General features: G+C 41.0%; 1 protein-coding gene across 1 annotated transcript; it reads right to left on the bottom strand.

The window, feature by feature from the left end:
* Positions 1-17366: 17366 nt before the first annotated feature.
* Positions 17367-52437, bottom strand: JAG1 (jagged canonical Notch ligand 1). The gene is made up of 26 exons (XM_072140458.1): positions 52102-52437; positions 51578-51883; positions 39715-39766; positions 37855-38109; positions 37449-37509; positions 34598-34728; positions 34224-34343; positions 33623-33736; positions 33419-33532; positions 31699-31812; positions 31231-31277; positions 30266-30439; positions 29633-29783; positions 28548-28712; positions 28334-28447; positions 27970-28083; positions 27775-27888; positions 26718-26834; positions 26322-26349; positions 25363-25448; positions 22761-22874; positions 22425-22534; positions 21620-21859; positions 21310-21441; positions 20933-21080; positions 17367-19777 (listed from the first exon to the last, which is right to left on the bottom strand). The coding sequence occupies exons 1-26, from the start codon at positions 52177-52179 to the stop codon at positions 19323-19325; spliced, it is 3654 nt and encodes a 1217-aa protein (XP_071996559.1). The 5' UTR covers positions 52180-52437; the 3' UTR covers positions 17367-19322.
* Positions 52438-72089: the final 19652 nt, after the last annotated feature.

The raw sequence follows: 72089 nt of genomic DNA, 5'->3' as shown, positions 1-72089 counted from the left end.
ACACATGCAGGATATCAGGCGCACAATCTTAGTGAATGTTCCCCATTGATTACAATGGGTCAGAGTGCAATGCAAGTTCTGCACATCAAAAGCATGCGCAGAATCCGCGCAGGAAGGGGGCCTTACGGTTGATCATTGCAGCCTTGGGCGAAGAGTCAATAAATTACCAGCATCTTGAGGTCTGTCTGTAACTGGGTTCATCAGCTGAACTTAAGTTGAGAACTGCCTGTACAGGGATAACTAGTTGCACTGTGCAATATATAGTTGTTTTCAATGAATCTATGTGTGAACATAATACAGTAGCTCTTGCTAGGGGTGACTGTAGCAAAATGGTAGGAAAAAAAGAGGTAATTTGGATCCATTGTTCTTTTTAAGTTTACAGGAAATCTGCCATCAAAATCCATCATGATAAACCAGGGACACTTACTCATCGATCCAGGCACTGTGACTGTGGTAATCTTCTAAAGTCTATCTAAAATAGACTTTGAAAAGTTATGCTAATGAGCCTGAGGGGCTACCCTGGCTCCTCTGTGATCTGGCTTTACAGGCTGTTACACTGTGTCACTTTTCCCTCAGCAAGTGCTGAGGAAGCTGCAGTGAAAAGTGTAATAACCTGTAAATCCATTGTCTTTTGATATCTCACAGAAGTGGAGATGCCACTGTTAAAGTTACAGTTGGAATAGAAAATTGTATATAAAAATCAAAACTTCATACTACATCTCCAATTCTGTGAATTCCATACACAATCCTGATAATATATAAAAGAAGAGATTCTTCTTTTTAATATGACACCTATAATGGGGGACATTTACTTACCCATCCGAGTTGCGATCCCCGATCTGGAGTGTCCGACGATGATGCACTGTGCCGCGATCCACATAGGTTGTGCGCCCAATATCCTGGATGTGTCGCTCCTCGCTCCGGTCCACCGGAGTTCACCTTCTTCCTGGTGCATGTAAGTGCAATGTCTTGCGACAAAATCCGATTGATTGCAACACAAACCCCTTTTAAATGCGCCGCAAATCGGAAATCACCGGAATACCGGACGAAAGTGCGCTCCGCAGGCCCTTAGTAAATGAGCCCCATTGTGTTTATAGATGCCAAGGTCCAGGAGATATTTAGAAACTTTCTTTCTGCACAGGGCATAGGCATATAGTACATATATAGCCGCTGGTGTGCCAGGGAAACCAACAGAAGGCCCTGACCCTGACAGCGCTATGCAAAAACCCCCCCGTGCCGGGACTTAACCCAGTCCCACAGACACAGGTAGAGTTGAATATGAGGGTGTATGCAAAGCCACAAGATGAGGATGTATGAGGGCCTGCCATATAAGTGGGTATGAAGGCCCACAATATGAGGGAGAGAAGAGAGGCCATTATATGAGGGGAGATGATAGGGCCACAATATGAGGAGCAGATGACTGGGCCACAATATGGGTAGACGCGTCCACGCTCTCTGCCGGCCGGCGCACACTATGATGCGGCACTGCTGATGAAGTCATAGTGTGCGCCGGCTTTCAGATCACGTGGATGCGGCAAATACAGCAAGGAGAAGAAAGAGGAGCTGCGGGGACGGGGACATCGGGACCACCTGAAGGTAAGTATGTAAGTTCGTTTTTTAAGATGCGGAATAACTGTATACTACATGAGGCTGGCTGGTTGTATACTACTGTATAATACTATTTGTATTACAGGATGTGTAACTATTTTATTTCTATATTGACAAAGAAAGACGTAAAAATAGATGTAACCAAAAAAGCGTAACCCTGTTTTGGAGAAGTATCGATACACGTTGGGTCTTTTACTTTGCAGGGCGGGTGACAGATTTGAGGTTGAGCATCTCTTATATGTAATGGGCATCGGTGTAGCGGAGGCTGCAGGTGCCAGTAATCTACATCTATCATATACTTTACCGTAAGTGAATAACCACATGAATCGTGCAGCAGGTGGTCCGTATTCCCAGAAGTGTAATATCATCTGGAAACAATCTCACCTGCTTGTTGTTTTTGTTGTGGGTATTTTTTCAGTATTGTTAATGTTTTTATGGGGTTTTCTTGCATACAGATCTCAAATCTACTGCTATAAGTTAGTAGAATGCATGTGCCAGGTATTCACGTAGTCCTAAAAGAGTTTTCCCAGAAATATTGAATGTGATGAACTTATGCTGCATATTCAGGTCAGGGCACATTTATCAGAAAATATAATGTAGTATGTTATGTCATGTACAGGGCCCAAGGGATGGGGCAGGACACAGTCAGTAACAGACCAGCAAAGAGAATTTTTTTTAAAAATTTTAAATTTGTATGGAGGAGGAAGTTTGAGCAGACAGTTCTGCTTCTCCTCGTCTCCTACTATGGATAGACCTTATTGTCTGAACACAGCCCTTTTAATATTAATTGAATTCAGTCTGGTAAAGGGGATGTATCCCAAACTGTTGGAAATAAATGCAGGAAATATGACTAATTGGCAAAATAATGAACAAGTCTCTTTGGAAAGCATTGGCTATGTTCTCCCTCTCCTTTTTCACTCCTGCCTTATGAAGGCTGTATATAACGATCCAGGCACTCGTACCGGAAACCTGGATATTGTATAAACCATATAAAAATATTAACTTGTAACTTAAACAATCAAATGAAGTGATTGAAGTGCATTTGGGGGAAGCAGGATCTGGAGAATTTAGACAAGAGACGCTTTATGATGACTCGGAGAGAATTCAAAATGGCCGGTCTTTTGAGGTCCTGTGGACATTCATCATGTACATTCTGGGCAGCTTGTCTTGATATTTTTTGTTGTACACCAATGTCTCCAGTGAATTGTAATTTCACTAATATATATATATATATATATATATATAACCAGTGCAATATTAACCAGTCAAGACCTGAACCTCTGAAGAGCTCTGAGGGTACCTGGCACCATGTTTTTAGCATCAAATCCTTTAAGTTGGAAGGTGGGACTTCCATAACAATTCTTGAACATTTTTTACATCTTATAGGACACAATAACCCTCCAAGTTCATTGTTATTAGGATTAGTAGAGCATCATACTGTATTTTTCCCTCAATGCATCCTAGTGCCATCTTTTCCCTAGGTTAGGGATACACACTTCCACTTATATATATAGGCCACTTCCAGTGCTCACACATTCAATGGCAGGCAGCGTTTACCATGTGAATCAAGACCAGTCTACATTTGTGCCGCCCAATACACAGACACCTTTTGAATCCACGTTTTTTTGTGGATTTTCTTACATACTCTGTGCAGTGAAGACTCGTTGGGGGACCATATACCTAAACTCTTGCTCCCATACATTACATTTGAGAATACACGTATATATGCTACATAGACATATACACACAAAACCATAGTCATATACCATATATAATCTCCAGCAGCAGCCCCCCTTATTATTGATGATGCAGTGCTGGCCCCGAGAGATGACATCATAGAGTGTACACGGGCAGAAACACACAGAGGAGTCTTTGCCTGTGCTGTTCTCATAATCAATTGTATGCGTGTCTTACACACAGGGGAGATTTATTGGTTTTCCTGGGCTTTTTTTAGTGTAAAAAAGTCATATACATGGTTTTTTGCAACTTTTTATTGCAAAAAAGTCATAAAATGCATAAAAGTCACAAGTCCTGAATCTGGCACTGCACTCGCAGTCTCTGTGTACGTCAGTACAGTGAAGTGGCAGAAATAGACGTGAACAACGTTTTTGCAATAAAAAGTAGCAAAAAACCTCTATGCAAAAAAAAAGCCCAGGAAACCCAATGATAAATCTCCTCCTGTATGTCTATAGGTATATAAATGTGTGTGTGTGTGTATGTATGAGTGTAATAAGTATATTTTTAAGCCCCATTCAGAAATCTAATATGGGGCCCTGGCTCTCCTTGTTACGCCCCGGGATTCAACCCCCTGTCATGGACTTGCAGTCTGCCATCTGGCCAAGGCGGGTCCCCTCCATCCCCGGTTCCAGCCGCACCCCCTGTGACCACAATTGTTACACCCTTTGTTAATAAGCTGTGTGCACGACCCCGTCTGTTGTTTGGCGCCATTTCACTAATCTTCTTTTTCCAGCTTTCATGTAATTTACTTTCCAGCTCATAGAGAGGTGAACGTCTTGTTCTTCAATGGATATTTTTAGGTCATTATTTTTATTGTTTTATGTTTCTTTATACAATTACTTTAAAATTGTTTGCTTGCTTAGGCTGTACTTTAAAGCGTCCTTTTATCCCGGGCATCCAGCTCATTACATCTGGTTTGCGTGTAGCTTTGCCTCCACATTTATGTGACAGCGCTCGCTGCCTCTATGACTGATAACCTGAGTACACTGCCAGTCTAGAGAGGGAAGGTCGGAGTAGAGATGGGTTTGCTCAGTACAGGTCTGGGGATTAACCTGTAATTTATAGATGAACAATATGGTGGATCTTGTAAACATGCAGCCGTGCCAGAACCAGATGTCCCGTGACTACGCGAAGACAAACAGGAGCAGCTGACTGTAAGCTTCACATGCATCTCTGCTCTCACTATGATCCTGTATGTGTTACTTCTTTATATGCTCGGGCTGATATTACCCACACTACCACAGTCCTGTATATCATATATCAGCCCTATATACATAACCAGTAACAATGTGATGTCTGTCCCAATATAGCAAAACAGCATCTCATCAACCTAATATCTGAATAAGAGACTCTGCATTTCCCTATGATCTGGAACATTGGCTTATAATCTGTAGCCTCCCCAGCACTGACTTTTTGGGGAAATGTTTCCAAACACATAAGAACAAACAAAAGTTGGGCAAACTCACCAACATGTGACAGAAAGTCCAAATAAATGTGTCTACAACTATGGAAGAATCAGGCTTGTCGAAAAATTCTTTGTTCTCATCAGAAGTGGCCTATGGGGTGAAAGGGAAGGTCAGTATGAATAACTGTTTAGCTTACAGCTTTGGAGATGGCCACTTAAAGGGTCTGTCCATAGGGGAAAAAACATTAAAAATGACCCATCCGTCCACGTAAAAAATTGTATTTCCTCTTCTGTTCCATTTCCACAGTCCTCAACCCCGACACTGGTCTGCAGATAATGTTCTGACACAAAGCAGGGCATTTATTTTTGTGTTGCAACACAATTTTATGACCAGAGGAGGTGATTTTAACAACACAGTCCGATTTATTATCAATGTGCGCCAGAAAGAACAGCTTTTTAACATTTCTCCCGATTAGGCAGAATTGTAGACTCGAATGTGGACATGGCTTGGCCTTGTCATTTTTGCGGACTGATGTAAAACTGTGTAGACCTCTTTTTTGGCGCTATATTGTGTCACAAGATAGAACAACCCGAAAATGCTCTAAAAAAGGAGTTGAAAGTTATAACTATAGCCAGAAACAATAGATTTGTGGACTGTGCGCCTTAGAATAATAATTGAAATACACATGAATATATTTTTGGACACATTAGGACACTGTGTCTGAGAAATCGTAGGTGACGGTTGAATCACAATTGGTAGATTCCTCCCGGTAACTTGTTGGATACTATGGTCCTCTTCAGCCTGAAGGAGCAAACTGCAGAGATGGGAGTGGGTAACAAAGGTAAGTATATAATTGGGCGCCTTATACTCACCCATGAATGTATATATTGAGACCACTTGACTTATGTTACATAGGTCTCCCTTGTTCATGCACAACCTACAAATTGGATAAAGATTTAGGAAATTTTGAAGACAAGAGAGTACCCCGAAATATTGGTCATGTTCCTCCAACCATTCATGAAAATGTTTTCAGTGTGGACAGGACACTTTCCTGTTGTGAAGTAATGCACTTGGTGTGTAATGTCTAGGTAGGTGGTATGTGTCAAAAGAACATCCAGAAGAATACTACAATTGCTAGATGGACGTTGGCCAGAACATTATTCTGCCTTTGATCATTCCTACGTTGAATAGTGGTGCCAATGTTTTCAGGTAAGTGACACACACATACCCGGCCATCACTAAGATGTAATAGATAGCATGATTGAGCATAACAGGCTGGCTTTTTCCGGTGCTCCCAGTACTGACACTTGTGCATCCATTGTTGCCACTTTAACTATCACAACCTACCATTCTCTTCCAGTTATCAAGAATTCACAGTTCTCCGATGCTACACTGGCCTATTTTTCTTGCTTCCATCACATTAACTTCAGGAACTGACAACTCACTTGCTGCCAAATATACTCCATCCCTTCTTAAAAGTCAGTGTGGTTATCCAGGATGTCAAACCCATTTACACCACTGGCTTGTATTCAAAGGGTTTGGCCACTCTTTTACATAGTTTGCCCATGTGCTGTTACTACCTTAATAATAATAATCCCTGAATGGTCATCACATGATACAGCATTCCTGCTACTTACTTTAGTGCTGTCTGCAAACTCTCTGTGGATCTTTGTTTACCTATCTTTCCACTGGTGAATAGGAGGAGCTGCAGCAGGGGATAATGGCGCATATTTAGTAAGACTAGTGCAAACTGCACTATGTGCACTTTTCGTATTTTAGTGTGAAGAGGACAAACTTTTTTTTTTTGTGTACCTTTAACATGGGCCATGTGACACATTTCTGACGGATTTTGCATGATAAATCTGGTGCACGGTCCGACGGAGCACCGGAACGGTCCTTTCAGTGCAGAAATTTGTGTTGCATGATGCCTATTGCAGCCGTGCCACAAAATGGTTGTGTGCGACACAAATGTGGTGAAGACACTTCTCCAAAACCTGTGCAAGCAGTTTCCACTAGAAAGAACATGCAAAGTCCGACCAAAAACTGGCGCACGACCCCTGGTAATTTACTCATCCTGCTTCCTCCCCTATTCCTGTGTCTTTCAGTAAGACAGACTGCGAGAAAAAGAGGGAGAGTGGGTGACGCCAATAGGACAGACTGACGGGGTGGGAAACAGGAATTTGTGTATATATGCAGAGGGACACATACTGAGAACAAGGAAAGGCTGAAGCAGAAGTACATATACATGTAGAGATGCAAGTCTAATGCAACAGAGTGGCCAACACCTTTAATTGTTAGACTGTACATATGTCACATTCTCCTCTCGTCCAGCAGGGGTCGGACTTCTTGGTCCCTGATAGATCAGGTGAAAAGGGGATCTGAATGTGCCCACAAGCGGTGGTATATTTATGATCTACTAACTGGGACTTTTGGGACAACAATCTGGAGTAGTTCCACAGAAGTGAGTGAAGTACTGGCAGAGCACCTCCCAGAAATTATACTCCCCAGGCATGATGCCCCTTTAGTATTATGGCTGGTTAGATACACACATATATTTATATGATACTCACGAGACACTTATTAACTCCAGTGCACGGATTATAAGAGCAGATGAGCAGGGGCTGCGATTTGGCTCCGAGCGTGGCTCTATCTGTGGAACACAGCTGAGTTTCCCTTTGATGCTCTAGGAAGGAAATAAGTTTGTTTTCATACAGTCTGGAGTAACAGCTGAAGTGAGAACGTCAGCAACATGAAACAGACAGTGGTGGATCTGTGCGGATGCTTCCATGGATGTCCTCTGGACACAGAGATTCATCTAATAAGGACATTGACTAATCCTTCACCGTGTGAGGCATTAACCAGCACGAGAATTAAAGGGACAATTCATCCACAGCCATCATTTCCACTAATTAATGGAAGTGTCTGGTCAGGGAAATGTAATTTAAGGATCTTATTCAACTATTCTGTACTGGGGGTTGAGGGGGCCGCTTGCCCACTTTGTGTTTATTTTCACAAATCTTTTGGTGCTGGACTGATGATGTCTTCTCCTGCCCCTTGTTAGTACAGTTTTCTTCACGGACTGCATGGTACTCTGATCCTAAACATGGCCACTAATGGAGGAGCACGTGTCCGTCAGCAGTCTTTATTGAAAATCACAGAGCATGGGAATCTAGTGCATACACGGTGACTTGTAATAGGAATCGGTGATGGACATGCCTGGTCACATGCTCCTCCAGTAGTAGTCATGTGTAGTAGCCGAGCACTGAACACTCAGTAGAGAAGTCTAACAAGGGGGCAGCACTTCAGCAGGATATTGAAGTTAATGTTATAATATACAAGGTGAGTCAAAAGGCCACATTTCACAGATTGCAAATCTGATCGCAGTGATACATTTTGGAGAAAATTCTGATCTTCTTTGATATACTACATGACCCCCTTCCCACTGGAAAAACTTGTCCTTCATGAAATTTGGCAGCTTTCAAGATGGCGCCATGTTGCGGACATAACATAAAAGATAGATCCCCCTTACGCATTACCTGCAGGGGTATTCAGGTGTGACATTTTCCCTTTCCTTTCTCTAGTAAAAGGGTGTCCATGAACCTCTGACTCACCCTTTATTTTTGTCACATATGCGATCAACAATGAAGAATCACCCAAACCATTTTTGGATCACATCTACACTTCACATGACTGTAATAGGGGCTGTGACCTGGCCGCACAATTTGTGGCCACATCATGGCCCCCATTAAGGTCTACGGCACCTGGTCATAGTGCAGTCAGTGCACCTTGTCGCACCGTGAGCGAGCCGGGCGGTCACGCTGCAAAACATAGGATATATCCTATATTTGGGCTGATATGCGGTCCCCATCCCCCCCCATGTGAATTAGGCTGTGTGAATGTACTGTAGCCTATTGGATAATAACGAGCAAAAACCCCTATTTAATGGAAATTCCCCATCAAAATCCATCATGATAAACCAGGGACATTACTCATAGATCCAGGCACCGTGACTGTGGTAATCTTCTTATATTTGTTATCTGTGACTTCCTAATGCTAATGAGCCTGAAGGGCTTCTGGGGGTGTTACCAGAGCTCCGCTGTGCTGAATTTTCACAGGCTGTTACACTGTGCATGGAGCACTTAACCCCCTGCCCACTGTACTGAAACTCCATCTGTTTCAGTGAGATTACATAAAGCAAAGGGAGGGGGAAGTGCTTTAGGAGCAGACAGGGAGGATGAGAGAGTCTAACAGCCTGTGAAGATAAAGCACAGAGTGCCTCTCGTAAAACCCCCTGGAGCCCTCTAGGCTTATTAGCATAATTTTAAAAGTTGATTTTGTAATGAGCCATGAATAACAAATATAAGAAGATTACCACAGTCACGGTGCCTGGATCTATGAGTAAGTGTCCCTGGGTTATCATAATGGATTTTGATAGTAGATTTGCTAAGGTCGGACAGATGTAATAAAGTCAAATAAATCTTTTTTGTAAAATCGCTCTGAGATAAGACGTCCGCACCATTCTACTGCTCTCAACTATTATCCAGAGCTTTGTAGATCGTTGGCCCTGGTACATAGGACCTTGTGGGACTTGTTCTAGTAACATGAGCCTGTAATTCCCAATGTGATCTCAATATATCAGGTTGTATGATGGATGATGAGAATTATCGCTCCTATTCCTCAGCGCTATAGATTATACCAGTGGCATAGCAGACAGGTCTATTCCCAGTAGCTGGCCAATCGCTATCATTCTGCCTTGAATTTTATGACATGTTCCCACATCATGTAATTGCCTTTATTAGATGTTCAAACAACATTCCCAGACTATCCCTTTACCACTATAAAGCTATATAAATATATATTTTAATAAATGCTTTTATTGCAGCTATTATTAAGTGAAACACTGATCCTTCTTAGTTTTAATGGGAAGCAAGTCTATTTCTGCTCAGGCCTGGTGAATCACGCTTGGAGGAAAGAAAAAACACAAAGCAGCGGGGGGGGGGGGAGACTTACGGCCATTTCTTCCATTACTTGAGTGATTTCCGTCCAAGTCCATGTGACTCTCTGAACTCTGCAATTCTCAGGAAATCAGGGAAGGAGAAGCAAAATAAACCAAACGCACAACCTCTGGGTTCACCTATATATGGGGCGTGTAACCAGAAGCGTAGCTGGGGGTTCAGCATAGAGGGGGCAATACCCTCCTGAGTGTGCCCCCAACCCAGGTATCCCAATATTATCACCACATGGTGACCATATAGTGGTAGGTACTGGTTCTCCTCAGCCCTCAGCGCATCTTATCAATAGATGGACAGAACAATGTAGTGACTTACAGGTGACATGTCTGTATTCATACACATTCCCTGACATATGTAGATCTATGCCACAAAAGGCAGAAAAACATCGGAGACCATTTATGTAGCAGGATAGGAGTAGTAGTACTGTGCTGTGTCCATTTATGTAGCTGGATAGGAGTAGTAGTACTGTGCTGTGTCCATTTATGTAGCTGGATAGGAGTAGTAGTACTGTGCTGTGTCCATTTATGTAGCTGGATAGGAGTAGTAGTACTGTGCTGTGTCCATTTATGTAGCAGGATAGGACTAGTAGTACTTTGCTGTGTCCCTATATACAAGATAAGAGTGATGGTAGTGTACTATGTCCATTTATGTAGCTGGATAGGAGTAGTAGTACTGCGCTGTGTCCATTTATGTAGCAAGATAGGACTAGTAGTACTTTGCTGTGTCCCTATATACAAGATAAGAGTGATGGTAGTGTACTATGTCCATTTATGTAGCTGGATAGGAGTAGTAGTAGTGTGCTGTGTCCCTATATACAAGATAAGAGTGATGGTAGTGTACTATGTCCATTTATGTAGCTGGATAGGAGTAGTAGTACTGTGCTGTGTCCATTTATGTAGCTGGATAGGAGTAGTAGTACTGTGCTGTGTCCATTTATGTAGCTGGATAGGAGTAGTAGTACTGTGCTGTGTCCATTTATGTAGCTGGATAGGAGTAGTAGTACTGTGCTGTGTCCATTTATGTAGCTGGATAGGAGTAGTAGTACTGTGCTGTGTCCATTTATGAAGCTGGATAGGAGTAGTAGTACTGTGCTGTGCCCATTTATGAAGCTGGATAGGACTAGTAGTACTTTGCTGTGTCCCTATATACAAGATAAGAGTGATGGTAGTGTACTGTGTCCATTTATGTAGCTGGATAGGAGTAGTAGTAGTGTGCTGTGTCCCTATATACAAGATAAGAGTGATGGTAGTGTACTGTGTCCATTTATGTAGCTGGATAGGAGTAGTAGTACTGTGCTGTGTCCATTCATGTAGCAGGATAGGAGCATTACTGTGCTGTGTCCCTATATACAAGATAAGAGTGATGGTAGTGTACTGTGTCCATTTATGAAGCTGGATAGGAGTAGTAGTACTGAGCTTAAGTGTAATTACAGTGTATTCAGAGACTTAAGAAAAAAAAAGAATCTAGAATGCAAATTTATCATCACATACCGTACCGTACTTTTTTTGGTCATCTTACCTATGGATAATTTCAATAATAAAATTAACACAAGAATACAAACTAGATTGTCCTATTTGGGACATGGAGGGTTATCCCAGCCTCAACAAGTCATCCTCTATGCACAGGATAGGGAATAATGTGCTGTTAGGTGGAGGTTCCAGCAGGGAATCACACATCACATGTGCACACTGCTGCTCCATTCACTGTCTATGCCACTGATGGAAGTAGCTAAGGACTTCACACGGATATCTGTGGTAATATTCTTATATTTGTTATCCATGGTATCCTCCCTTCTAAAATCAATTTTTTACAATTATGCAAATGAGCCTAAAGACAGAAAACTGGCGCAAACACTTTAATAAATGTGGGCCATAAAGTTGAAAACATATGGAGGGAAAAATCACAGCAATAAATTTATTACCAATTTTTTTTTATTTTTTTAACTGTATAATTTTGTTGGCTCTTTTAAAAGAAAAGAATCTTACGTTGTGCAATGTGTAGCATTCATGTGACTTGTTTCAAGAATGCATATGTATAAGGAACTATAAGGCAGTTTTTAGTCATGACCAGAGGTGACAAATCCGGCTATCCCACATTACAATACATTGGTTCTCATACATAAATCTTGTGTACATGATTGAAATAAGTTAAAACTTTTTTTTCCCACAATAAAAATGTACTGCTTATCCATAGCTAGGGGCCCCACAGATCACTAGAATGTAGGTTCTGGGCCCAACTACCGTGAGAAGAAGATTGAAGGGAGCGGTGGTTGAGCGTGTGAGCTGGCGCTCTATGCAACGTCTACAGTACTGAGGCTACATACACACAAATGTAAATTTCGGGGGGGTGTAAGCCATTGCTTCACCAACTAGAATTTGGTCCCAAGTATTTAAATGGACTCGCAGAGAAGGATGCAGTTTCCACGACTCCTCAGGACCTATTCCAGCCCGTGTTTCTTGCTTGGTCAAGTCTCTTCCTTTGTGATCGACTCATGATAGAAGCTCACACAACAATGACACACAGGCCACAAATAATGGACTATGGGAATGTCGTGTCTGCGTCCTGTGAAGCGTGCACATTCGTGTGCAGGAAACCTGATGAACATAGATGAATATTGAGCTCCGCCGTCTCCACCAATTCTAGAAACCTTTGGAGAGTTCAGCTCCATTTATACTTCTTTCAGAGCATATGGACATCTTATAGCAGTGATGGCGAACCTTTCAGAGACCGAGTGCCCAAACTACAGCCAAGACCCAATTATTTATCGCAAAGTGCCAACACAGAAATTTAATTTGTGATTTATACTCCCTTTTCTGTCGCAGCTTTCATTCATAATCTCACCCTGAGGACACCAATAAAGCAGAAAATAGAAGAAATTTGGATGATCATTGTACCTTCCCTCCAGGGTCCCATAAACAGGAAGAATTGTCAGGGCCGGAGCAGGAGCTACAATGATAATCCAGATCTGTCCACACCTTCCCACTCCTCCAGTAGTCCCAGGTAGAGCTGTCACTTTAAAATATCTCTGTGCACAGCAAGTCCTGGGCTGTATGGGACTGCAGAAAGATACCTGGAGTCATCTCTGGTGATGGCCTGAGTGCCCACAGAAAGGGCTCCGAGTGCCACCGCTGGCACCCGTGCCATAGGTTCGCCACCACTGTCTTATAAGGTCTCCCATTTGGAGATTCAATCTATATGTCAGAGATGAAAGCACCTAGCCTGGTATAATATGGTAGTCCTTTTTTAGGGACATCACTATGCATGAAGAGTAAATATACACACACATATATATATAAAATTTTCATGGCTTGTATGAGAGTTTTCTGGAGTACAAGCCCTGAAATAGGCGTATTTCCTGGCACCCACCTATTTTACATGTGAAGCGGGAGTGTGGCGTTTCTGCCCAATGTCTCCACGCTACCTATAGCCTGCACCAGGAACTTCCCCACACCAGGACACCTCATTTTCAGGAATTCTCAGTTTTCCCAATTTACAGTAACTCCGGATTACCTGCCATGAACCTTTTCTTTACATATAAAAATCTTTTCACTCCGTTCTTCAGATTTTTTTTCTCACACACAGCACTCACATACATTGTAGCAGCCTTATGGTGTTGACATTTCCAAAACAATGTCACCCATCCTTGTATAGAAAGCAATGTGATCAAATAACCAAACCCATCCCTATGGTCACCAGACCTCACTGTAGGACGTTTAACTCATTCCTGCATCGGCTGCTTCTAAATGCTTTTCTAATTTCTCAGATATAAGGTAGACAACTTTGAGGGAAGATGAATGAAAACAGCCTTCATCTCCTATAGCAACCACACAGCTTTCATTTTCAAAGAATATTTGTGAAAAGCAAGGGTGTGATTGGATGTGATAGGAGACAAAGGTTTTTATTCTCTTTAAAACTGTTTCAGAAATCTTCTTTACGTCATCCTTAATTCTTTTTCAGAAGCTCACATAAAAATCTATATTCAAAGGATACCTGATCTCACATTGTGGTGCAAATGTATTTTTAGAAAAATCAGGTCAATATTGAAAAGATTATCTCAAGTCTCTGGACTTTTTATAGTTCAAAGGAAATTCTGCTTTAGGCCACATGGACGTTGTTCTCATCCTTCTGCTGTCTGACACTTTCTTCTGCTGCGACTAGCTGACACATTAATATCAATGGATCCATACACATGAATGTGGCTCTCGTGGACCTTTGTGGGTGGCTGTAGAAAACGCAACGCAGGTCCCATTCTTGCCCGTTTTTTGCGGTTCGGGAAGTCCGATAGAAATCTATGGAATCATTAAAAATGTTGATGTTACATACAATGTTTCCTGCAGGGAGTACCACATACCAGGAGCAGAGCAAGTCTGGAGGGTAGAGTAGGTCCAGGAGCTGGGCGTCAGGCTGCATCACGGTCCGAACATCGCAACTTACGCCACTTCTGGCGGAAGTTCAATATTCAATATTCAAAAAGAGGACCTAACACAGTAGTCCCTGTGTGTTCTACACTCCCAGCCGGCCACAGGATTTTGAATAAAAGGAGCCCTAGTCCTTCTCCAGTTCCGGGCCTTGCCGATTGGGGTTGCAGTAGCCCCAAGAGTTTTTACAAGGGGCTTTTGTTCCATATCTCAATGACTTCCTGTTGATAGGGAAGTCGGAAGAAGCGGTAAGGTTACAATTAGTCCAAGTTCAAGAGACGTTGGAACTTCTAGATTTACTAGTAAATGCCTGTAAGTCGTCCCTAACACCAGCAAAGTGAAGGATCTGGCTAGACTCTGCCTGTCAAAGATCCTTTTTACCGGAAGAAAAGATAAACAAGCTTCAGAAATCAGTTCGTTCTTTACTGTCAGAACAGTCCCTGTCCATAAGGAAAGTAATGACATTGATTGGTCTGTTTTCTTCGGCTATCCCAGCAGTTCCTTGTGCTCAGCTTCACACTCGGCCCCTGCAACAATTCCTGCTAAAGAATTGGGATGGCTGGGACTGGAGCAAGAGTTATGTCTTCCTCAGGGGGTTTGGAACTCCCTTCTCTGGTGGCTGCAGGATGCAAATCTCCTCAGAGGAGTTCCATGGAGACCACAGAAGACAATATTATTAGTGACAGACGCCAGTCATTGAGGTTGGGGGGCACATCCTGGAAGTCAAGTGTTCCAAGGCCGCTGAGACCCACAGATAGTAGACAGATCCTCAAATTTTATGGAGCTATGTGCTATTCGAGAAGCCCTGAAACCATCGTTAACTCTGGTCCAGGGGGTGGATCTAAAGATTCTTTTGGACAATGTATCAGCAGTAGCAATCATAAACCGGCAGGGGGGAACCAGTCACTGATGGATCTGACATACAAGATCCTAGAGATGGCAGAACTACACCTCAGTTCCATATCAGCGGTACACTTAGGCGAAGACAACAGGAGTGCCGTCACCAATTAAATCAGGGACCTTAAACCAGCAACACTCAAAGGCCAGGTTTTGGCTTTGATAAGTCTTTAGCATCTCATCCCCGTTTAGTGTGATTTATTACAGCAGCCTCCTGGTTAACACCATTCAGGAGATCCTCAGTACCCCCCCCCCATAGGACCTTACCATAGTTTTAACCTCGCTAATGAAGGATCCTTTTGAACCCTTGGAAGATAGTTTAGATAAGTGGCTAACTATCGGGGCAGTATTTTTAGTTGCCATCACACCAGCCAGAAGACTAGAGAATATATCAGCATTATGCAAGGCCCCCTACATTTAGATCCTGGATGGTAGGATAGTGTTACTTACTGATCCTGCCTTTTTTCATAAAGAAATATCAACATTTCATAGACCCCAGGAAATCAGGTTGCCCTCCTTTTGTGTGGATCCAGTCCCAGACAGGGAGAAGGAGTTCCATACATTAAATGTTAGATTAATTATTATAGTATACTTAGAGAAGACAGAGTGGAGGAAATCAGATAACCTATTTGTTCTCTATGGAGGATGGAATAGAGGTAAAAGGGCCTCTTCAGCTTCTTTTTCCAGGTGGATCAAGATGGCCATTACATCAGCATATAAGCTGGTTGGCCTGCCGATACCAGAAAGTCTGAAAGCTCACTCCACCAGAGCAGTATCCTCATCCGGGACTGAATTTAAAGAGGCGTCTGTGAGTCAGGCACTATAGGTTAGAGGTGGCAGGTGCACATGAGTTTACCTTTGGTCGCCGGGTGCTTTCTTCAGTAACCCCTTCCTAATTCTTCTCTGTTATGGTCTCCGGTGATATTACTGTCGTGGTGAAGGGGGAAATGGGCAGTTGTATTTCCTGGAACCACGACTTTACCGTAGGATTACCCTTCCTTCTTCTGATAAAGATTTCCTCCTCTAGACTCACCTTACTCTTTTATGGGTGTAGCAAAAAAGTAATAGAGATATAATGTAAATAGTTGTATACTGTATATGTGCGGTACTTAAATGTTAAGTCTCGTACAGTCTCCGAAATCCACTGAGGCATGGAGCTTTAAGGGTTTCCTGTCCCTGGGGGCGGACCCCTCTCTCCAGTGATGGTGCTGTCATGGTTCCAGCAAATACAATTACCAGCAAGTAATTACCGATATCCCTGACGTTGTGCTCTCTCCCCTTGAGCATTTTTTTTTCCCACTTGCAGGATCCTCAGGCTGCCTCCTAGTGTGTCTGGATACTGGCTGATGACAACACAGTCTCCAGGGTTTGAAGCTACACTTATTATAGACTACTGTCCATCTTCACTAAGGGGACCACATCTATATACCCCAAGATACTGTAATCTTACACCCGAATTTGCACTTTGGTACCACAGTTACAAATTTGGACACTGTTCATACATCCATTTCAGTTTCCTCGAGTCCTAATACTTGTGATCACTGAGCTAGCAGAGTCCTATGTCACAGGCTAACCACACTGCTGGGGGTAGGATTCCTTTCATCATTTCGATATACGCTTCCCTTCTGAACAGCAGCACTACAAACGAGTCACAGGACTCCAGGATTATGGGCCAATCATAGTGCAAAACTGCCCTTCGGTTGAGCAGCCAAAAACAAATTGGTTGCTATAGATATGATGCCCTGCAACCATATAACCAAGCACTGTAATTATATTGACAGACCGTGTTGGCAGCGTTCCCTAAAATGCTGAAACTATTCACCAGTGCTAGCACATAGATTACGCATTTAACCTCTGTTGAACCCTTAACCATCAATACTTCAATTCATAATCATGATATAATAGAAATATCTATCAGAACTGTCTGAAACTGTTTTAGCTGCCCATGGCAACCAATCAGAGCTCAGGTTTAATTTAATAAAGTTGTGGGGGGGGGGGGGAAACCATGGGCATCTTGAACAGTTTAACCTAAGACATCTCTGATAAATCTCCCCAAGGGTCTCGTAAAATTAAAAGTGAAATGCAAATATAGATTCCCACAAAGGAAGCCATTTTATAGGCAAAAATGGTTGACCAGTTTCCAAAAGAACCCAACGGCATGTTCACAAAATGGATGCCAGAGTAATGTGCAGGTGGTAGGTGCTGGTGCATTTAATACACAAGTGGATAATAATGGACAGATGATAACAAGCAAAGTGATGAACAAACATGAAACCCAAGGTCACAGGTTTTCATACAAAAAAAATTTAATAAATATTACTTTCCAAAAACTTGTAGCCTTGAACAACACATCAAAGAGGCAGGGTTTATATAACACTAATATCACAATACAGGGAATCTTCAGGATCTCTGTGGTCAACGATCGTACGTCAACCTTTAACGTTGATGGATTCATAGTTACTAACCACGGGCTTGTAGTAGAGCGAAATACAAACCCCTCCAGTAATACTGGGGTCTACATATGTTGGGGGGGACACAGGCAAAACCTTTTCCGATGAGTGGTGACCAAACGGCATCATGGATTACCGGAAGTTTTTGTAGAATCAGGAATGTATTTTTGGAAAAATATGATCCTTTGACAACAAAAGAACATCGCAACATTCAACACGACAGTCAAATTTTGCCTTTTCATTTGTAACATGAGTATTAACCACCATCTTTATCGTGCCTTCGTGTCGTCATTTGAAAGGGGGGGGGGGTTTCTCCTTAAACACCCTGGAATGATACGGTGGAAAAACAGTGGCTTCTACTGTACAAGTATTCAAAACCTAGCTTAATAGAATACTCTTGAGTATCAGTAGATTACAAAAAAAATTAAAAAAAATATCTACAAGTGGTTCTTTAATTACATTATCAAGGTGGAAGAAAATGGAATAATGAAAAAAGAAAAAAATTTACAAAATACAATATTGTGGAGTTTCAAACTTCACACAATTTGAATTTTTTTCAAAATTCCTTTTTTTTTTTTCCTAACACGAACGCTGACATTCCTTGTAAGTGGATAGTTCCTTAAACTGCCTTGTAGCAGAATATCTGACAGTCACACTTTTTTTTTTTTCCTTAATTTTTTTTTCTTTTTCATATCAAAGCCAAAGCAGCAAAAAGATTGTTTGTTTTTTTTCTAAACTCTACCTCTGAAAACGGTTTTATTCTTGAGTTACAAAAAGTTTCTTTTAAGTGATGCTTTATAAAGGTATTTAACATCTGACAAAATGTACAAAAAACAGCATTGAGGCAGGTGCGCCTGTCCTATTCATAAAAAATAAAACTATTTTAGAACACCGTAAATTTTGGCATATAGTTAACAAGTAACGAGAAATGAAATTTCAAGAAAAAAAAAAAAAAACTGAAGCCATGAGCTTACAAAGCTATCAAAAACCTTCAACTCTAAACAAGTACATATAAATAAAAAAGGAATGATATTTAAGGCTCTTGATTATTAAGTTAATAAATCAAATATACACAGTGATTAATTAAAAAAAAAAAAAAAAAATTAAAAAAAAAAAAAAGAAATATTTACAAGTCTATACAAAATTTCTACTGAACAATTCTTCATTTTACCAGCAACAGCTGACAGTCTCGCCCGACGCCCCCCTCCCGATTCCCAACACAAAATACAATAAAAAAAATAAATAATAAACTTAAATTTCGATAGTTGCTGTGGTTCTGAGCTACGAAGGCACTTTCAAAATACAGAACTAGTAACATTACTATAAAAACCAATATACAAAGTAAAAAAAAAATATACATAATAAATATAAATTAAAAAAAAGGTATTATTCTAAGGACTGTATTATTTTGGACACCAGTCAAATAAAAAAAAATAAAAAAAAGTGAAAAAGGGTTGGAGAGGAGGGAGAAAAAAAACTAAGATTAAAAAAAAAAAAAAAAAAGCCAACTGTAAAGGCAATGGATGATCTTCTGGGATGTTTCAGCTGCGGCTGAATTTACATTAGGGCACTTTTCACTAGTTTTGCATAGATGTGAAATGCAGCACTTGGTATTCCAGCCAACCACAGCAACTATCTTTGCCAGTGTAAGCCAGCTTGTCAAAACTTAAATTAACATAGGGATTCTAAGTAAATAATAGCCTTAGACTCAAATATTACACAACAGTTTAAGAACTAGAGACTCCCGAGCCCTTAACAGCAGACACCAGCTCTGCATGGCAGCGCCCCTGTCCGCTATACGATGTACTCCATTCGGTTTAAACTTTGTGCTGTTTCCAAGTCTCTGTTGTCCTGTTTATTTGTCCAGTTTGGCTGTTTTGTGGGAGTGCCATTAGGCGGTTTTTCATCTCTATCTACCAACGTGTAAGCTGGCTGCTTGGCGTATCGGCTCTTCTGCTGGTGTTTATCCATGTCGTCCTCCTCCACTTCGGAGTTGTGTGTCCTTATTTTGGCATTAATTTTTTTGTTTTCGTAGTCTTTGATGGGCACGCTGTTGGCTGCGTGCTTTTCGATGGGGTTTTTTATCTGGTTCAGTTGCTCCCTGACGTTGTTGGTGGTGTTGTCGTCAGAGGCCGTGTGACTCTGGCTGCTTGGCTTTCTACGTTTCCAGATGCACCAGTAAAAGGCGGTGATCAGGCAACAAATCCAGGCCACGGTGAGAATGGAGCTCAGTAAGGGCACAAGGAAGTCTGGAGAGAAGATAAAGAGAAGTTAGTACATGTCCTCATCAAACACACAGTCAATCACGGCCTTCAACAAGAGCCATGCCATGAAAGAAGGGTTCGAAAATATGCACAGGATTGGCCATGACTTTCCAATCAGCCAAGGTCCCACCGCCGTACTCCACCATCTCAATTAGTTCCATAAGTAATAAAATGAGCATATGTTACTATTAAGTTGGTAGACCTCATTCTCAGGTTCAGCAAGTTATGACCTGTCTTTACATGTCTGACTGGATAAAGGCCCATAGCAGCACCACCCCCAACAATCTGTGGTAAACTCAAAATGCTAATGGACACCGTCACGGTTTGCCTATGGGCAATTTAAAAGCAATTCCAAATGACCCGTTTTCCTCTAACAAAAAAAAACACTTAAAGGAAACCTACCACCTGAAGTGGTAGGTTTCTGATGGAAATACCGGGCACCAGCTCAGGGTGAGCTCGTGCCGGGGCTTATTTTTGTTAGTGTTTTAAACCGAGGTATCGTGGTTTAAAACACTTTTTAAACTTTATAGCCGGCGCAGGGAGGTACGCGCTCGGCACTTACCATGCGCGCGGCTCTCATTCACTTCCTATGTAGCCGCGCGCGTACCTGCCTGCGCCGGCTATAAAGTTTCAAAAGTGTTTTAAACCGCGATTTAAAACACTAACAAAAATAAGCTCCGGCACCAGCTCACCCTGAGCTGGTGCTCGGTATTTCCATCTGAAACCTGCCACTTCAAGTGGTAGGTTTCCTTTAACACCTACAGGTAACTTCATAGTTTTGGCATTACTACAATTTGCCACAATCGTCACTTCAAGTTGACCACATAGTTCACCCAGTAATCCACATAATTTCTAGGCCAAAATTGAATAATTTCCTTAAGCTAAGTTTATGACTTCAGACTACATCATTCAAGTAAAGTCAAATTGTTTTATGTGTAAAAAATGACCTCCAACATTTGCAAACAAAAATGTTGTAAGTGAGATCCTTTAAGCTTGAACAGCTTTGCTTGGATGATTCTTGGAGGAGTGGAGCTTGCCTTCTATGGATCCAGAGAGTCCATGCACTAGTAATCCCATCTTCCCAACCAAAAGAAGCTCAGCACTCAGAACTTCTACTTCTGTTACTTTGCCACCATTTACCTGTCCTGTTTTCGGTGGGTGTTTGCACTCTGACTTCTACCACGGATGAAATTAAGGTGTTGTTTCCATCTCTTTTGCTCACAAGGTCGATGATCTTTTCCGTGATATCCTGAATTGTGCTCTTGCCATCTCTTGTTTCGTCAGCCGACTGTATAGAAAGACAATATATTCATTTAGAAAATGTAATCATTGATCACTTTCCATCTACAAGGTGCACACTTCAGAGTCTACATGGATGACTGTGGTCTAAAGACACACAAAGTTGGATGCAGGACTACAACAATCCCCGGATTATATTAGTCATTATTCTATTGCTTGATCCCACAATGCAGTTCTATATATACAAGCTTATGCAAAACGCCACATATCCTACTTACTATAGCAACCTGGATCTCATTGTTTGCCAAAGGAGATGGCTCGCAGGTAACGAAAATGGAATATTTAGCTGAAGCATTCTTCAAGAAGTTAAGATTCCTCAGTTCATTGCAAATGCTTTCTGTCGTGAGGCCCTGATCATGCAAAACACAACAAGTTAGTAACACTGAAAACAAGTCACGTCAGGAAGACATAAAAGAGAGCGATAACCAATATAGAAAATGTAAGCACCCAGTTGCGGCATATCGCTACAATGTGGTCATGTGATCTTAGGATACATTATATATCTATACTCTACGTGACCTCACTCACCGGGGACATAAGATCCTTGTTAAAGGTAAAAGTGATATTCACGCAGCTGTTGTCCTGATAACTTGCATTGGCGTTACACTTGGTCTTCACTGTTGGCTGATTTGAGGGCCAACATTCCCCAGCTCCAGTACACGGAGGCACAAAGCAGTTGTCATCTTTAATCGGAACACAAGACTGGCCAGCCGGACACTCGCCATGTCCTTTACTGTGCAAATCGCAACGCTGAGGGCCACACCATACCTACAAGTAGAAAGGATAACCTTAATATACAATATCATAGATGTACTGAATTTCCTTGTTTTCGCCAATTCAGAAAGACAAAATTAGAATATAATGTGGAATTTCACACGGCAAGAGGTGAAGACTAAAAACTCTCCACCATTATACGTCAACAGTAAATGGGTTTTTAGGATTGCCCAAAAACCTGACAACTTGATGAACCCACAAGCGCTCAGTGATAGACTATTCTAGAAGGAGGGGGGGTGAGAATGAGTCTATTACAGATAAAATCTGAACAGGATGAACATTACACAAGTTGTAAAATCTACGTTCTGTGAAGCGAGAGAACATCCAAAGAGCCTTAACGCATCACTTCCAAGGATGAAAATAAAGCACAGCGTGTCTTTAAGAACAGGCAACCATGCGGCCTCATCATCGTGGGCGTAAGTTGCCGTTACACGATATTATCATGAGCTTTATTCTTTAGAACTGTGAAGTGTTTGGCAAAAAATCCTAAAACAGTCTATGCCTGCAAGTCTATGAGTATCTTTAGGAAACATAAGCCTCTGGGTCACCATCGTCTTACCCTGGAGCAGGAAACTCTTCCGTTCTGACACTGACAAGTGTTGCACTCTTCGTTCCATTTGGATCCATCTGGCATAACATGGTCGTTGATAATACAAGGCCGTCCTGTAACTGCAGAAGTAAAATGGTCGGCTTAGAGAACATGCTACATGACCAAGTGACTGCAATTATCTGAGGTTGGTGAGCAGGTGGTTCCTATTGGTCATCTCCCTACCCCACAATATAGAATGCATTAATGGACAGTCCCCGATCATCTGATCTGGTAGAATCTACAAGCGTCATATGAATGGCTTCCATTAAGTAGAACATACAAGAGAGGAAGACATAGCACACACACCTTCTTTACACTTTGGACCACTGCGACCAGGTGGACAGATACAACGATAACTATTGATCTCATCAACGCACGTAGCTCCGAAGGCACAAGGAGACGACTGACACTCATTGATATCTATAAAAAGACAAAAAAAACATTTTTACTAGATTTGCATTCACTGAAGTGATTTGTGCAACAAAATAAACTCTCTGGAGTTACTTGGCCGTTTCTCTGCTAATGGCATCAAGTAACCTTTGTAACAGCAATAAAGCAGAACAATGTATACAACTCGTAGAACGTTGGCTCCAAATGTTAGAAAAAGAAAAAAAAAAAAAAAGTGACGAAATTCAAGATATAGTTAAGAGTTTAAGGGCAAAGGTAAAGCTCAGCCCGTGCCCAAGGCTTCCAGGAACTAAACAGAGTTACTGCAATAAGACACATTAACTGGATTAAGGAGCTTAATGGTGTCGTAAATGAAGCTGCCCAAATATGGAAAGTCTGGTGACTGCTACTCTGGTCGCTTAACAGTTGATAAAAGTATCACTACAGGTAGGTACGAAAAAGCTGAGTGAGACCGCCATGACAGCTGTGAGGGCACCAATATATATAGGGGCAGTACTCACATGGTTTTGGCTGCGTGCAGTCAACGCAAGAACCATTTAAGGGTTCTCAAAATGCAGATATAATCCTACATAGATTTTCCAGAAACAATGCTGGTTCTAGACCCCAAGGTTTGTGTCTGGTATTTCACGTCACTCCCATTTTAGCCAATTAGAATAAACTGCAATACCAGACACAGACATGGGACTGAAATTTTTTTTCTAATTATCGCTCCTGCTTTCTTAAGTTCATCAAATTTCTATTTATTTCTCTAGTTGTTGACCCAAATATGGCACATTTGGATAAAAAAAACACTATAGAAACGAGCGATAATTAGAAAAAAATTTCAGTCCTCCGCTTCACATCTAGAATATTGTCCCACAGTAATAAATTGTAGCCAGCTTACAAAGATGTCGGGGCTAGCCGTCTCCCTCCTCCCCATCATCATCATCATCATCTTTCCCTTAGAAGTCCAATCTCTTCCTCTGATGCATAAACACAAAAGATCTTCCCTGCCTGCAAAAACCTGCACTCAGCACGCTGGCCCGAGCTTCTAACAAGCAGGGAGGGAGCTAGTTATCCATACGCCAACTAGACCCTGCTTGGCTGCCACCCAAATCTGAGCAAGCCTATTCATAAATGGGTGTGTGAAAGGTTCGCAGCTGTATTATCACTGCTATGGCTTTCTATCTGGAATCTGGTGTGAAATCTACAGGGTGAACATTTGTGACATTTAAAATAGAGACTGGAGAATGCTGGGCTGGATGGAAGTCATGGTCTGTGCCATCCCAAGGTATGGATAGAACCCATAGCGTCATCTCTTGTTTCCCCAAACATAAGCAGTAAAGATATAATGTTAATCGCAATCTGAACACTACAGGGTTAGAGGTAAGAATGGATGTACAATACAGTCTACACAGGGAGTCTGCCAGCAGCGCTTACCATGTATGCCTACAATCAGGGCTGAAGAGCTTTTTACACATAGGTTTGTGGTGTAGCAGTACTTGTAGGACTTGGAATGTACCGTATTTTTTCGGATTATACCATCCAGAAATGCCAGCTTAAATGTCTAGGTTCATATATAAGGCGCACCGGATTATAAGGTGCACCTGATTATAAGGATGAATGACCAGCAGGTGGCAGACCTGTGCACCGTTCAAGGCAGCTGTTGTCTGTAAGTATGGTTCATATATAAGGCGCACTGGACTATATGGCGCACCTGAGAAAATCAAGGATTTTTTTGATAGTCCGAAAAACACAGTATATAGTATTCCAGGATTGTAGCTTGTCCGGGTGCAGGGGTATCCTCACAGTTCTGCACTCAGCATTACATTGCTCCACAATCCACTAACCATCTTTTCCAAGTGACAGAGCAGAGGTAATAGACTGTGGAGCAGTGGATCATATAGGCCTGAGGAAAAGGCCACCCAAACCACCCAATAAATGTAATACTGAGAAAGACTTTCACCCACAAAATCCTCGTAAATCTGTTCCTGCTCTCAATATGCAAGAGCCATTTCAAGACCTTTGAATGTCCTCCAAAAGGTCTTGTAACAATCAGGCCGAAAGGACGTATCTTACATTCTTCGAGAAGCGGATTCTAGTATAATATGTAGGAAGCGATGAATTCCAGACTTGTAGGGTCCATAATATTCATACAGGCCAGGGCCAATGGCAGTCTTAATCCACCACTGCTGGTGCAGCTTAATAGAGAAAGCCAAGAGCACAGCAGTGTGAGGAGACTCCCCCCAGTGCTGCAAGTCTTGCTACAATCCTGGAATATAAATACAATTTCACAGTCCTGCTGCTACCACCCCACATCTGTTACACAGATATCCTAGAGCCAATTTTTAAACTCTGAGTGAGGCTTTGTGTGGTCAGAGCTGCTGTTGGGCTCCCTTTAAACAGCACTGAGGTATTCAACACCTTTAGTATAAATTCTATAGAGCACCAAATCCTATAGGCCTATAATCTAACAGATGCCAAGTTTTCATAAAACAGAACTTTAATATTGAATACTCACTTATTCTACAGTCAGGACCAGCAAACCCAGGAGCGCATTCACACCGGTACCAGTTGTCTCCATCCACACAAGTTCCACTGTTGTAGCTGAAAAGAAAAAACACCACAAGCGTTAACAATAAAGCATCAACAATTTTTTGCGTCAGAACAGAGGTTCATTTTTACAGAAAAAAAAAAAAACAAAAACACAGGGAACATTTCAGTCTTTTGTACATTTTATAGATTTATTAAAAAAAGTTTTTTTTTTTTTTATGACTCCGGCTTCCCTCTCCAAAATCATTATCATATGCAGGCGAACAGGCGGGAAAGTGGGATCCCATTAAGGTCTAGTATATTTTTATATATACGCATCACCAGCTACCATGAGCTTTATGCAGTATATGGTTACTACAGCCCGCGTATCTGACACCATCCGCAGAGTGGTAACCTCAATAAAAAAAAAACATTTACCCTCTTAAAAAGGGGACCAGCACTACCATTTGCACCATTCAACGAACCAATTCTGGCGGAATTTTTGGAATCGTATTCTAGAACTCTAAGTGCTTTTAGTTTCAGCACTAAATATGCCATTTGTCAGGTGGGCGGGCCTAAGCTGTTGAGTCAGACACCACCCACCTGACTGTAGAAAGCATATCGGGTGCTGAACAAAGTGAAAAAAAAAAAATTCCAGTTGAGCTGGAATCAGTGGAATGACATCTATTAATGGATGCAAAGCGTTGGAGTTGGTGGAAGAGGTGAAAGGTCTTCTTCAAAATACATTGCCTGCCCCTTTCACAGGTGTCATAGGTCAAAAGGGCAAACAGGCAATACCCCCACACCCTCCATATGGTGGGTGGTTACAGGGTGAACTATTAAGACAATGCACATAATACATAAAAACACCAATTCTTGTGAAGAAGTCTAGGAAACAGAGCATTGTGGGTGGATTGTCTACGTGCATTTGTTTTCATTTGCACTTACCATGGATGTGGGCTGCAGTCGTTGGTATCTAAAAAAAAAAAAAAGTTGAAATTAAACAAAAAAAAAAAAAAAACTAACAGAAAACTATAATTCACTATAAACAAAAATCAATCATGGTGTAATTATATGTATTACAATAAAGCCCTGCAGACAAAGGAAGAGACCCTTCCATGTAAGGAGGAAAGACTGAGGGGAAACATCTGTCTCTGGTTATCTCCGACAACTTTTCTCATGCCTAGGTCCAGCCACCATTAAGGTGATTCTACAGTCCACATCAAGGGCTTCCCACTCCTGGATTCAATTTTAGGTACAAGGGGTGACGGGATGAGCTAAAAGCTCTCTGTGTGGATACCCCCTCCCCCTCCCAGCGTAGCAAAGTATTAAGAACAAACTTACTTTGAGAGCACGTCGGACCTTCCCAGCCTTCTTTGCAAACACAAGTGAAAGAGTCCCCGCGGACTACGCAAGTTCCACCATTGAAGCAAGGATTTGGCAAACAGCTGCTGTTTCTTGCTACGAGGAAAACAGTGCAAAGTGAGCATGAAACCGAGAGGTCTGAAGAGCAAACAGGATGTTTCCCTTTTAGATATTCTCCCCGCATAGCAAATTACAAATGCCGCCATCTGCGGAGCCCACATGCCTGCGACCCTAACCAAGTCCCAACTCAATAGCAACCAAGACCTACTACTAGTGAAACAACTACTTTCTCTCAGGAGGTCAGAATTCCACTTTTCTTTCCGGTTATTAATTTCCGGAAAACAGAAATGACCATTACAGGCGGAACTAGGACCAGTAATTATACTCCTGGCAGCATCTAAGCATTTGTCATATCTGCAAGACTTTAAGCCCACCACATACTTTAGGTAGTTATGCGCTATATACTCATTTGGAAGGCAGCCATTGCACCTTCGGAAGAGGCGAGTTGCGTCCACTTTGACTGGTTAGAACAAAAAGGATCCAGTATGTTAAAGGAGATTTTGGATATTAAAGGACAAAAGGCTTCTAGTTCCATTGGACGGGGGTAACGTTACTTTCATTGTGCAGTTGACTGCCGATCTATTTTCCAACCAAAGACATCAGACTGCTGGGACCCCCACTGATCACAAGAGCGCGTAACCCAGCAATCTGGAGAATAGTGGGCCTCATCTCATGAACGGGTGGAGTGGCAGGACACGTGCGAGTGCCAAAGCTACACGAGCAACGTGCTCATCAATTTCCAACACTTCCATATTATTGAGAGTAGCAGCAGGATTCATGGTTGTCCTGCAGCTCCACCCATTGGTAAGGACATTCATCCCTTCTCATGATCGGTGGGGGCACCAGCAGGCGGACCCTCATGGATCATCTTGTTGTCCCCTAACTATAACGGTCTTACTCTCTAATAATTGAGTCTGCTTACGCTATATTACAATTCTGATATATCCAAAACGATCTGTCCTCCTGATGAACCTACCAATATTACAAGTCGTTCCCTCCCATCCAGGTGTACACATGCATTTGAATGTGTCGCCCTCGTCATAGCAGGTCCCGCCATTGTTACAGGTGGAGCCATCACACTGGCTGTCTTCTGTAAATGGTAAGAAGAGTAAAGTTTTAGATTCAGCACTTGAAAAGATCAACATTTATCCTCAATTAGAAACACACTTACGGGAGTGGCACGTCTTTCCCTTCCACCCATTCTTGCATTCACAGTAGAAATCATTAACCAAGTCTCGACAAGTACCTCCATTGTGGCAAGAATTTTTACTGCAGTTATTTATGTCTAAAAAACAAGAACGACAGATAGCACATGGTTAAAAAAATACACAAGATTTGCCAATTACTTGAATGGGGGCAGCTGCAGTTACCTGGACTGGCCACTGCACAGAGAATGGAGCCCTTTTGGCTCCTCTATATGAGTTGAATCTGGCGTAAGAGCAGTGTGACAGTCCAGAGTGTCGGACCGCCATTTATCAGATATTATACCTGGAAGACCCCTTTAAAACATATGATCAATGGAATAATATACTCACTTATTTCGCAGTAGGTTCCTTCCCATCCTTCACTACATATACATTGGTAAGAGTTCACCCCATCAATGCAGGTCCCACTGTTTTTACAAGGGTTGCTTTCACAATCATTGATATCTGCAACAAAGATTATATTAAAATATACACATATTACCGAATTACACCAATATGGACATTCCTATAAAGCAGTATTTCCTCACTATGAGGGATCACTTACTTTCATGGCAATATGTGCCCGTGAAGCCCTTGTTACATTCGCAGGTGAATTTGCCACCAGCCTGACTCTTGCATTTGCCGTGTGGTCCACAAACATTGGATGAGATGTAGCGGACTCCTTCTGGGGTGCTGTTGGAAGCCACCGCCACTGTGCAGCTGTCAATCACTGCAAGACAAAAAGGGGCAACATGAAGGAATTGCTAAAAAAGACTGGAGTCATTGGTTTAGGCCAAATTCACATCTCCATTTGGCTGGTACCGTAACACAACAAAAAATTAGCACACCCATCCACGTCTTTTTTGTTATCAGTTACAAATAATAGTATAATGGAAGGTAGGTTAAAGTCCGGTTGGTCTACCGTTTAGTTACACCGTTGCTGAAACAGAAAGTGTAACTGAAAGCCCAGACACTGGTATGAACTGGGCCCAAGAGTGACAGATGGCGGCAAGAGTGATTCAATGTGACATTTCATTTCCAGGGCTGAACGTGGTCTGTAAGAACGGAAATTGCTGCAACACAGCGATCTAGGGTTCTGCAAGTACCAGTGTGACCTAGGCCCTAAATCCTGTATTTAAATAAAAGTTTGTGAATACAGACCTACAGTCAGTCTATGGAATCCTAAATCGATCAGACATTAACCACGATCAGTCCACAAAATATCATCATCACACAGACAACATTTCCCCGACGGCTCAGAGCCCAAAAATTTCCCTTGAATTTCATCAAACCCCTTCCCCCCCCCCCCCCCCCGCTTCTTATCAGATTTCCCTCAAATCGGAAGAGAATAGGATAGAATGTCCAATCCGGATGCAAACATAAATCAATGGGAATGAACCCCATTAAAGTCTAATAGTTCCTAGTAAAGTTTATTTGCAAAAATGTAAAAAACTTAAAAAAATCATACCCCTATGTGTCAAACTACTTAATTGATCCACAGAGCAACGTAGCAAATATGTAACCCCCTAAGGCACAGCTGGATTTTATCATCACGCTGTGAGGGTCATGACCATTTACGCGGTCGTTGCACACACAAGTGATGGAGCGGTTGGTGGGAGCCCATGATACAACAATGGGCGGCACGCATACCTTCACAGGGAGTCGTGCGGCAGTGATCCTTTAACTGGGAGCAGTTCTTTCCCTCGTAGTCCTCGGAGCAGTTGCAGAAGTAATCCGTGGCAAGATTAAAGCACTGGGCTCCATTCTGACATGGGTTGGGCTCGCAGTAATCTATGTCCAACTGTAAAATGTTGAAGGGGGAAGCAAAAACAAAGGTTTTATTATTACCCCTTCCAATGCTAAAGGGAGCAGACACTCTGGAATCTGACCTTTTCATCTAGCTGCCTCCATTAATTTTACTTAAAGCAGAATGTACAGCCCTGGGTTTGCCTAGATGCGAGCAGACAGATTCAGGATATAAAACAGTCACCAAAGGCCAAGCAGTGAACATACAACAAAACTTTTAACACGCAAAACATTTGCGATCTGTTTAACTGAATGGATCCGATTTCTCTTACTCATTCCACCCCCACCCCCCCAACCAACACTTTATTGGCAGACAGCTGTAAGGAGTATGACTATATAGCAAGCCTGGCTGAACAGAAGGTATTTAGTGTACAAATCATTAGAAAAAGGAGGAGGAGGAGAGGGGAAGAAAAAAAAAAAAAAAAAAAAAGTTGGCCTCGAACAATTCTTTAAGGTTTGCATTTCACCGGTGCTCACCTGACAGAGGTTTCCAGAGAAACCAGCAGGACACAGACATTGAAATCCATTGATTTCATCCTGGCAGTGACCCCCATTCAGGCAAGGGTTGCTGGCACATTCATTGATGTCTTTCTCACAGCGCTCCCCTACATAGCCGGGCGGACAGATACAGCGAAATCCATTAACCAAGTCCTGCAATTGACAGAGAATGAAAACAAAAGGAACGCTGTTTACTTAGGTCCAACAATAACACTTGTTCCAAAAGAAAAATCCTCCTCCCAGACACAAAAAAAAAAATCCCTAAATGAAGGTAGTATATTAGGTTTTCCCTTCATAAAGAAAACACGAACCAGCGTCCTACAATAAAAACAAACAGGGGCATATTGGCACAATGAGCTCTGGCCCGGATGTGCCTAGATTCTCCCCCTCTATTGAAATGAGGGTTCTGTCTGGTTCACACTGCATAGTAATTATGGAGGAATTGCGGGTGCACAGGCCAGTTCTGGATTTTTAAAAAAAATTAATTTACCACACCTATTTCCAAACCTATGTTTATAGGAGTTGTTTTAGATTTTCATTTAAAAAACTTACAACGGTTACCGTAATCTGTTGGCAGGAAGCCTTGCCCCCTCCAGCTAAGCCCCACCTACCCGGTTTGTCAGTTTAATAGTAACGCAGCACAATAACATTTGTGACTTTGGCAGAAACTTTATAACATAAAAGGTCAGTTGGGATATCCAAAAACATCTAACTTTTTGGGTCTTGGCGATAATCTGTGATCAAGTAGAATTTCCCCTTAAAGATTCAAATTAGCCTTACACCAATTCCAGAATTTGACCCAAAGTGATTAGGGTTTTTATTATTACTTTCATATATTCATTTTAAATCCCCCCCCCCCTTCCAAATTAACTATGTAGGTTACATAGAGTACAACATTAACAGCCAATAAAAAGTAGAAAAACACTGATGAAGTAAAGACGTACCCTGCACGTTCCTCCATTATGACACTGGTCAATACAGTCATTGATGTCTAAATAGGAAAGAAAAAAAAATTATTACACAATGGTCCTTGAACTGAAGGCTCTCTATACACACTTCAGCCCATGGCGGCAGAATGCAAATCTGAATTACTGGAGTTAGATAGAGCTTTTGTGGAGTTTCCTGCATCCTTTCCTTTAGATAAGGTTATTCTTAAGGGTGGGACCTTGAAGCAATTCTTCCACCAGCTTTCTAAACTTCACATCATTGTTTTAGCCACGTTATCAGAATATGACCATACTACAGACTAATACGTTTTGATAAAATTGTATATTTTCTTTCCAGGCCGACAACTCCCTTTTTCCTTAAATTATATGAGACTATGTATATTTTCATCCAGGGTTCAAAAATAGGTGGAGGTTACTCAGTCTCCAAGGAGACAGGAAGAGGAGGACATTTCATGGTCTACTTACTTATATCACAGTTCTGACCCATCCAGCCGGGGATACAGTCGCAGTAGTAACTACCGATCAGGTTTTTGCAGGAATTGGCATTCACACAGGGTTTAACTTCACATTCATTGGCGTCTTAAAAAGGCAACGGAAAACCAGTTAGTCTAGATGGCAGAAGCACATGGCACTCCATGGTCTTCGATGAGCAGGACAATCTTATGGCCTCCATCAGAAGTTCTCCCAATAAGTTCATAATCTAAACTTATCCAAATCCATTGGCCTTCCATTACATCCTCTTATAGGTTGATGATAAAATGACCCACAACTTCCTTTACGGATAATAGAGACCAGAACAAAATTCCGCATTTTTTCCATTACGGTATAAAATATACACAAAATTAATGAAAGGAAATGCTTTGGTGGTTTATTTTCCCAGATGTGTCCATATATAGAGAGACTCTAGTAATCCTACCAGCTTATTAAAGTTCCTCTCTCCTAAATTTCCCATAAATATATACAAGAATAACCTTTGACCCGTCTTTCTACCATAATTCCCCAGATAAAGCCGTCTAGCACATTTGCCTTTAAGGTGAGATTTGTACACAAAAAAAACTCCTTTAATTTAATGGTATTTGCCCAATTGCTCATTAAGAACGGCAAGAAGTAATTGACCATTTCAGAAGGGAAGAGGGGGGGGGGGCTCCCTTCACTATTGTCAGGCAGATTAGAGAGATTCATAAAGAGAACGTAGACAACTCATTCTTCATGAGATCATCCACATTTTGGAACCCAGCTGTAAAAAAGTCCTGGGTCTGTGGGAGTTGACACGGCTGAAAAGATACAGCAACTTTCCCACAGGACCAAGCAGGGGAGAACGTAGGCTCAAGTTAAATGCTTTTCCAAAGTTCACCACTTAGTTGAAGGAGACTCATTTATTTATGGTTAATGCTGTAACCTAGCCTTTACAGTCCTGACGGTGCTCACTTAACTAGAACATGGAGAACTTCTGCCCAGGAAGCCGTCCAATAAACAAACATGCATTGCTAGTCATCTAATGGAGTCGCAAAAAAAGAGCTGAAAAGTTAACTGTAGAAAACAGATTTACATCTACAGAGGTTTCTAGGATTTGGGAAACCTAAGAATGGATTTAAAGTTTGCCGTCAGGTTTCGTCCCCATACACAGGAACAAGAATCTTCCAAGAAAGCCTCCACTGGCTGTGGTTTCGAAAACAGAGGATCAGACATGTTGAAATATAACTGCCCCATTCATCTTTTCCACAATATCTGCTGGTCCTGGAGAGCCAGGATGCCACTATACACCTTATGCGATTGTCTGATCTGTACAAAGACTGGCAGGATTGGCCAACATTAATCCAAGTGCATGGCCAACTAGAGAAACCATTGTTGTAGGAGGTATCAATTTCCTTCCTATGCTAGCCTAGACTAGCTACAGCAAGTTCGATATCATCCATTTAATTGGCTACATCTGGACACAACTTATGAAAAAATAAGTGGTATAAAACTACCATGGAACATCCAGGAAAATTATAAAAGCTCCCTCCCAATGACAGTTCCACTAATATCACTTATTGCCTCCAGGACATCAAAACATTGAACTATAAAATCCTCTCTGCTTTATCTATTAGAGCCTCAGGTTCCTCAACATGAATACCAAATATTAGATATAAAATATAAAAAGATAGCTTACATTTTATTTAAACAAAAAAAATTAAATAATTACCTATTTGGCAGGTTTTTCCAGTCCACTGGGAAGGGCAAACACACTTAAACCCATCTACTAGATCTTGGCAGGTTCCACCATGCCCACATGGATTCGGGGCACAATCATCTATGTCTACAATAAAAGATGTACAGATGGTCATGAAATTATTTATGGCAAGATATGGATTTTTAGTGTTAAAAGATCATAATAGGCAATACATACTAATGGAACATGTAGGCCCAGTCCAACCAGGAGCACAGTTACACTCAAATCCCCCAACAGTCTCCAAACAGCTTCCACCATTGTGGCAAGGATCGGAGAGGCAGGCATGTTCGGCTGTAATAAGCATGTACAGTTATTTCTAAGACTAAAAATATAGGGAACAAAATTATTATTATTTATTTTTTAATAAAATTTAACCATGGACGCAGACCACCTTGGCCTGCGAGATGAGAACAGAACTAATACCACTATATCTTATTCTCATTAACAGTGCTTGGTTTAACACAACTTCAAACAAGAAGGAAATAATCTTTCATGCTAAGCTGATCTGATCAATGTGCCATAGCTTAGATCAGTTGAGCCTGAACCAAGACTAGAACAGATTCCCATAGCCTCAGCAAATGTATTGTCACACGAACAGAAGAAAATAAAAAAAAAATAATTATCAGAAGCTCAAAAGGAGTTCTCCAGGAGCAGAAAATATATCTGCACTACAACATTCCCCCAGAATAAGCTTGTAATACAGCCCGGCCCAATATACATAATATAAAACACCGTTGCAAAACCCAAAAAAATTTAAAATTTTAAAATAAAATTTTACCAATTTCACAGTTGCGTCCCGAATAACCCTCTGGACAGGAACACTCGTATTTGTCCGGCCCGGTATTGCTGCAAGTGCCTCCATTCAGACAAGGTTGGTACGTCCCGCAGGAGTTTAAATCTGCCGATAAAGATGGCACACATGGGTGATGGATGAATAATGTCAGAGAGCGCCATCAAAAGGTACTTTGACGCCAGACAAAGATTTGTTCACACACTCGAAAGGCTAATATTAATACATACTGGCTCTGCAGCTGTTCCCTCAAGGTCGGAATTTAATTTACCAGAAAACACACACACATACAACTTGCATAAAAGGCAAAAAATAAAAGGCTTCACTGGGGGAATGCGGAGTTTGCTGTATGATTAGCATACCTTTGTTACAGAGCTGACCACCCCAATTCGTTTCACACAGACACTGCCATGGTTCAATGCAAGTGCCATGGACACATCCTGGGTGAGGAATGCACTTGTCACAGTACTGTCCCTGCCATCCATATTGGCATCTACATTGGGGAGAAAAAAAAAAAATTTAAGATAAAAGGTTTATACAATTTGCATTTCGGGAACAGGAATCCTTCCCGCGTGCATGGAAACGTACTGCATTCCTACAGTGTGTATTTGGGGCTCTCTTGTACACAAACCTACCAGTCGATTTGCCAAGGTCTGTAAGCCAAATTTTTTTTTTTTTTTTTTTTACAAAAGAATAACTGTTCTGGGAGACCCTGCATGGTGCCACCGCACACAATAATACCCTATTCTCAGGTCATTCAAATGAGACAGGGAGGGTGGGTGCTCCCTACAAATCAATCTCTAGGCAATGTCAGAGTGGACAATCAATTGCGTGTAAGAGAAAAAGATCCCAGAGAACAATGGAAACGCCGCTTTCCTGCTCCGTTTGTGTATTCTATACATTTCTAGAAAGGCACACTCACACACGCTGTATAAACAGCCATTCTCATCTTCTGTGATCCATGTTTAGAAAAATTAATGATATCCGCTAAAAACTAAAAAAAAAAGGGGGAAGCCGCCATTTGGAAATCATAACCACATGAAGCAGCGAAGATAGGAAACAGACGTGCCGAGTCATAAAAGGCTAGTGGGGTCTTCAATATTACATCAAGGAATCCAAAGCTAAACACTCCTTTCAATACCCAAGACCAAAACTCCCCCCAAAGCGCTCTTTAAATTTGTAAAAATAAACCATTAGATAGAGGTCACTCAGACTTCAAATACAAGTCTGCAATAGCAAATCCGTATCATGGGAAAGCTAGTGCGCTCTGAAGAAGGGGGAGAGATCGGAATAGGGAGTCAAATTAACCCTCAGCTCTACCGTTTAGATCATACACAAAATACATTATTCTATATATTCCTGCAATCTCCGGTCTTGGTAGCGCATTCACTGCAAACTTTGCCACAATAGAGCCTCACTATTTAAGGAAGTGCTACCGAATAATTGGCTACAGTAATTTCGATGCATTTTAGAAGCCATAAGCAGTGGATTTTCCCCAAATCCTGCTGAAAAATCCATGATGATTGTGCAAGGGCATGTGTTTGTGTGAACTTTTTGCAAAATTTATGCTGCGAAATTAGTGTGCGTGTCTACTAGAGATGAGCAAATCTATCTGTAGATTCGCCAGAAATCTGACTTTTTTCAGGTACAGAAGACAAAATATTTTCTGCTTAACTTCAGAATCTTAAAAATCTTATAAAATATGGCTAATAAAAGGTAATTCGTCCTAGAGTTTAGAGATGGGCTTGCGAAAATTTAAATGATTGCACAAAATTAACGAAACCAGATAGAAGCTTTTATGGAAAATCTGAGTTTTAGATTAGACCAATTTTTGGAAAAGTGAGGGCAACAGTGGTTCAAGCCAAATAGATTCCCAAATCTTTAGAGAAATTTATATCAGCACATTTTGGATGATTCACTTATTTCTTATGTCCACACAAGGCAGACATCTTAAAAGGAAAAAAGAAAAAAAAAAAAATCTGAAAATTTTAACACAATTTATCAGTGTAATTTTTGCTGGAACTGTAACGATACCAACAGAGATTGTAAATCTGCAGTGCATGTATCCCATGTACAAATATTCTTAAAGGCATTCTGTAGTCCTCAGTAGAACAAAAGGGAAAATTTAGGGTGTAATGTGGATGCTACAAATGCACTCTTATAACATACTTGTTGGGAACACAATCCTTGGTTCATGGGCGAGATCGGCCACCTTGGTTTGTCTCCATGATCAGTCATGCTTTTTTGGAACACCCTTTATATACTGTCCAGGCTTCTCTCAGACAAGACTATATGCAAATAACTTGTGTGGGAAAGTTGCACCTTAAACAAATAGTGTATGAGCAGCAGTGCATGTCTGAGCATCGAGTGGGAGGTGAGACATAGAAAGAGAAAGGCCCAAAATCTGGAAACAAAGCCTGTTGTTCTTGTAGGGACACATCAAGCCCTATTTAAGTGACAAGTGTTCAGATCGTCAGCCTCATGATCCGAGGTACCTTATACAATGCTCGCAGCATTTACTTTACGATACCAGTTACACCCATGCCAATTGCCAAGAGCATGTTTTTATTTATTTTATTTTTTAAACGAAGATTTGTTTTAATCATCAACCCAGAATATTTGATCACCCTGAACCTTCCCTGCAGATCTACAGAATGGGTCCGTGAACACACAGGTCATTATTACGGTAATAATTTACATTTGAAGTTTTACGCTCCCTACGATATCGCCAAAGCTTAGCAATGCCATAAAAGATGAAGATGAAAGATGATCTGTAATTCCAAGCCATTGCAATATTTTAATTATTAAATTGTCTGGGTATGTATAAAAACCTGCTTTCCATTGTATGAAAGCCAGAGCACAGACAACTTCAAAGCTTAGCAACAAACAGTGTCTACTGACAAGATTCCATCTCAGCCATTAACCTCTCAGCACTCAGTCCCTGGCTCACAAGAGCTGAGGGACCCAGAGATTTTACTAATCCCATTCTAAAGAATGCCTCACTTTTTGCCTATTGATAGACTTGATGTGGGGGATGGATAGAACAAAGTGTTAACCCCTGTAATGACACTGAGCTAAGAATTACACTGGCAAGGATCCCATTATAGCTCCCATACAAGGATACAGGGTCACAACAGTGTACAGGAATTTCATTCAGCGATTTATATACTTTGTATAGTAAAGTTTTGAAAAACGAGTTGCGATGTTCTTTACCTGCATTCTCCAGGAACCTTGCAGGTGCCATGCTTGGGGCTACAGCCTTGACTGCATATTGCTTAAAAGAAAAAAATGATATGGGGTAAAGGTTAGTCATTTTATCTCATAAATATATAGTACAGATTAAGGTGTGGAACAAAAACTATAGATATACTCTCCAGGGATGGAGAAGATCTCAAGTAGGACCATAAATGAACATCAAGGTTTTTTTTTTTTAGATGGCCTTTGAAAAGTGGTCTTCAAAGACTATAATAACCAGAATATCATGTCGGAAACTGGTCTCTTCAAGAGGAGCATCTGTATTAAGCGGACTAGCAATTACTAGATTTATAGATCGGAAAGGCCGGTAGCCAAACTCCAAGGCATGATGCCAATATCACAAAGTCTTGATAAAACTAGATACCTTTGTTACATTCGGGTCCAGTCCAGCCTTCCAAGCAGGTTTTGTTGCCATTCAGGTCACAGGTGTAATGTCCAAAGAAATCATCTCTTGGCCGGCAAAATTTATTGCAGCCAAAACCGTAGTAATGTTCCCCACAAGTTACTCGGATCTGGTACTCGAAATGGGCCATGCCAGCATTTTGCTTGAGGGTTTGCCATTGGCGGCTAGGGTTGATCATACCGGAGTAGGTGGCTTTGTCGATGATATCATCACGCTCTTTAAAAAAAAAAAAATTGATTAATAAATACTTTTAATCTATAATAGGACCATTCACATTAGGAAATAAGATTTACAAAGATCTTGCCAATAAAACCTTCCTGGAGTTCAAGGAATACACCAAAGACACACGAGACAACATGTCCTTTCAAAACATGCATCTGCTTAACATTATAACCCGAAATATTATTTCACAGTAGCCCGGAATATTGTATATATCTGTGGTATTTCACTCTGTACCTTGGGCCTTATGACTTAAACGATCTGACACTGTCTTACGACCTGCAGCAAGCTCTGCTTTGACTGCAAAGTGAAGAATTATCATAAAACATTAAATTAACTCTGCACACAGTGGAAAGAAAAGCACAGGGTTCAGGCCATTTAGCATAGCAAACAAGAAATCGTAAAGGACTGTATAACAAACAAGAGAAGGGGGAAAATTCAGGGAGGCAACTCAAGAACTTACTGAGACAATTCTCTGTGCACATTTTTGGTACATTACACTACATTTTTTTATTCCAACACTGATATTATACAGTCTCTCTCTGGAATCTGATTTTGTATATAGTATAAAACAAATGGTAAGATCTGCGGAAAACAAAAATATACATAACCCCTAGAGGGGACAGTAAAGCCAGATCACAGCAACCTTGGCTTGCACCTGCCTCCGTCATCATACATTTTAAAAACATTTTCATAACCAATAATGGTCATCTACAGAGGGGGCCGTCATTCTTCAGATCAACCTATCAGCACTTAAGCGACTAGCTATGGGAATACCATTAGCATGCAGGAAAAGGAGAAATAAAAACAAACTTCTATCACTAAAGCCTAGCTGTTTGACTTGAAGGTCAAAAATGAGTCCCACTGTGGCCTCATGATGGGAATGAACTGTTGCTGTTCCTCTGTTTATTTTTTTGTGCCGTGAAAAATGTGGCGAAGGAAGAAAAGAGCAGAAACTAGGTCTTAACCCGTGAGCACGTTTCTAAAGAGTTGACCATCGCGCCTAGAAGGTGTAATCGTTTAGAAGTTTGTTTGAAGCTCAAAGTGGTCAGCAAAGATCTTCCGGTTGTGCAAACTACACAGCAATATCTGAAATATTTAATGTCTCAGGAATACTATCGGTGGCTTGAGTTGCACATGACCAAGTTTGCATGAAGAAACTCAATTGCGGAGTTTCCAGAACTGATAATAGAATCACTGAATTAAAAAACGGACTAAGTTTAGAACAGAAGTTCACAGTTCAGTCCAGGAAATCCTGCAAGTTTCTCGGACCGAACTTGTTGTGGGTAACAGGCTTTAAGCAGGACCACCCAACCACCTAGAGTTTGATGGTCGTTGACCTTCACCTTGTCCGAAACTTTGCATAAGATGGCACAAGAACTTATGTGACCTTAAAGCTCCTTAACGTCTCCTTAATGGGACCGGGAATCATCTTTGCTTGCGATGGAGTATCGCTATACTCATCAATGCTGGCATCTTAGATGTAGTCTTCTTCCCAGACAGGTACTACACTGTTAATTTTAAAGGCAGCTACCCATATTGTAGCACCACACATTTGTGAAGCCTTACATACTACTTGGAATATTTATCATCAATACTAACCATTGGTCTCATTATTGTGATCCCATGCTTCAACCACCAAGGTGTACGATCTCTGCAAAGAAAAAAAAAAAATTAATAAAAATTGTTGGTACAAAAACACGTAGACACAAAATATATATATAAAAAAAAATAAATTCACCACGTTAGATCTACGCCTTTTGCCAATTGATAGCAAAAAAAAAAAAGCAACAGATTACTTGTAAATCAAACATGATCCTCTTTCCCCTTCTAAGCTAAAACCTATCCACACGGATTCAGCAGAGACCTTTCACCTTAAATTACTCATCGTTGTCAACACTAATGAGATTTATACATTTGACTCCAAAGAACCAATAAACACTGTTTGCAAAAAAAAAAATAAAAAAATTTAAATAAAAACAAAAATAAAAGATGCAAAGGAAAAGAAAGACACATGTGCATATTCGTAAAGTCTTCTGCAAACACTAAGTCACTGAGCATCTGAAGTGAAGTCTCCTGGGAGTTTTTGCTTTTCAGCACCTCTTTGAAAGCTTTGTCTGCTATAGACCATCACTGCTCCCACAAGTATCAGGTAACGAGAAAAAGAACTGATGAATTTTAGCGAGGTTACAGAGGAAAGGTTCTTTAATACAAAGCCTAGGACCTAAGCATTCAAAACCTTTAGGGCACAAGTATGTGTCACATTTATAGGCGCACTAATCTGACCAGGAGATCTCATACATTCCTGTAATAATCATAAGCATCTACTGCTTAAACTGACTCCTTAGCTCTGGATGGTTGCCAGCCATTGTATACAGCCACCTTTTATCTCTACTCCCCAGAAGCGAGCCGGAGCGGCAGAAGCGCTCGCTCTCTCTCTAACTCCGCTCAGCAAAGGCTTAAGGCTTTGACGAGGTTGAGGTACAATGGGACCACTTTAAAACACGTCTTTAAGGAGACTAGAAGTGGCTAAATCCTCTGCAGTTTTCTCATGCGAGCAAGTTAGAGCTGGTGCCCAGCAAGACAGGAACTAAACTGAAAATTACTTGGCTCAGCCATGGCAGTAGCTGAAGATCCCAAACCATTTGGAAACAAATGGAATGTGGTAATTACACAGAAGACAAACCAGAAGCGCATATAGCATTTATAGAGAAAAGGGTAAACACCTTGAAGGTGTAGGCATAAAGATAACTTCAAAAGTCAGCATAAAGCGACTTCTAATAACTTGACCGAGCATGCCGTCTTTGAAGGAAAGCCCTTCTTTGTGAGGCTCCACTTGGAATACTGCCTAAATAGGATTCATAGTCAAAGAACAGGATTCCATTTTCTTCACAGATAACTGTGGGAAAATTTAATAGACGAGAAAGAAAACCTGGGACATGTATGGACATGTACGTAGCCTCCAAAGGCCACCACCAGGACCATTTACAAGGTTAAGAAGCTATATTACCCCAACTATTTACACATTAAGGTTTTATGGGCTTTTATTCGACTTGTACGAAATGCTTGTTGCATTATTGCCGCACCTTCATTCTGGAGGTAAAACGGAACACAACAATGGAGCTAAATTTGTAGTGGGATGGAGATTTTTTAAAAAAATTTTCATCTCTCTCCATTTCACTTCATAGTACTGGGTACAATTAGCATAACAAAAATGCTAACACATTGTAACTGAACTCTAGGTCCAGAATGTGGATCGTACTTCAAAAACGACTTCTGTACAACCAAAGAGTTGTAACTGACAGAGCAGGAGATTTTTAGGCGACAGTCTTTATAAATGAATCACATTGTGTCAATGAGTACCCGCTGATAATTACCAACCCCCGTTAATATTTCAGACAACCCTCTCCATACGCCCATTTGTTTTTGAACAATGCACAGAGCAGTGGGCCAATTATTTATATCTGCCAAGGCTGGAATGCCAAACGGATGCTAGTGCCAAAATGGATAACTAATTACTAACTGGAGATCCAATCGGGCGCCACTCTCACTCCACATCTGCCAGCCTCGATGTGTGAATCTCTAGGTCAAACTCAATTTTTCACCCCAGAAAATTCCTGTGCACTCACAAGTCGTCTACGAAATCCTTCTGCTAATCTTACAGGGAAACAAGTTATTACTCCCCAACGAAAACAAATAGGTAGCAATGGATAGCACACGGAAAATTAAAAATTTAAACCAAGTCCCAAAAACATTGGTTCATTTTTGCATAATTCTTACAAACAACCACTGTAGAGAGGGGCCTTTGAATGTAAGGAAGTTGTAGCCCAAAATGTCAGAAAAGTTAACCTCTACTTAAATCGGTTGTCTTTCACATTGGCTATGTCGGGGGCCACAGGACCACAGTCAATCTTTGAGTTTTCAAAGTGATCTTAGACTGGTTGAAAGCAGCGAAAGAAAAACAGTGTGGCTAATAAATCTGCCAAGTATCAAACAGGCAAGAAAGCCATCAGATGTTCTTAAAATTATTGTTGTTGCTAAAGATGTCAGAGACCCCCCCCCCCCAATAACATTCCCCAAATCATTATGGAGATTCCATTAGGATTGTATTTACTGATAAACAGCTATACCAATACTACTTTTGACAATCACTAGATAGATGATATCCCAGCTTTAACATCGTACCTGAACCCCAGTATACAGCACAGCATAATACCGAACAAAAACGAGAGCAAGAGAGCGAGAGCGAGAGCAAAGCTCATTCACAATTATGAAGGGAACTGTTGGTTTAATAATGGGTGAATGAACACTCACATCCACCCTGCTGCATTCAGGTTTACTGAACATCTCTGGAATGAAGGCAACCAGCAGGTTTTAATGTTCCCATGACCATAGATGACCTCTGATAAATATACATCCAACCCAAATAATAAAACTGCACACAGTCAACGTATTCAAATGAGAGATCCGCTCAGTGTCAAAGATCAGCTGTGTACTGATAATGTCACACTTAATTAGCCACTAGAGGTCTGACCCAGAGCCAAAAAAAAAAAAAAAAAATTCCCCTCCAGGAATAAGACTAGAGTAGAGACCTTACAAGCCACGCAGTCAGTCAATGTAGACACTTAATGCTACAACCCTCGAGGTAATTAATAATCTTATAATAACCAAAAGCCTCTCTAACAATTTCTAACTCTGAATCAGATATCAAATTCAAAGATCTAGACTAATATTAAATCAATCATTCTTGATCGTAAAATATTAAAAGGTCATACAAGAATCCATAAGTTGAAAAAAAAAAAAACATGGCTGTAACAACACCACACTTGTCAATGGATTGTGTTTGGTGGAAGTGCATTCATGGAGTTACGATGTGAAGTTGGCATTTAGGTATTAAAAATTTCCACCCTGTGGATCCTTCGTTGACCCCAGGCTCTAACCCAATAATGAGAACCCAGAAATCCAGCAGTAGTTTACCCAATTTGAGGGACTATTTATAAGGGCATGATTTTACCTGGTGGTTCTACGTAACTCAAGTCCGACAAACTACAAATACCAATGTCATTGCTAAAAATAACAAAAACAAATAGGTCCTTCTAGATAAAAACAGCATGATCATGTACAGAATCAAAGTAACTTGTATTATGGTTACTCATCAGGCCCTATCCTGTGGATGGGGCCTAACTTGGTACATAGGACAACCCCTTTAAGGGCAGTTTTCCCCACAGTCAATGCACATGGTCTGCATGCCAATTAAATTCAACAGCCCAAACCCATACCCAATTCCTAGTGTCTATGACAGAGGGTCCTCTTGGGAACCAGGGGCAGATATAGTGCTACCTATATACCCTATCCCTTATTTAAAGATTTTTTTTTTTTAAATCGAAACCCATGTATGAAAAAGAAGACAAATTTCAACAAATATAGAGGGAAACTGCCTTAAACAGCCATATTGAAATTGCATATTTTCCCAGCATTGCCTGCACATGTATAATAATGACAGACTAGCGCTGGCCGCTGCCTTGCCTACAAACAGACACTAAACACTACGTCGTCTGTATATGTATCATGTAGTTGCAATTTCCACATACTTTGCCAAGAACAGAGCTTTCACCAGATACGAAAAAGCACCTAATCATGTCACTGCTAAGGGAGCCCGGCTCGAAAGCTTTACAAAATAGGTAACAAAGCTCTTGTCGGGCCTTGTCCGTAAATTGCTGACTGGACGGAAAGCCAGCTTTCACATAATTCCTAGAGAACCAAAAACAAAACAAAAAGTGATGAGCAATCCCATATTTACTGATGGGGCAGCAAAATAAAGCTGCTTACTCATCGCCTAACACATGAGCTTCCATCGGCTAACCATACATCAAACACAGGGCTCCTCTAATGGGTAACATATGTGATAGCAGGCATAAGACGGGCACGGTGAGAAGTCAAACACCATCACTAATAATAGGGCTATAACCACATCAAACAACAACTGCAAAGATAGAAATTCATTAACCAAGTTTTTTTTTTTTGTCTCTAGCGCGTCGGAGTAGCCAAAGCCACAAACCATGAATCCGGTTACTGAACTTGTACGATACAGCTGGGAACGTCTTGCCAAGTTATGGAGGACAGACAAATGCCACTGTCCAAACTATGCATATGTTGTATCCAATACACTGATCTCTGATCTGGCAAGCCTACTGGAATAATGAGTATCCTGTGAATACATAATGTGCTAAAGTTCTCATTGTGTGAACTAAGTCCACGGTTTGTCTGGGAGCCGAGCTCTGCTGAGTCTACTGCTGCTTCCTGTTGCTTGTCCTGTATTTGCATTATTTTTGGATGGGCCCCCATTATGTTCTGTAATCCTCGGTGCAGTCAGAATGGCCACACTATTGTTCTTGGTTAATATTAGCAGTCATCGCCTGTCTGGGTGGCCAGACTACAATGTATCCTGATCACAAAAACTAGCATGTACAAAAATAATTTTAAAAAAGGCAAAAGGATTTTTTTTTTTTTAATGATCTGATTAATAATCTTTCTAGCGTTTACTAATGTATTATCTGTACAGATGTAAATTTAGAGTTAATGGGGTAAATGGTGTTGGGTCTGGTCATATATATTATGAACATACATGTAAAAACCAAAATTTCCTGGTGAAAGATGCAATTTTTAGGTGAAAACATTCCCTTGGCACTTCATATCTCATACATCATCTCTGCAACAAAAATGATGAGCTTTGCATATAATCTAAAAATATGGCACCATATTAGCTCTTGCGTTATAAGAATTCGGCGTTATAACGTCATACCTCCGGACTGGATCATTAATGAACGCCAAAAGTTTTGGTGCAATGTACTGCACAATGACAACCTTCCCCTTACCCGTGGCAAATTTTAAAGCATCTGAAACATTTACCGTACACCAAAAAATTACTATATTTTGTTACAACCACAAAAGTTAACGAGGGTCGATGTTTGAATACATTGAACAATGGAAATCCGTCCAAACATCAGATACGCGATGGATACGACCCAAAAATACACTTCCGAGAGACTATAAAAAGGGAAAATTCCCCATTGACCCCATAGATAGAATAAACTAAAAATGTATTAACCCGGAATTTCATTGTGGTCATAAATTCCTTATCCAATGTTTGACATTAACCCACCATCTTAAAGAATCCCACCGATAATTATATGCACTAGTTACAAAAGGGTGGCAAGGTTAATAGATAGAATACCTGCTGGCCAGCCAAGCACAACAGTCAGGTTCACACACAGCAGGCAGGAACAAGAGCCCTTTCTACTCATTTACCCGAAGTGCAGAAACTGGGTTGAGCTGGTGGAAGGACTTTGAACATGGTAGGGCCTCCAATTTTTACGATATAATTTCTCACCCTGTGGATATTAAGGGCTCTGCTATGAGTAGCAGCTCTGGAGACGGTTGACCTTTTACCCATCATTTACCCACTACAATTGCCCATTATCTTATCTACATCATTACTTCATGTAGATAAGTTGCAAGCTTTTGTGACTACTTTGGTTTCTTCATCAGGTTTGATGAAGAGACCCAAGTAGTCTCGAAAACTTGCAACCATCATCATCCTTTTTTGTTGGCCAATAAAAAGGTAACAACTATTGAGGACTCTACTTTTATCAAATTTAACCACCAGTATAAAGAATCTTTGAAGGAGCTTTAAGCCCGTTGTCCACAAGGGAGTTTGTACCAACCACCTAGCTCCATGCCCATAAAGGATTCACCTGACCCATTTGAGAACTGCCAAACTGAAATCTGGAGTTCGGTTCAGTCTGAGAAATCCTGCTCATAGCTGCTTTACCAGAACTGCAATACCAAACACAACCTTTAGGCCTCTGAGGCACCATTTTGGAAACAAACCTTTTCAAGCCTCTAAAATACATTCATTATCACTGTAGTCTAAGCCCCACAGGGCCCCAGAGATTGTGATTTTTGTATCCTTCACATCTACTAGTACTTTCTTATCTGTCCAACTGGGAAAGGTCAAAAGGTTTTATCACATCAATTCTCAATGTAAACTGGAGGCGGCTGTGGAATGCTTGTACAATTCACCAGTGTTTTATAGGTGATGTATTACAAGCCTATGCAAAAAAAACCCTAAATCTAAACACTAAAAGCAAAAAGAAGATCTAAAAAACACAATTTAATGCATTTTATAAATCAAAAATTTGTCCATGGTATATACAGAATTTGGTATTGAAATACTACAAGTAGGCTTTAAACTACAGCATCCCACAGATTGGGAGAGATTATTTATAAGGGATCTGGATTACCACAGACAACGCTGGTCCAAGAATACGAGGATTCAGCTATTAAGTAGCGACTATCTCATGAAAGCAAATGCTCAGTGTGATAAGGAATGAGGAAAACATTAAAAGAAGCCGCTTCCTTGTTAGATAAAAGGCTTCAGTAAATGATAAAATACAGGCAGAGGAGATAAAAATAATAAAATGGCCCATCATCCTCCCTATAGGATAAAAACTATTTTATATATGTAATCAAGAGGAAGTTTCTAGTGTAAAATTATAAAAAGCAATTACAGTTTGACAAAAATCAATGGAGTTGCCATATTCATCCATAGCAACCGATCTGACATGGTATACAAAATTAGACTAGTTACTAAAGAAAATAGGGACAGTGCCGAGTTTCTTCACACGAGGCCTACTATTGTTTTGCAGGCCTGTTCGAGGTTACTGAAAAAAAAAAAAATTCCTACAAACTGGAGTAGTTGCCCATGGAAACCAGTCAGTGGATCTGAGGGCATCTTCTAGCCCAGGGGTCAGGAACCTTTTTGGCTGAGAGCCATGAACGCCACATAGTTTAAAATGTTATTCCGTAAGAGCCGTACCACATGCCCATGCCCCTCAGTAGATAGGTAGTCCCAGTGTTACGGGTGCCCCTGCGATCTAGGTCTTGGATTGCAGGCACACCCGTGCCACTCTCCATGGCGGCGCCCCTTTCTGAGCTCACTTGACCCACCACTTTTCGGCTCCCGTCCCGGCTGGCCAGCGCGTGCGCCGCCACTCGATGATTTAAAAGGCCAGTGAGCTGCTGATTGACGCTGCCCACTTTCCGGGTTCCTATAAAGACCGGCGGTATAAAAGGTAGCCACTATCCCATTAGATAGGCAGCCACAGAAAAAAAAAAAATTCACCTAACTGCACTCCCTGCAGCCAGCTCCTCATCGCTCCCATACTCTTCTCTTTGACCCAGGCTTAGACTATGGCGGCGATGGCACCTGGGTCACAGTGTATGTAGGCAGCGGTAACATAACTGCCTGTGTCCTGTGATCGGCGCTGCGAAGAGGAGCAGGGGATGAGTGCAGCTCACCCTTGCCCCTCTCCATAGGACTATACAGCGCACGGCTACCGAGCGGTACAGTGCCGCAAGTGTGCCGTGAGCCCATAGAAGTTACATACGTCGGCCGTATACAAGTCCCCCATGCATGTGTGTGAATGCAGCCTAAGATGCACAGCAGCCATCACTATTTATTAAAGATCTGTCTGAGAGCCAGATGTAGCCAACAAGAGTCACATCTGGCTTCCGAGTCATAGGTTCCCTACCCCTGTTCTAGCCTAACGCCAGTCATGATCATTAGGTAATATTCGGAAACACACCAGAAGGCCTGAGGCAGCCGCAGATTATTGCAGCTTTGTAATGCAGCAGCCCAAGATATTTGGGTCCCCTCCTACAAACCATCCAATCAAAATATTGCTTCATTAAATGCCTGAAAATGCTTTTATTCACATTTATTAAGAGCATTTTTAGACACTTTTATGACTTGAACAAAAAAGGAGTGTGGAAAAACATACTGCAACATACAGGACACGAATATAGGCGAGCAAGTCAACCATTGCCAAATAGGGAGGGGTTCCCGATATATTTGATATGACAATTAAACAATTTCTTTCATTTATAGATCTTGCTACATTGAAGTCGCTCAGATTTTTATGGCATAAACCACAATCTGAACGTCTAAAGTGAGGACAGAAAGGAGGAAGAACAAAAAAAAAAAAAAACCCCATAAGATATTTTACTTCCATCATTGCTGAAGGGGTCCGATAAACAACCCCCTAGAGCCTACAGCTGAGACTAAGACAATTAGATTACTGGAGGCCTCTATTAATACAGGCCCAAATAAATTCAATTACCACACAAAACCAATACAAACATAACAGTCGCCAAAAGTGACATAATACGATTAGGAAGAATGGAAAAAGGCAACGTAGGGACAGAGCGAATACACTGGACCCTCTGTGCAGGACTAGGCCATTCCCATTTGCAGGTGCAGGACAGTTTAGTGGACTGTGTTTTGTCCCAAGTCAGGCTGTAACCTAGCAACTTTGTCAAACCAATGACTTTACACTTATTTACAGCCCCCTATTCTCTAGGCCCATTACTCAAGGCCTACACAATCCAATCCATGAATTAAGAGATCTAAAAAATACAAAGAAAAAGGACAAAGGCTCAAGTCCTGTCCCACCGTCATCAATTCCATACAAGAAAGATATCATACACAGAAGAGATCCGTGAAAAAAAAAAAAAAAAAAAAACTGTTCTGAAAACTAAATTCCTATATTTAGGGAAAGAAATAATATTAAAACAAAACAGCAGAAGTTGGCAGAAAGTGTTCAGGCATCCAGGATTATGAAACAGCCATAGGCTACAATGATACGGTGCCACCTAGTGGCAGACCCACACCAGAAAAACACTACACAAGAATACAAAAAACACCTAAAATAATTTTTTTCTTTTTCTCCCCCTCAGTATTAAAATCTGACCAAACTGCACAGATTCCACATCCTTTTCGGATACGTCTCCCGTCCTTCCCCTGACAGATAAGAGAACAGTAGCTCTTCATAACTCCACATAATAACGTGTTCAGGATCAAACACCCGAATTTATTTCCTCAGGTTAGTAGGCAAACATCCGAACGAGCCCGTCCTTCAAAGCAAGAATGGGAAAAGAAAGTCAAATGCCACAACAATGGAGGCACTGCATGCGTTGGCAGTACTTCAAATACCACAGATTTTTATAAAACCTTTTATCCCTTTGATGGTAGTTTTTGATAACAGTTTTATCTCACTGCAAGCAAAAACCTCGCTCTCCCTCTCCATCAACAGAGGCTACTTGTGTGAACCAGGGTATTGTGCCAGTATCTGCCCATACTTTACTTCCATATCAGGAAGCCTGGCTGACATTAGCAGAGGACTCTCTATACGAAGGAGGGAAAAAAAAAAATATATATATATTTCTGCATTCTTTTTATGGATGTTATACGATATACTTGTAAATCGGATTGCCGAATACAAAACGTCAAGGGAGACCGACAGGCACAGAACACGGGATTGGTCCCATACTAGTCTGCTACAACAGGGGTGGCCTCATTACAAAAAAATATCTGTGGTCCCATTGGGCAACAACAAGGTTAAAAGCCTGAGAGTAAAAAAAACCACCAGTAGACAAAAGAGAACTGGCCTTTGAGCCAATTAAACCCCCCTCAAGGTTAAGCAGAGGATGCCCACACACCAGGAAAAGTGATATCCAGCTAATTTGGCCACCGAGTCTTGGCATTCCAAAAACACTACAACTAGTGCAGTAGTAAGGTCATAAACTGGGGTTTTTTCTAAGTACCATAAATTAGAATTTATGAACAATATTTTCCTAGAAGTTTAATAATATTTCCCAAAAGCTCCAAAAATCTAAAAAGTATAAAGTCTTCAGAAACAAAAAACTATTTATTTTGAGCGGTAAAGTCAACAGATTATATGAAGTGTCTTGTGTTCACTTTGCAAATGATAGGTAAACACACATGATCCTCAGCAACGTTCCACCTGATCACGTCCTGTAACCCATACATGGCCTTAGCCAAAAAGTACGATACAGGATCAAGAAGAACATGGACTACCAATTTATCCAGAAAATACAGGATTGAGAAGGAAAAGAAGAAGAACAACAACAAGAACCAAAATTATCCAGAAAACATGACTAAGTTACAGGATTGAGTAGAAGGAGAAGAAAAATGGACTACAAATGTATCCAGAAAAGATTTAGGATACAGGATCGTGAAGAAGGAGAAGAACATGGACAATCAACTTATCCAGAAAAAAAAACTGATACAGGATAGAGGAGAAGAACATGGAGAACCAAATTTACTATGAAACAGGATTGAGAAGAAGAAGGACTGCCATGTTGTCCAGATAGATCTTAAGAAATGAACTCTTCTCAAAAAGCGACTTTTGGAAAAAAGCAAAGCAATGATTAATCCGTATGGCACTCCTTGCACACCCACCCTGCAACACCTGGCTGGGATCGGAGGACACAGCTGGAGGGGAAGGGTAGGGCAACCACTGGAACGGGCAGGGCGTATGGAGATACCGTAGGTAGGACGATACAGTATGAAGCCCTGTTCCTCCTGGATTGATGCCAACAAGCATGTCGAGAAATGGATAGCTTACACCAGCAATAACACAGTCTCCCTCGGGAAGAAGAAGGGCAATTACCACCCTGTCTAGCTCACATTTACCAATGTAAACCACAAGCGAGTCCATGTGTCATTCACAATAGGAAGTGTCGCAAATGAAGCATTACAAAAGCTCACGGAAAATACTTGATACCGTGACAGACAGGTGTATCTACAGATCCTGCACTCCAAGTTCTAGGTGCAACTTCTCCCTTTCATATCGTAGAAACCTACACTCTCTACAGCTGCAGAAGCACAAACATATTAAAGCACGAGAAGGGAGGGGGCCAATCGCAAAACTCAGCCCAAGCCGGACACTGCTAGATGGGTTTAGAGGGGATTAGTCCACTTCAACACCACACCGAACTTCTGACCTGTTAATACACTGACAGTCAGGGAGGACGAGGAGCCTATAGACAGGACACGGCTTCTTCCAAAGCAACAGAAAGTAACATCTATAAGGTTCTAGAGCTCACAGCGCGAAACCAACACATCCCATAACTAAGGATAGTGATCAGTGCTCCCTAAACATAATAGACGGTAGACAAATCGCCAGCTTTACGGGCAGCGTTACCCCACATTCCAATACAGCAGCAATATACGGGACTACAGAGGATACACATGTTTCTAGGAGCAGCTCATTCTATTCCCAGGCACTCCTCCCTCTCTCCTGGGTCACATACTGGAGATCACAGTCCACTTCTCTACTCTCTTCCAATCGTATCCGTTTTTTTTTTTTTTGCGGCGGTGGAATTAACCCTTTGCACGCTGACAGCTGATGTCTTGATCCTTTATTTCCTACTAAAGGCATCTACAAGTCTGCAATGCAAACCAAGGGTTCTTCTTTGACTGTAGTCCTGCTGTACAGCACGGCGGACACCGTCGGCGCCATAGATGGCATCTCAGCACAGTTTATGACAGCAATTAAAAATCAATAAAACGACTCGTAATGCAAAAACATAAGTGACTCACCGGCCATGCAAAACTGAAAGGGAGCACAATCCTGCTCCGCTCACTATTCCTGCTGAATTTAAGGTTGAAGGAATTTCCTCCTAGGACAGGGGTAGATCCATAACCGAAACTGCAAGGCCCCCCAGAGGACACCCTGGACTGGTACTCCTTTAGGCAAACTTTAAAATAAGTATCACACTCATCCCTGGTACATTTTCTATCGGCGGGGTTCCTGGTCCCGTCGCAGCAATTGCCGTTCTGCAATTCTCCGTTGGGATTTTGCATCGATAAGATTTCCAATTCGAAGTAGCCCGACGCCACGGACACCTGTTACGAAAAAACAAAATTAAAAAATGAGCGATAAACACACATACAGACACAAAAAAAAATATTGCACTTGAAAAAAAAAAATAATGAAAAAAATTGCAGTGATTTTTTTGGAGTGCATTTAGCAGGACTCATTGGGTACAGGTGTAGTGCCCCTTTAAAAAGTAGTGGTGGAAAGTAGTAGGGGGATCCAGGGTGCAGGAAGGGGGTCTCCATACCTTCAGTGGGAAGCATAGTGCAGCAATGATGAGCCTGAAGGAGGTGTCAGATAAGAGGGGTCTCCTCCGTAAAGGCATTGCCTCTCCTGTGCAAGTGCTGCCCTGAAGCCTCTGCCGGCCAGGACCGCTCCACAGCTCTGATATAGGCGGCGGGTGTGCTCATGCACGAGCGGAGGGCAGCACTCTCCTCTATTGTCCTGCAGCCGCAGCCTCCTTTTATCACTCGATTCTCTATTCGGAATATTATGGCTTGTGCTCCTTTTCTCTTTTTAGCATGAAGCAGACAATGAGAGCCGGGAGCAGAGTGCAGGCTGACTGCGAGGCTGCTCATCTATGGCCAGGCTGCAGGAGGAGCAGGAGGACGGCCTCAGCTTAATATTCATGATGCTGCAGCCCTCCTCCCTCACACATGGCGGCACCTCCTTCTCCTCCTCCTCACACATGCACACACAGACAGGTAGGCAGCAGCCATCCCAGGTGCCAGTCACAACAAGGACTTGTGTCATGAGGAAGGAACTCACTTATTTACAGACAAATTGCACCAAATTTCCCTCAGGGCATTTATTACATGGAAAAAGACCAAGAGGCCATCGCTTTGTCACACACTTTGTAAAGGAAAGTGACACCATGTCCATCGAATCATGTCCTGTACGATTGTAGCGTGTTATATTTTACGTACAGTTGTACGTGATGCAAGGAGCTGCTATATTATCCTTGAGACAACCGTACATATATTTTTATGATGCTTGGACTCCCATGCCATGGCGTTCTTGCATCTCTACAGGATTAGTGCGCTGTCCTGAGAACATGATTACTGTACGGCGCAGCCGTCTTGTGTCTTAACAAGGGATCCTTGTATCATATTTTTTATGATGCTTGGACTCCCGTGCCATGGTGTTCTTGTATCCATACTGGACTAGTGCGCTGTCCATAGAACATGATTACTGTTCTGCGCAGCCGTCCTGTGTCTTAACAAGGGATCCTTGTATCATATATATTTATGATGCTTGGACTTCCACGCCATGGCGTTTTTGCATCTCTACAGGATTAGTGCGCTGTCCTGAGAACATGATTACTGTACTGAGCAGCTGTTCTGCGTTTTCACGGGGGCTTCTTTTATCGTATATATTTATGATGCTTGGACTCCTGTGCCATGGCGTTCTTGTATCTATACGGGACTAGTGCACTGTCCTGAGAACATGATTACTGTAAGGAGCAGCTGTCCTGTGTTCTAACAGGGGCTCCTTCTATCATGTATATTTTTGATGCTTGGACTCCCGTGCTATGGTGTTTTTGTATCCAAAGGGGACTAGTGCACTGTCCTGAGAACATGATTACTGTATGGCACAGCTGTCCTGCGCTTTCTTAGGGGCTCCTTGTATCATATATATCTATGATGCTTGGACTCCTGTACCTGGGGAAAATGTTTGGTCTGTGAAATGCTGCCAAGAAGTTCTTACATCAGGATCAGTGTGCTGTACTGAGAACATGCTTACTGTATGGCGCAGTTGTTTTACAGTGGCTCCCTGTATCATATATAACTATGATGCTTGGACTCCCGTACCCAGAACAGCGTGCGCTGCATGAAATGCTTTTGAGAGCTTTTGAATTGTGCCGAGTGCACAGTACTGAGACGTTCTTGCTGTATGTCACGGTTTTCTGATGCATTCCGCAGCGGCTCCTTGTATCAGATATAACTATGATGCTTGGACTCCCACTGCAAGCACAGTGGTCAGTCAGTGAAATACTGCGAAGACAGCATTTCATCCCTATGGTACCAGTGCTGTACTAAGAACATGCTTACTGTGCGCACAGTTACCCGGACGGCTCCTTGTATCATATATAATTTCGATGTTAGGACTCCCACTTCCAGAACTGTGTTCACTCTGTGAAATGTGGCCACCACATGCTCCTGGATTGATGGACCGAACATGTTTATGTGCCATGCAGAAAAACCTCCAAAATACAGTTCTTATGCACATATGTCACGTGGATTTCTGATATGTGTATTGCATGCGGATTCTGACCGCATGTAATCCACATCAATGCAGTATAAAGTCTAATTTTCCCTTGCCCATAGACTTCAAAAATTTCTAAGATTACATAAGTTTCCACACAGACAAAAAAAGTGTACACAGTCGACATTACTTCAATATCACATTCACTTAAAATACTAATCTATTACGCTAAGGAATTTCCACAGAAAAATCTGCACAGAAAAAATCTTGACTATTACATAATATGTGCATTCAGATTAAGAACCAGTTCGTACAGTAGGGGGGGATTTACTAATTCTGGCGCAAGCAGGACTGTCGGCATCGGAGCTCAGTCTCCGGAAAGCCCAGCCCAATGTTTTAAAGTGGCGCACGGCTGTAAGTACATAATGGGTAGACGTTAATAATCAGTTGTGCGCCATATAAATGGTGACATCAAAGAGATGTGCGCCAAACTCTTACATGGACTGCATCTTAATTTTTGCTCTCTGACCATTTTTTTCCTGGTTTATTGTGCTCCAAAAATTGCACCTAAAAATGCAGACAAAATACACATAAATGTGACGGATAATGTGGAAAAGTTAGGCCACGCCCACTTGCGACAAAAAAAAGAGTCGGGATAGTCGGAAACATCTGTTCTTTCTGGCGCAAACTCATTATAAATGATCCGCAACAATTCTCCGGCCAAAAAAACGAAAGGTCCCGGCATTTTTTAGGCGCAGATACAATAATACATGTCCCCCAGTGTTTTTTACTTAGATTTTGTATCAATGTAAAAAAAGAAAAAAAAAAACTTGAATCTGTCATGCACTGGTTTTTATTCTGCTGGGTGGGGGGTGGGGGGATAAAAAGCTAATTTGTTTTCTTGATGCAGATTTGTTTTGTAATACAAAATCTGTTGTGTGAACACAACCCAAGAGACTTATCCTGGTTAGCAGATTCTGATACCTGTATAGTCATTTGCTACACATGCAATCGCATGCGTTATGTCATGTCATGTGATTAAACACGTGATAATAATAATAATAATTCTTTATTTATATAGCGCACACAGATTACGCAGCGCTGCACAAAGCATTTCAAATTGATTTCTTAGACAGTGACAACTGGAACTGTGAGGCTCAGTTTACACCTGCGTCAAGGGTTGCCGTTACGCTCTCCGTTTTAGAAAGGTGGCGAGAATGATTTCCGGTCATGTTTCGTTCCCCAGTGACTTTTATAAACGGAAGGTAGCCTTCAGTTATACTTCCGTTATAATAGTGGGGAAAAAGACTCGGGCTGGGGAAAGGGAACTTGCTGAGCGCAGGTGTGAACTGAGCCTTGTGTCACTGCAGCTTCTGTTTTACTCAGCGGGACGGGCATCGGGTATGTGCTTTATAAGATGAAGTGATCTCACACACATGTGCAAGAGAGTGCTCTGAGTACAGCTACAATCCTGGAATAAAAAGGAACAGTCCTGCTGCTGCTACTAACAACACACACACACTAAGTTATAAATACACAAGTGTCCAGTGCTTCTACCTTACCTGCTGACAGATTCCCTACCATCAATCTACCATCTAAATCAAGCATGATAAACCAGGAATACTTACTAATAGATCCAGGCACAGTGACTGTGCTAATCTTATTATATTTGTTATCCCAGGCCTCCTTCCTTCTAAAAATGATGCTAATGAGCCAGAAGGGCTCTGGGGGAGTTACCAGAGTCCCTCTGTGCTGTAGCTTACACAGTGCAAGGAGCACTTCCTCCTCACACTATCTGTAAAAAGTCACTGCTGCCAGGAGATTACATCAGGCAGAGGGCAGGGGGAAGTGCTGAAGGTAGGAGAGACAGTGTAGCAGCCCTTCTGTCTCATTAAAAGTTGTAAATGTTGTATTTTAGAAGAAAGAAGGTTATGGATGACAAATATAAGAAGATGACCACAGTCACGGTGCCTGGATATATGAGTAATGTCCCTGGTTTATCATGACTGATTACCTTTAAACTAGAATAGAAGCATAGTATATGTGATTCCTATGGTGTATACTACAGTAGTAAAAAGCAGTGATGGGTGTAAATGGTTAATATACTGTGTAAATTCAGCCATATTTATTAACAATATTTCCTCCACATAATAGAGATGTTCTGGGATTGATTACAGCCCCAGAAGTCTCATATCTATATCCAATAACGTGACATATACAAAAAGCCAAAAAAAATTGTCCAAGTTTGCTTTAGCTAAATAAGGTAAAATGGACCTAGGGACATATTCATTGTACATTCTTCAGGAGTTTACATTATGGGAAAATTCATCGTGTTTATCCAGTGGCTGCCAACTCCCTACAGATGCCAAAAATGGTGCCCTGTGATTTGGTTTTATTGGCATGGTAAGGGTGAAGTTGCTTTTAAAGGAAACACTTACTACGTGACAAAGCGAAAGCTGGGGAGAAGATCCGTTTTTTATGTGATTGGTCTCATTTTGGATATGGGGGTAATCACACTGGGGCTTAAAATATTGATCACCCATTAATAGGTCTTATATTTCAGATGGATGGAGGTGTAACACCCAACACTGCTGCCAATCAGGAGTTTTAATCAGCCGATAAGAAGTAGATGGAACACCTCAAGCTACAACCCTGAAATATACATTTTCACAGTCCTACTGCAACCTAAAAAGCTTTCCAGGACTGCTACCAAAACTTTCCACAGCAAGTCCAAAGGTTTTAAGTTCTGAACCTAATGACAGGTTTCTATAGTATACAACAGGTATAAAGTGTATTTATGATCTGTTATGATCTGTTTCTGAAACAAAAGAGTTTAAAAGTCCACCAGGCTGTCTGCCTTGCACGAAGGTGGGCAAAGGGGGTGGTGCACAGGGCATGCCAGTCACTGACCAGTGCACTTGTATGCTCATAGCAGCTCTCCCCCTCCCAGTGACATCCTCTAATGAAATCTGATGGCATGCACAGGGACAGATGCCGAGGTGTAGCCTGCACTGCTCAGTGCGCATGGAGCCGCTAGATTTAAACAGTGTTTGCTGAGGATGTCACTAGAAGGGAGGGGGAGAGGAGGGAGCTGCTGTGAGGAGACATGTGAGTGACTCCATGGCTTGTATGCCCTGTGCACCACCCCATAACTCAACCTCAAGTTTGGACAAACTTTCTACCTGTTGTGTACTATAGGAACCTGTCATCAGGTAGGCAACTCAAAACCCGATGACAGGTTTTCTTTAAGGCTACATGCACACAAATGTTATGTCCGTATGTGCTATTTTAGTAATGGTACACTGATACATTCATTTCAATGGACCCATCCGCACTAACATGTTTTCACTGATCCATGTAGAAGCTGTCGAAAACTTATAACAGGTTCTACCCTTACCCATGTTTGCAGCTTGGACCTTCCCTTACACAGGTGTCATTCATGTGCTGTCCGTATCAGTTTCTATGTAAACCAATCATTTGACCCTTCAAGAGGTTGGGATGAGCTATAGATATGATTTTTCCAGCCTTCCATTTTGTTTCTGGATCTGCGAAGCGTACGGCTCAGCAACAGATTACACACAGATCATAAAAGCAGACCACAGATCTGTTTGTGGCCAGAGAACAACACAGAGTTGTGTACCGGTAGCCTCATGGAAGGTTATTTGGATACAGCATGTTCCTTGAACTCTATTTATTGGTATTATATGGACTTTACATGGCCAAATTATCTTGTGGCGCACATATTATTTGACCATAATAATGTCAGTAAATGGAAAATGTCAGGCTACTTTGTTACTGAACAGAAACTGAAGAGTATAACTTATGGATATTTATTGGTATTACTTTGAGGTAAAATACCCAATAATGTGATAATTATATGGGCTATATATTGAAAAATTGAAATCAATGTGACAGCATATTGTGGGCACTGACCCCTGATGCCATTCTCACAGCTGTGTCCAGTCATTCGGCCTTTACATGACTCTTAATAGCAAGTGAATTATCTGGTAGTACCGTGCGAGGTCATCTTAATACCTTGTCATAGTAGATTTCACAAAAATATTTTCACAGGGAGATTGTCACCTACTCAGGTAGTCGCTGGTAGCCTGAAGCCATCATTTTGTAGTGAAACACTAGCGTGCTCAATATTAACCTTTTCATCTCTAATGCCAGAAGGTTTTATTGTCCATAGATCTTTGTGTTCCTTTGAACCTCTGCAAAGCCACCAGACTCTCTAAACGCTATGCTTAGATGTAAAAAGTTGGAGCGAGGGAGACTCTTTGTAATTAATATTGGGTTCCAGCTTGAGGCACCCTGTCTTGAAAGAGACTCCTCCACAGAGACAGACCACTTTAATTTGTGTGTCTGTCGGATACTGTGATAATATTAAGCCAGTGGATGCAATGGCACCCACCGACTGGCTCCTGAAGACAGAAGATCGCTAGAGAACTTTGAGAAATGGAAAGGAAGCGGACACTAAGTTCCACAAGTTAACAGTTAGCTTTCACCTTATAGTTTTAGATCCACAATGGGGTAAACTAATGTTAGTATATATATATGTCCCCAATCTGAGGCCTATTAAAAAGCTGAAGTCCACAATTTGGTGACCAATGTAATTTACACTCACCGGCCACTTTATTAGGTACACCTGTCCAACTGCTCATTAACACTTAATTTCTAATCAGCCAATCTCATGGCGACAACTCAGTGCATTTAGGCATGTAGACATGGTCAAGACAATCTCCTGCAGTTCAAACCGAGCATCAGTATGGGGAAGAAAGGTGATTTGAGTGCCTTTGAACGTGGCATGGTTGTTGGTGCCAGAAGGGCTGGTCTGAGTATTTCAGAAACTGCTGATCTACTGGGATTTTCACACACAACCATCTCTAGGGTTTACAGAGAATGGTCCGAAAAAGAAAAAACATCCAGTGAGCGGCAGTTCTGTGGGCGGAAATGCCTTGTTGATGCCAGAGGTCAGAGGAGAATGGGCAGACTGGTTCGAGCTGATAGAAAGGCAACAGTGACTCAAATCGTCACCCGTTACAACCAAGGTATGCAGAAGAGCATCTCTGAACGCACAGTACGTCGAACTTTGAGGCAGATGGGCTACAGCACCAGAAGACCACACCGGGTGCCACTCCTTTCAGCTAAGAACAGGAAACTGAGGCTACAATTTGCACAAGCTCATCGAAATTGGACAGTAGAAGATTGGCAAAACGTTGCCTGGTCTGATGAGTCTCGATTTCTGCTGCGACATTCGGATAGTAGGGTCAGAATTTGGCGTCAACAACATGAAAGCATGGATCCATCCTGCCTTGTATCAACGGTTCAGGCTGGTGGTGGTGGTGTCATGGTGTGGGTAATATTTTCTTGGCACTCTTTGGGCCCCTTGGTACCAGTTGAGCATCACTGCAACGCCACAACCTACCTGAGTATTGTTGCTGACCATGTCCATCCCTTTATGACCACAATGTACCCAACATCTGATGGCTACTTTCAGCAGGATAATGCTCCATGTCATAAAGCTGGAATCATATCAGACTGGTTTCTTGAACATGACAATGAGTTCACTGTACTCAAATGGCCTCCACAGTCACCAGATCTCAATCCAATAGTGCATCTTTGGGACGTGGTGGAACGGGAGATTCACATCATGGATGTGCAGCCGACAAATCTGCGGCAACTGTGTGATGCCATCATGTCAATATGGACCAAAATCTCTGAGGAATGCTTCCAGCACCTTGTTGAATCTATTCCATGAAGAATTGAGGCAGTTCTGAAGGCAAAAGGGGGTCCAACCCGTTACTAGCATGGTGTACCTAATAAAGTGGCCGGTGAGTGTATATGGTGGACAACATACATCAGTTTGAAGACCTCAAATGTGGCCTATGGCACTGAGAAGAACCTGCAAACTGCTTGCACATGTATTTATAACGTGTCTACATCTAAAGGGGCACTTTAGTGCTGATTCAGACCTTGCACCACATTTATTACTGCAACTCGACCAGATTATGTTGCACGCTCTATTTTAAGACGCACCAAAAAAAAAAGTTGATGCATATTTCCCGAGCAGTGCAGAGTTCTAATCTCTATGTTCAGGGAATGTGGAAAGTGAATAGGATTGGTCCTTTATGGGAAAGCACTATGTGGCATTACACACTAACCCACCAGTAAAACATGTAGGGAAGTCTTTATATATTCAGTTTAGTCAGAGCTTATGCACAGTATGTCTTATCTTGCATCCATTAAAGGACTCCCTAAGGCCCATGTTCAGGCAAAATTGTGGGATCTATGGTAGCATGTATGGGCCAATGGTCATCTACATTGTCCTTTTACAATGACCGATGCAAACATAACCCAGAAACAAATGCTACTGTGATAATTTACTCCTCTCCATTCCCATAGGAGTTTGGCAATATGCTGCTGAACATCGATCTTCGATCAACAAAATGTATATTTAGCTGGGATGATTAAAGGGCAAATTTTTGGGAATCGGAAAAGGCTTAAATGAGCTCCCACTAAGCCTTCAAACTAGCTGTCATGTCTTATGTTGGCAATGCTACGCTGCGAGGTAGGTGAGAGTCAAAGCTATCAGTATCTTTGCTCAGCTACCTCTTAGTCTACCCATTAACCAACTATAAAGCCTCCTTGAGACTGGAATTCACTGTCAGTTATTTGATTACTTGCCTTTGTGTTACTCTCTCTGTCTCATCTGGATTGCAATTGCTCTATTCTTGCTTAGTCCTCCTACAATTTGGTCTCTCATCTTTACCATCCTTCACATAATCCAGTATAGGGTACATTGACTGGTTGTGGGGAGGTCTAGTAGACAGGAAGATCTGATGTGGGAACAGTATTTGGGTTCACCTACCCTTACCAATAACTTGATATTAGCAAATACGACTTTGTAGACTAAATACATATTTTAATATGGAATAAAAGATTTTACAGGGATGTACTGCTCACAGTCAATGAAACTGTATGAGCAACAGTAGTTGTAGGCATCATCCTGCTTTATGTGTATATTGGGCTTTTAAATAGGACCAGGGATGCACAAGGTTGTATTCTTTTAAATGATCTCTTAGGTCATGAAACTTTTTTTCTAAGGTAATACATTTGTAAAATTCACTTTTAGACAAATTTCTATAGGTATATCTGATGTATACATGTGCCTGAACATACCTCTAGTTCCATCATGGCCTAGAAACCCACAAAGATTGAGGTGTCATAAACCTTCTGGTATCATAAGTATAATCCTGTTAATGTTAATAAAAATAGCTTGCATCTTATCTGTGCCTAATCCTTGCCATGATGTCAGAGGGATGAAAGATGTCCATCCTGCTTATGTCTTCAGCAACATGAATGAGAGGCACCTGATGCCCCTGTATGTTACCTGCTGTATACTGATACAACATACAAATTATGAAATTATTGACGCTCATTGGCATTTACAGTGATAAGCAATGTAAGGCAATATTAAACAGCTTAGCAGCCAATACGCATTAGATAGACATGGATAGGACCTTTGTTGGCCAACAACTATTCCTACTAAGTCCCACATATAAATGTGTGGTTGGTCAGGTGGAGCATGAATATGTTTTCAATGAGGAGAAGGGTGCAAGCTACCGGCAGTGGCTTATCTCCAACAAGAACAAAAGATGGGGAATGTTGGAAAACCCCAACATCTGCCACTGTTTCCCTTACATAACAATGTGTATTCTGGCTGAGAAAGGAATGCAACTTTAATATTTAAACTGGCTAATGATGGAAGACTATACTAAAGAAAAGTTTTGACATGACATATGATAAAGTTATACTGACATCACATCGGATACTAGAAATGAGCAAGTTGATACTTACATTTTATTTTCATTCTGTTTGGATGAATCTTTTAAAATATCGGCTATCGCTGTCAGTCAACCAAGAACTTGGGGTTAGTTTGGATTAAGTTTTAACCTTGATACCCTGTTTCCCCTAAAATAAGACATCCCCTGAAAGTAAGACCTAGTACAATTTTGTTCAGGCTTAGAAATATAAGGCCTCCCCTGAAAATAAGACCTAGCAGCCGCCATTGCAGCAGGTCTCCCCTTGCCATATATTAGTATTAGGAAATCTTGTAGATGCTGCAGAAGGTTGTGATATGGAGAAGAATTCATGGCAGTAAATCACTGGCTGCTGTGCTGCAAATGTGATACCAGGAGCTATCAGGATAAGAAGGGTCATTTATGGAAAGTGATATTACTAAACATGAGAGACTGGGGCCAATGATTCTAATAGAAATGGAGCCACAAGGAATACAGCATGAAATTCAGAGTTTGGAGAATAATAAGGATGTTAGAGAAGTTTATTTTCTTTGTTCAACGATAAATATAAATTCTTGTTCATGGAATAATAACATCCCCTGAAAATAAGACCTAGTGCCTCTTAAGGAGCAAAAATTAATATAAGACACTGTCTTATTTTCGGGGAAACAGGATACTAACCTTAAACCTCACCCTAATGAAAGAATTTGTAGAAAGTGAACACAACAAGATAAGACAATTTTTATAAAGACTAGAGGGCAACGTTGATTAGGGACCTCAATCTCTTGAAAAAGATTGATGAATATTTGGTGAATCAAATCATTAATATGTAAAAATTTTCTTTCAGTTCAGATTTCTAACACTTTCTGGTGTAACATCTAAAAAGAAAATCTGATTTCGACTCCACTATCTCATGTCCACAGCCTGAAGCGTGTTATAAAGCTAATGAAGGACTGAGGTCATCAACAGAGCAGACACGTCCGAGGGATTTGTATTCCTCGGGGACCTAGCCCTGCTAATGGAATGTGAGATGAAAGATGTGGCCATTGTTTTGGGAACCACAAAAAAATAATTGATATTCCATTGTCTTAATCTGTCTACTATATGGTATTACTTTTACAACCCTCCTAAGGAAATCCACAGAGAATTTCAGAACTTTTCATCCCACATACATTAAGACGAGTAGGTGTGAAAATTCTTTGGTATTTGATATTAGACCTAAGAACTTCATTGCTTCCAGGAAAATGTACAATCTTTCATGTGGTTGAGGTGGGTGTAGGCAGCCCAATCTACAGTAATGTGCTCAGCACTTAATGCATCCACCGGAGGGTTTGCCCTTGCCCTTCCCAATCATGACAGTTTTTGCAATATATGGCACTATTCCGTCTAGTGACGCTTATGGAAAGCAAAGGCTGAAAAATCGGATTATGGTATGAATGAGTGGTACACTTTCTATCCAATGCCCAGGATGTCCCTGTATATATCATATAATTGTATACTAACCACAATGCAATGTAAATAGCCATAGCTGGAATTTGATATCATCTCAAAAGCAGCAGGTAAATTAAAGAGAGGGGTTCCCATTCATCTCCCAGGAACAAAGAGAGTGGGTTGCGCCTAAAGACTGGGAGCTCTTCTGGTGTCACTTGACACACATCATTATTCCTATGCCGCTTTTGTCACCATAAATACAAATTACGACTTGGAATGCAGTAAAGCATGTGGGAAATAGGTCACTATGACAATATCAGGCTCATTGTTGCGATACATTGTCTAGCGCTGATATTGTCGGTCACACTTGTTTTTACTATAACATCATATAAAGAAATACATCAATAAAAATATGTAAATGCAGCCTGGATTTTGCACATATCCATTGTAAGTTTTTGTTGTCCACTTGCCTTTGTCGTAGATTGTTATGTGCAATGTAGAATTGAATTCACTATAGACATTGTTTTTCTATCTTAACAATAAAAAAGTAACTAAAATAACACTAAGGCCTCATGTACACCACTGTATATTGGGCAGTGAGTTTGCGGCTAGCTCATGGACCCCATAGAGGTATGCTGTGCACAGTGTGGGGAGGCTGCTGTGTCTCACCACACCGTAACCGAGCCGGGTGGCCATATTGCAAAAGAAAAAGTAGGTCCTATTCCTGCCCAGATTGTGGCACAGCTCGCTAGGATCCTGTGGCAATGGGAGGGGTCAGCGGTGCTCGCTCCTCCCATCTGCACCCAGATGAAACGTGACGCATACATACCCGTAATTTATTAGGCCTAATGGCGTTTATCTAGGTTCGAAAACAGCTCCATCCTTCTCAATTGGTTGTATTTGCTATTACAGCCCCTATTTGAAATACTCAACACAGACTATAATGTATCAGATTTGGTGCAAAAAAAAATCATATTTATGTTTATGTATGATCTTATATTATTATATTCTTCTGGAACCTTTATTCATCCCAAAATCATAGGGACTCTATGGATGATGTATTTGTAGGATATGTCATCAATGGTAAATAGGTTGCGGTTGGACTGCAGGCACCTCCACAACTGATCGCAGGGCCACACCCGATACGGCTGCTGTCATATATTTTTTTTTTCATTTGCTCAGCATATATGCCACGTCAGCTATTGGCGTATACGCTGAAAGTATGCATTAACATATACTAGTTAATAGAGGCTCCTTTCCAAAACAGGATAGAAAAACACAGCAAGCTACGTCTTTCCATCCCGTTCCCTCCTGCTGAGCGAATGCATTGCATCCACCCCCAGCCTCCGCTGAGCTTACACTCTGGGAGGTCTTTAGTCACTGCCTGCTGCCAATGTTCACTCCTCCTCACGCTTTCAGTGGGAGGTAGGAACAGGATGACATATAACACTGCAACCATTGGGTTGAGATGCACAAATTGTCCGTAGGCTAAGGCCAATTTACATGTCTGATTACTTTGCTTTTTCTTAGCTGAAGACACTCATTTAGTAAAGCAGAGCCCTAACATATCCTTATAGCATGTGCATGCGCAGTATATACCTCATTTTTAGTCCTTCTAAGGACCAGATTTTTTATTATTATTATGTCCTGATATGTAACACGACAGAAGTCAATGAGAGAGCACTTTCACATTCATACACGAGGACTGGTCCCAAACATTGGAGAAGTAGCCACTTGACATCTGTTTCATATCAGAAAATGTTCTCCTCCAAACTTTTCTCCTATACCCCTGGACTATAAAATTGTGTCAATAGATGTGATTTTGTTTCCTTCTTCTATGATGAAGAAGATAAGCCATATATTTCAGACCTTCCTACCAAATGGTTTCACCTTCACCCATATGACCCCAGCATTCAAGTATGTAAGGGCTAGACTAAAAACTATTAGAACTGGGGGCAGGGGAACACAGGTTTTCTGGTGCCAGTGAATTAGAGGTCAAAATACAGTAGCACTAAAGGTGAGCAGGAGGATTAGTAATGGTAATTTGTTCAAGAAGGTTTTTATAGCCCGCAGCAATGTGAGTTGGCAGATCTGCATGAGGGGAGTGTGTTTTATATCTAAGTACTCTAGGAGTCTAAGATTGTAGGTCCTAAAGCAGAAACAGTAAATGTTGTATAATAAATTTAAAGGGGGTTGCTCGAGATTAAGTAAAAATTACAAGGTGGCCGTGGGGGCTGAACAAAAAAATAAATGTGTACTTATTTCCCTTGCCCTGCAGCGGAGACCCTACATTACAACTAGAATCTTTCTTATGTAAATTATTATTATACAACTTCAAGCAGTCTTCGTGGGGCCTTTGGAGAAAGAGGTCCTCGTCGTGGTTGGCTCAGTCTTTGCTACTAGTTAGCAGGAAATGTACAGACTTCTACAGTCCTTGGTGAGCATTCATGAGATCTAGGCCAAGCTCCAGATGAATCATCATACGCTAAACCCTTTAATTTTAGTTGACCAAACCTGACCCAACAATGAAGGACCTAGCTTATCTTCAGAAAATATGCAAATATGTTTTCCAAGATGGGACAAGGAAAACAACGTCTCTTTTGCTACTTTGTAAGGCTGCCCCCTTACCCTCAAGCATGACTTTCAGGAAGCCTAATGACATGATTTCGGATTAAAGCCAAACCAGTATCTCTATTCCAGAAGGAACAGATTCCCAACTGTAGACAGCGCTGTTTCGACATGGTTGCATCTCTTCATTACAGCGTAGGGAACTGGCTTGGCTGAGCGAAAGGCTTTTTAATAGGGTCAGGGAGTAAGAGTTCTCTTGCCATATAAGGCCGTCTTATAGGTATGTGGAGACTTATAGCCATTGATGCTCCACTAGGGGATTCTGGGAAATATGCAAATATGTTTTCCAAGATGGCACAAGAAAAACCACACCTCTTTTTCTAACTTGTAAAGGATCCACAATTCCATCAAGCATGAATTTCAGGAAGCCTATGACATGATATGAGATTAAGCCAAACCAGTGTATCTATTCCAGATATCTAATCTTATGCATGATGAAAATTAATAATCTTATAGTAAGATTACCTTGGGGTTGTATATGGTGGCTAGAGAGGTGTGGAGACCATTTTGGAAGGCTGCATCTCATGCAGTCTCTAGAGGGGCAGCCTCCTTAGCTACAGCATTGATGACATTATGGTACTAGCTTTCCAGTGGTTCGAGACAATATAGTTACTTTTTACAAATTTCTCCTGGTCTTTTCTGCATATTATTATAGTTTTAGTGATCAGGTGCTGTTATTTAGTTTATTCTTTTACATAGGAAAATATTTTTTACAGCATTTTCTCTGTGTAATGTGCCTGTTATTTCAGCATACTTGTGTAAGCCAAAGCAATGGACGTATCAGAACTAACTTGGCCAATATGATAAGCTGAGATTTGGAGGACTTTAATTTCCTGTTACTCTTCCAGCGTGTCTGATGTCTGCGTGTCTGTTTCGACAAACATTTTTACAACCAGATTTCACTTATCTATTGCCCCAGCTTATCTCTCTGCTGTCTCTGATGTGACAGAGTCAAATAAATAAATGAATGGAGCTTGTAAAAAAACAGCCTCCTGAAGAAGGAAATGCCATCTATCAGCTTGATATCAAGTCACTTGGGTTTTTAGATTCAGTCATCTAAAAATAAGGTAAAACATATCCTTATTGGAGGAGGTATGAATTTCCCATCATTCCTTTCTATGAATATATATACTGCCTCATAAGGAAAAGAAGCTTCATTCATCCAGAAGAAAAATAAACTTCATTTTCCAGTTCTATTAATTCTACGGGAGTCAAACTGGTGCCAGCGGACATTAATCATGATCGTTTAAAGTTTTGTAGAGGATTTTTCAAGAATTTATTCAAAATCATTGAGGTCAGTAGGTGATGAACTGTAAATGTTACATCAATTTGTCATCGACTGAATGAGTTGCAGGGCAGAAAAAGAGCTTCAGACCTAAAACTAAAAAGAAAGTCCTAAACGTGAGCACAGTGATAGTGCTCCTGATCTCAACGGTGTTATGTATATTACAGAATGAGTGTAATGTACACATCACCCCCTTTCCGTTTTGCCTTTCAGTTTTTTTACTTTACACCAGCAATAACTTTTTTAAATTTCAGTTCATACAGAACTTTATGAGGGCTTGTTTTTTGCTGAAGAAATTCTACTTTCAAATGGCACCATTTAAAATTCCATTCTGGAAAGGTAGAAAAAAAATCAAAAATCAATAAAACTGACCAAAAAATACAGTTGCCCAATTTCCTTTTATTGTAACGTCCAAATGACATATCCACTGTATTCTTAGATTAGTATGATCTTGGAGATACCAGATTTATGTATCTTTTTTTAATCGTTAAAAACTTTTTAAAAAAAATTATATTAAATATTACAGTAATAAAATAAAATTAGTCATACTTCTATTTTCTATAGAAATGTTTCTATTTTCTATATTTCTATTTACTTTTTATACTTTCAAGGAATGATCTATACCAATTTGGTAACTTTACAGCAGTTTAATCACCTTTTAGGCAAATTTTAGTCTTGGTCCGTAAACCATCTCAATACAAGGTTAATGACCGCACATGGTGTATATACCAGCACACCATAATAATAATCTTCAGTTATATTCCATAGCGCTTTACAGATTTAACACAAAAGACAGAACTTTAAAGGGAGCAATGTTCAACACCAACATCTCCATTCTCAATTCTAGGGCGGCACGGTGGCTGAGTGAGTAGCATTTCTGCCTTGCAGCGCTGGGGTCCTGGGTTCAAATCCCACCCAGCTCAACATCTGCAAAGAGTTTGTATGTTCTCTCCGCGTTTGTGTGGGTTTCCTCCGGGTACTCCGGTTTCCTCCCACACTCCAAAACATACTGGTAGGGTGATTAGATTGTGAGCCCCATGGGGACAGGGGCCAATTTGGCAAGCTTTGTGCAGCGCTGTGTAATCTGTGTGTGCTATATAAAGAATTAAAAAAAAAAAATTCAGTGACCCCCGGAGCTACTATTTGGTAGCCAAATTGGTCACCATCAACACTTTGGAAGTGCGCAAAGAGAGAGTGAGGTACCACACGAAGGGGGAGCTAGAGTAGGGAAAGTACATATAGTAGGTACAGTATAGTAATCAGCTGTACCATACACAGCCACTACAAGATGTATGGCACTGTGCCTGGTAAATATTGAAAAGGACACAGCACTCACTATTAAAATCCTAATAAAAATCGGTGAGTCTTTGGCCACAGCTGAATTTTTAGAAACATTTCCAAAAAGATCTACTTACGGTCCCCACACTTGATTTTGTTATTTGTGTTGTCTAAGTTGAGCTGCTCATTGATGTTGTATAACTAGGAGCTAAGACCTCTTTACAAATGTCACTTGATCCCCCTATTACCACGAGCCCTCAACTTGGAATTAACAACTGAGAGGCAGCAAAGCCGGTTACATTGATGATATTTACTCCCAGTAAATTTTGACTAACACATCTTGTAAAGTTGAAATTTGACCTACCAGAAAAAGAAAACTAAAAGCCTTCAATAGACCACCCCAAAATTTTCTCTGACAATTTTAGAATTGATGTATATTCCATATATGTTTGAGAACACCATGCTTCTAGAACCGTGATACTTAACTAGTGCCCATCATATATCTAATGTAGTCCCACACCAACATCTGCATAGAGTTTGCATGTTCTCTCCGTGATTGCGTGGGTTTCCTCTGGGTCCTCCGGTTTCCTCCCACACTCCAAAACATACTGGTAAGTTGTTTAGATTGTGAGCCCCATGGGGACAGGGAGCAATTTGACATGCTTTGTGCAGCGCTGCATAATCTGTGAGAATAAATAAAAAATGATCATTATTATAATGTAGGCAAAGTCACGTGGTGCAGCTATTATCTGCAATATAATATTTGCAATATTATTGTTATTTATAGAGTATCAGTAACCATGGTGTTGTACATTAAGTAAGTGTTTCACTTATATTAAGAAAACTACCCCTACATGCTTTAGCTTCACAGGCTATTACACTGTAGTGTAGTTTTTTGTAGTGGCCAGAAGCTGTAATTGCAGCTTTGGCTTCCATGAAAGAGAATGTTCCTGCTATCTTAACTGTTCTATTTTGTGATGCCATCTAGAAGGTGGTGTAGGCCCCTCACCAATCAGACTCTGATGGGCCAATCCTAAGTAGCGGCCACTGATGCAGCCCAATGGGACAACCCATTCAATCTTCAAAAATATGTTGCTTTGACTACAACTGCTCTAACAAAAACTTTTATTGACTGAAATTCAAGGTGATTAGATTATGGTACAGTCCAAATGACTAATCAACTTTATTCTTTAGGTTAGAACAATCACAGAGATACCAGGAGTTAGAAAGTTAGGATTGGGCCACCAATGCAAATTCCTGGACATCAAAAGTATATTGGTTTGAGTACCAACAGCACTTCAAATTTTTGACTTTCTTGCAAATGAACCAACATAAAACCAACATAAAAATAGACATATATATAACTCAACCTAAATAGACATATAAATAGATGTAAACTAAACGCATCAGCAAAGTGAGGTTTATTTTCTCGTAACATGACAGAGCTAGCCCATAAAGATGTTTCTCACTGAGAATTAATTGGGAGCTCCATACAATGTGGGGATATTAGATGGTGACGACTTTGAATGAGGCAATTAGTGTTGACCGTATGTAATGAAATGGTGGGGTGAGAAGGTCTCTGCTCACTTCTCAACCCTCACTAAAAAGATCTTTCTTTCTGGTAATTTGAATCAGTTTTCGTGTGGGTGCCTGTAATGGGTTTTTTGCTTGGAGCCATTTATTCCATCCCGCTACTAATAAGAAGTGCCATCACACCAAGGTACTTAAATAAGGGCAATTAAAGACATTCCTCTAGAAAAAAAAGCCTAATGAGAATGACTTAAAACATTCAGTAAGCTCCAAATCCAATGAATTATTTCCTTACCAACAAGTTTGGATGTGGACATTTTTTTTAACACTAATACATTCCATATAAATACCAAAGTAAAAGGCAAAAGAAACAACATAGAACTCAGTATACAAATATTAATAGAGTTTGCATTACCATTATAGGAAAGAGATGTTAACTTAATTGGTTTAACAGTTTTATTTACATCTGCATCCCTTAAAAGGTTTTGCCCATGAAAGAAAGTTCTCAAATCTTAGTCCCCTTGTGATGTTTACACAATAAAGATCATTTTAACCACATACTTTACCCAGTTTTATTGCTGTTTTTGGTCCTATCACTCAGTTAAGATGGTAAGTTAAGATTCAGCAGTGTGGGCAGGCACTAGCTGAGCAGATGATGTGTGCTGACAATGTGCTTGTATTATCATGGTTCAAGGTTTAGCTACACTTTCATTTAGCTTCTGAAGACTCTACTAATATCTGACATATAGAAAAGAGAGATGAGACAGATCAGAACCATGAGATGGATATAAGACACAATGACACACTTAGCTCAACTATCGATTAAATATTTCCAGTGAATTCTACCAGTTTACTGTATACTTCTCATCTTTTACAGTTGATGTAATGTTTGGTTTATTCCCTATTGCATTTATTTTTTACTCTAGGGTGTACATTTCTTATTTGGCCTCAGTGTCAGCATTCACTTTCACTGTTTGTACTCCTTCACTTGCACTGACCCATAACCAGACATCTACCTCCAGATCATTAAATCATGGCTACAGTCTTCTTGGATCTCAATATTATCTGGCAGCTACAGCAGATGATCTTATCCTGACAGCTTCGGACTAAGAACTGATGAGGAGTTGTCACAGTGTAACACCTGCTGGTCATCTACTATTCATCAGACCCTTTTTTTTAAGTCCATAGTATCCTGTTTCCTGTCACTGGTCTTTGTAGCTGTAGACTGGAGTTTCCTGAATTTTGTGACCATGTCTATCTCCAGTCTTCCCTTAAAGCTCATTGTCTCTGTCTTCAAATAGTGGCCTAATTATGTTTTATCTTGACAACTGTGGATACTTTCGGTCCATCATGATGATTCTAAGATGTAATCCATGGACCCGTAATGATTGTGGTAAAACAACTTTCTTCTCTTCAAGGTATATCCTGGTAAATTTTATCTCCATTTTCTGTTAAAATTTAACCCAAAACATTAATATATTTCGACAGCATAAGGTGAATCAAAAATCAGTGACCAGCAGATGTTTAATTGTATACTGGGTCAGATTTTGGACATCACATGAAAACATAAATGCAAAAAATTTGCCATTTTTATTTTACTTTCCTCAAATTTGTATGGCGAGATTTGGAGACTGTAAGGATGCTTTTAAATTGCCCGGTGCCTGGGTCCATTATTTTAATGGACTGTACAACCGTTCCATCAAAAAGTAGAGCATATCCTAGTTACAACCGTTTTTAACAGATCACTCATAGACTATGAAGATCTGTGAAAAACAGAAGCCAGACTGAATAAAGTCAGCTATGCAAAAACAAAGTAGTCAACTTTTCACTTTCAAGATTCGTTATGTTCATCTTATTATAATTAGTACAAAATAGTAGTGCTCCTTTTCGATATTTGGTGTATTGTCTAAAGACTTCCTTAAAACAAATTTATTTTTGTAAAATTGATATGAGTTTTCCTCTGAAGACTGTAACATATGGAGGCAATGCAGAAAAATTAAAAAAAATTCCCAAAATGGGAACAAGTTTTGCATTGATGGTGGCCTTTCTTATTTGATGATAGCAAGGATGATAAAG

Source organism: Engystomops pustulosus, chromosome 3 (genome assembly GCF_040894005.1).
Source record: "Engystomops pustulosus chromosome 3, aEngPut4.maternal, whole genome shotgun sequence".
In the NCBI taxonomy this organism is placed as follows: domain Eukaryota; kingdom Metazoa; phylum Chordata; class Amphibia; order Anura; family Leptodactylidae; genus Engystomops; species Engystomops pustulosus.
This window is presented reverse-complemented; position numbering and strand designations above follow the sequence as displayed.

Bases quoted from the DNA above. Each gene is read 5' to 3' on its own strand.
- JAG1 (XM_072140458.1), bottom strand. From the start codon at position 52,179: ATGCCTTTACGGAGGAGACCCCTCTTATCTGACACCTCCTTCAGGCTC. The intron at 34,344-34,597 runs GTATGCTAATCA...CTTTATCGGCAG, and splicing joins TGGTCAGCTCTGTAACAAAG to ATTTAAACTCCTGCGGGACG. The intron at 31,813-33,418 runs GTAATTATTTAA...TGCCTTTTTAAG, and splicing joins TGGAAAAACCTGCCAAATAG to ACGCCAATGAATGTGAAGTT.